Genomic DNA, 72,089 nt, shown 5'->3' with positions numbered 1-72,089 from the left:
CCAACTAAAGACGAACACTTCCTATGATCCCTCCTCAAGACTAGATGACATCAAGAGCTGAAAAAGATTTGTAACTTAAGTGTATATAAACACTCATTTCATCATTTCCACATAAGATATATAAACAAGCACCTATAAAGTGTATATACCTAATAATTAACATTATTTCATGTAAATGACTCGGTCCTTTACATGTAAATTGCACAACATATTATACTTCTATATTGCTCCTTCACTACTCGTAATTTCAATATACCAAAGCCTTCTATCACAACCCATAGTTCGTCTTCTTAGTACACACTAGTAGTCTTACTGTATAACTACCTTTAGTCACTATGCATTTTACAAATTTATTTACATCTAGTTACACTCTTGCCCCGAGATAGAGTCATTGAGCTATTTGGTCATGAGCAAGGCATTCTGGTTTCCCAACTGACATCTTGGTCTTCCTATGACAACGGCTTAAGGGCCACCTTAGACAACACGATTACGTTGACTACATTTTCCCAATCAAATAATCCCAACTTACATACTAAAATTAAAATGACAATATTAATATAAATAATATAGATAAAAAGAAAAACACTAAACAAATTCAATAAATTAGAAAAATAATAATAATAACAATATATATACCTTTTTTTCTCAAAATGTGAATAACAAATGTCTGACACAGATCACTTCCAAAGAAAAAGTTGAGAACGAAAGCATAATATCTAAGCCTTCTCTTTAGCAAAGAGTAGCAAAGACCTTGATCAAGGAGGCGACCGATCCTAGTAGCAATGAGCCCAACTTTCTATCCTGGAGGGGCATCATGACGAACAGTACTAGCATGCACAATGTGCTGGTGATTACCACCACCATGAGGATGCTCAACAGGATTCATAGCAACACCACGGACCTTGGGGCCAACGGTTCCTTTTCACCCTCAGATTTGTGATAAGCGTTTCCTGCCTTCAACAATATATATACCTGACAACGAGCAACGGCGTCGAAATGAGCAGCTAAAATATATATGGGCAAGTTTACCTTTACCTTCATCACCCCCATTGACAATCCAACACACCGCATACTTCACTCAACTATCCGACACGTTCTTGAAACAAATCTTTCATCGGCAGCTGCTGCTCCGAAACAATTGATAGGCATTCGAGAAGCTGTTGCTACTACACATTCCTTTCTATTATAGCATTTTAGAAAACAGCATTCGAGAAGCTGCTCCTCTTTTGAGGAGTTGAGAATAGTGGGGCGTTGGAATTGAGCTTCACCGTGGACAGCTGCGTGCTTTGAGACGAGGTTTTCAGAAAGAGGAATAGAAATGGGGATGTACTAATTTTGATTGAAATGTTTTCATTGGATGAATAACTAGGGCTAAATAAAGGATTTTGAAATGGTTCTTCTTCCATTTCGAATCGATCCCCATGAGAGAAGAATGCTTCTTCACCCAAATCAAGGGATTATGGGGCGGTTCCACAGACAGAAAGGCAGAAGAGGATTTTTTTTTTTTAGGTTCAAGTGAAGCAGAAACACGGGTCCAAAGAAAAGGGAATTTTGGAAGGCGACGAAAAATGTTTGGGATTACGACGGCTGGGTTTCATGTTTTCTATTATGACCAGGTCAAATCTTTAAAGAGTCTTGGACTTCCTGGACTTTGTCCTTGCGACGGTTTTGAAGAGTGTACGACGGGTATACAAGTACTTTATTAAGGACGGTAAAATCAGTCTTATAGGTTCGTCTTTAATCCACAATTCTGGTGTAGTGAAGTTATTTTTTATTAATACCAATTATGACCTTTCTGATATCCATGCAAACACCACTATGCATGTATGATATGCACTGCATGTGTATACCAACATGCACACACCATTATGCATGTGTACGTATAACACACATGCAAACATCATTATGCATGTGTATACATGCACATAACACACATACAAACACTACTATGCATATGTATACCACACATGCACACACCATTATGCATGTGTGCAACAAACATCCAAACGCTACTACCACACATGCACACATCAGTATGCATGTGTCCAACAAACATGCAAAAACCACTATGTATGTGTACAACATGAAATAAATGAAATTTCTCATATTAGTCCTAACATAAAATGTGAGTGTGCTAAGGGTCAAAAACAAAATTGAAAAGTCATGTGAGATTTTGATTTAACTGATAAAAACTTAAATGAGGGTAATATTGTCTTTCAGCAGTGGTCAACCCGGTTTGTTCTTAAGCCATAATTATATGCCGACCCAAACTAGAAGCTAAATTAATCTCCAAATTCTATCTTAGAGCATCTTTAGGTGAGATACTATCCTAGCATCAAACACCAAATTTCTTTGGTGTTTTTTCATCTTCAGGAGAGACATGTTGATGAAAACACAAAAAACACCAAATTGGCCAAAATTTGGTGTTTGGTTTGGTGCTGTATCAAATCTCTCTCGCGGTTTTGGAAAAACCGTGTGGTTTTTTCCAACACCGCATGGGCTTGGGCTAGACAGTGGGCTTCTATGGTGTGGTTTTGCGAAAACCACATGGGTTTGGGCTAGACTATGGGTTTCAACGACGCGGTTTTGCAAAAACTGCGTGCTTTAAATGAAAAAACGGGCAAAAAAAACGGCTATATTTTTCTTTCACTATAAATTGAAGCACTCACACAATAAGTTTTACACTCACTTTTATTCTCCACTCTCTACTCTAAACCACAATGACTAGTGAAGAGCCAAAAAACAAAATCTAAAGGGGTTTCATGGATACAAGAAGAAGATGTTGCTCTCACCAATAGTTGGCTACAAGTTAGTCAAGATAGTGTAGTAGGAAATGAGCAAAAGTCAAAGGAATTTTAGAGTAGGATTCTAAATGCATTTCATGCAAATCTAGGAAAAGTGACCAAACGTAACTTCACGGGCATGAAACACCGTTGGACTCTCATTCAAGCTAATATCAACAAGTTCCATGCTATTCTTTCTAAGATTCAAGCATCTCCTCCAAGTGGCTATAATGGCAATATGATTGTAATTAAGTATTTACTTTTTATTTGTTATTTTGATTCACAAATACATTTTTCAATTCTAATTTAGGTTTTTCTTAATTGGTAGGTTGAGGAAGCAATAAATGCATATGTGATGCATAATGGGGTTTGGAAGTGAATGCAATGCTATAATATGGTGAAAAACTCACTCAAATGGAAGAGGCTACAATTGAGAAATGAATTGCGACCAACCAAAAAGTTGAAGTCAAACAGTGGGGAAGGAGGTTCATCAGTTCCAATATCAATTGCGACAACTCAACCAATGGATTATGATCCACACCAAGTTAATGGGCTTGAGGATAGGCCTATTAGAAAGAAAGAAGAAAAGAGAAGAAGACAAAAAGAGAAAGAAGAAGGTGATTCTAAAGTGGAGGAATCCACTGAGAAACTTGATGATTTTCTTGTGGAACTTTCTAAAACCACCAAAGAAGGCAATGAATTGGAAGCTCAAAGACAATTGAAGAAAGATGAGATGAAATCCAAAAAACTTCAATTGGAGAAAAATGCGATGGATTGGAAGCTCCAAATCTAAAAAGAAAAACTTCAATTGAAGAAAGATGTGCTCCAAGTTCGAGAAAGATGAAAATGATGTTAAAATACTAAGAATGAAATTAGAATGATTATCCAAAGATAAACGCAAAATTTGACAACTTAAAAAGGCAAAAAATTTACAAAAAATGAAGAATCGAGTTACCAATATCACTGGTAGTAGTCAAAGTAGTGCATAGTCTAAATGATTTACTTCCTACTTATGTATTTTAATTTATGACGTACCTTAATTTGAGTTTGTATTTTGATTTTAATTATATTAGAATGTACTATAATTGAATATTTTCTTTTAATTTGAGTTACTTTAATTTAAAGTTGATACTTTTTATCATTCTAAAAAAAATTCGGTAGAGTCTACTTTGTATTTTCAAAATTCTCATATACACAAATTCTTTCATAAAATCACAAATACATAAAAATAAACTTGGAACACAAATACATATAAATTGAAACGATAAATAAACACAAATAAAGTCCCAATAGAAATAGAAATCAACACTGACTACGCCTATTCCACAAATGCTCCACCAAGTCATTCTTCAATCTATCATGAACAACTTTTGAATGAACTCTCTCGACGCCAGATGCCCAACGAGATAGAACAAAGTGGCGTTCATCTTCAGATGCACCTGCTTCTCTACTTGGCATTTCATAATCAGGAATATATTGCGGGATATCCGTTTCACGTTCATCTTCCACAATCATATTGTGTAAAATGATGCAAGCCCTCATAATAGTAGCCATGGTCTCCAAATATTATAACCTACACAGATTTACTAAAATAGCCCAACGCAACTGCAATATACCAAATGCCTGCTTTATATCTTTTCTAGCAGATTCTCACTTCTTTGCAAAATATTTGTCTTGTGCAACAATCGACTTAGAAATCGTTTGAATCAAGGTGATATAATTAGGATATATACCATCAGCCAAGTAATAACCCATATCATAATGATGCTCATTCACAGTGTAGTTACAAGGAATAACTCCATCATTGACTATATCATAAAATTAAGTGAGCGGTCAAGCACATTAAGATCATTGTGAGAACCCGGCATTCCAAAAAAAGTATGCCAAATCCATGTGTCATGAGAAGCAACCGCGCTCCAAAATCACTGTTGGTTTATGCACATGGCTAGTGTGAGACCTTTTCCACGTGGACGGGCAATTCTTCTATTGCCAGTGCATGTAATCAATGCTTCCTAGCATTCCAAGCCATCCGCGTTCCTCAGACTCTTCAAGCAAACGCATATCTACAACATTTGGTTTGCGCAAGTATTTACTTCCAAAAATTATAATAATTCCATCATAGAAATAATGCATGCATTCATGAACAGTTGGCTCAGCAACATGTAACATGTCATCTACTAGATCAGCTGGAGACCCATAAGTAAACATTCGTATAACAACAATATAACACCCCTATTTTTATTCTTCTTTTTAATTAAATATATATAAAGTTAAATAATAATAATAATAAAAAAGAAAAAAAATGATAAACATTAGAAAGAGATAAAGTAAAGAGGATAAACCCCATTCCCTATTTTTAAGGGGTTTTTGAAAAAAAAAGGGGTTTTACATGGGAGTTCACACATAGAGTTTAATGGACACACAGAAAAGAAAATAAAAATGGAGTTTTTCACATAAATGAGAAGGAAGGATTCTTGCTGGAAATCTACTGATAGATAGCTGCCGGAGCGTATCACAAGTGAGTAATCATTCTTTTCTATACCCATTTTTAGTGTATGATTGGATGTTCTTAAAATCTATAAATTTGAGTAGTTAGAGAATTGTCTATTGATTTTTACATATGGATTCTAAGGGATTTTTGTGTACGATATGCAATAGGTATGTTGTTAGTGAACTTAAAGTGAATTGGGAATTTAATATATTGGTGTTGGTCTACTGTGGAATTAGTTACAAATTCTTGTACGTGGGTAAATGAATTGGAGTTTGGCCTATCATTGATCATTAGATTTATATTGATGTTTGTATTTTCTACACCTCTTGCTTGTAAATAGTGGACTGATCTTAAAAGAGTTCTAAACAAATTAATGTTGCGCATACGTTGAGTTCATTGTTTTGGTGTCATTAGTATGGATTTAAATACTTAAGATTTCTTTTTGGTAAATGTTAAATACTGATTCGCTCGGGAGAGTTGTTGTCGATTACCTTTGCCTCAATTTAGAGTTGGGATAGTGTATACCTCTTTTTATGAGGACTTCGTCTAAACATCAAAGGATAAGTTCAACGGGTCCTTAGTCTGTATGCATCAAGTCTCTAATTGAATGTGTATGTGAAAAGTTATGACATCGATAAGTTACACAGTTAGAAATCTGTCTTCAGAAAATCAGGATCTATGTCAGTTTTGGAACCATATATATTTTCACCTAGTTAGAATCAGATTCAGACTCTCGCCGAAACATGAAAGAGTGAGTTTTCTGAGTCTTCTTTCCAACCCAATTGGACTCGACACATTTCGAGGTCTGTAGAGACAGCTATGATGTCAGGAAGTTTGGTTGACAGAAAACAGTGCGTCAGAAATCAGTTTCTTCGCACTGTGTTCAAGTACAGTTTTAAAATTGTTAAGGTGAGAGTTACAATTTTTATAAAACATAAAAGAGTAAGATCTGGAAGTCTGGTTTCTATTCCAATTGGCCTCATCGCATTCGAAGGCCTGTGGAATTAATTATGACGTTTGGAAGTTTGACTGGCAGAAAACAGTACGTTAGAAATCAGTTTCTTCGCACTGTGTTCAAGCCTAGTTTTGGCACATTTAGAATGAGATTGGGTATTTTTTGTAAAACATAAGAAAGTAAGTTATGTGTGTTAGATTTTCAACACAAAAAGCCCCGATGCGTTTGGATACTTGTGGAAAGAGTTGTGTTATTCGGAAGATAGTCCGTCAGAAATCTAGTTTGTTGAATATTATGATTTTTACCATTTTCGACTTAAGTTTTCTTCTAGATGGGTTGAGGTTGGGACTTCGAGTTCTACATAAAAAAGTATATCTACATACCTTAGTTTCTAAATAATTAAGTTACATGTCATTTGGATGAATGTATGAAAAACTATAGCATTGACTATGTGGCTAATAAGAACTACGAAGGCTTGATTCCAATATTGAAAGATTTGAATACGTAGGCAACTTTGAGCAAAAGTGCAACCACTACACTGCACTATATTATATATTATATATTAGTTATTAGTTATTATGATAACTATATGTGAACAATGTTAGTACTTAATTGTGTACGTGATTGTGGTTGTTTAAAATGTATTCACGAGACATTTAATTAATGCGTTATTTCTGATTGAACCTTTTGATATCTATGATTATATAATTGATATTGAGGTGAGTTGATTAGTTATTGTGTTTGGAATCTTTAGTAATGATTCTATTGCTTGAGACGATGTTTATTTTATAATAAAAATATTATAATAAATGAAAACTCTCGAGTGTTAAAATCTAGTGTAAAAGTGTTCGGTGAAAATTTAATGTGTCGCCCACATCTTTAGATCTCTTCATGCCTCTTTGATGAAAACAAATATTTATGACTTGTGATGTCATGTGATAGATGGGTATTCATTGAATGTGCCATGAATGACCCAATAGTTTGGACTGCCTTAGAGAGGAACTAAGGTATTCGCCTTGCGGGTTGGTCATATTCCTTGAATGTACGGGAATGTAGGTTTGGGTATTCCTTGAATATGGCGGGAATGACTCGGGGCATTCATTGAATATGCCATGAATGACTCGTTAGTGTTATGATTGGTATTCCTTGAATGTGGCGGGAATGACCTAAGGTATTCATTGAATGTGCCATGAATGACCTGTTAGTATTATGATGGGTATTCCTTGAATATGGCGGGAATGACCCAAGATATTCATTGAATGTGCCATGAATGACCTGAGATTTTATGGCCAAAGAGGCTGTGATTATGTGTATAGAAAGCCCAGAGATGGCTGTGATATAGTGATACTCAGTGGGAGAGAGACACATGTATATGTGTGATTTGGCAAATGTGTGGAGTGCAAATCGTGAAGTAGGAACTAAAGGTTGGGTTGAGTCTGTTTATAAATGAGTCAACAAGATAATTAATAAGCAAAGTGAAATATTGATTTTACGTATGAGTGAGTTAGTGTCTATGAATATTTATGTATTATGATGTATATGCTTTCTTATAAAAAAATATAGAGGTGGTTTGTGTGAGGTTATGGATGTAAAGTGTGACTGGGAATAATATTATTGAATGCTTGTGATCTTTTCTGTGATTGTGGAATGACTCTAAAATGATATGTTATTATGAAAGCATTAATGACTTGTAATAGTCTGAGATATATAGTTATGCACTTGAAAACTTTATGACTTAATGATGTCATGTGAATGACTACCCTTGATATAGGTGGTATGATAAATAGTTTTTTCCGAATATGCTGGACGAACTATGTTGTATTAATTAGACTTCAATGTCTTAAATGAGGTTTGATTATGAATGAAAATTTAACTGGCTGAGATAAATCATTTTTTAGTGATGTCTAACTCTGTTTTTGCAGGAGGGTAGGATCTGTTAATATTTTATGCAGGGACGTAAATATCCTACTCTGAGACGTCGTGCTGGCTTAAAAGTAATGTGTATCAAACTAATATTTAATTAAGTTATCATATGTGTATGTAATAAGTGGTATTTCTGTTGTGAGTTATCTTGAAAATGTATTTTGAGATTGAAATCTTACTTGGGAAGAAATTACACGCCATTTTGGAAAACGTAACTATATTGTCTTCCAAGTTGAAATGGTTGGTAATGTTATATTTATTAATTTGAAAGATTATATATATATATATATATATATATATATATATATATATATATATATATATATATATATATATATATATATATATATATATATATATATATATATATATATATATATATATATTGTTTTGCAAAATTCAATTTCGACCCATGTTGCTTTGCTTTTACAAACGCGTGGGTGTGTTCTTGGGAACATAAATGGTGGAATGCAGCGGATGAAGACGTTTGATTGGGATTCGCTCTTGGGGTCTTACTGGTATAAGTTTTATGAAGTATAAAGTCTTGATTTGAAACAGATGTAATAGAGTGGTTTAGTAAATTCTTAAAATTGTACATTAAGAGTTGTTCGTTTGGTTTTAATTTGATCTCATATTTTAATATCGTGGTTGATAATGAGTTATTAGGGTTTTGTTTCATCTTGGATTTTTAGAAGATTGAATAGGGTGTGGATAATTCCCTATTTTTAAATTTCTAGAAATTTGGGGTGTGACAATCAATTACTTTGATTTTTGGATGAATCCCAAACTTACTCGCATTATTAACTCTTTGTTAAAAATATGGTACGTTATAGTTAAGATGATTGAAAATACGAGTAAACAATGACTAACCCATACGAAATCGGCATCAAAAGTTGTGGTCAGTGAATATAGAATTTGCGCTGAAATAGTTAGCATTTACAAGAGCCAGTGTTGCCTCGTACTGATGATTCTTGCATTTTTTTCTTTGCTTCAAACCACCATATGGTTTATAAGAAGACTTCACTTCTTGCTGACGCAATAAACTAAGACAATGTCAAACGAAAGGTATAGCAATAGCCACTAATTTTTTATGAGTTTTAATTGCAGTGTTATCATTTTAAGAGCTCGAGCTCGATGAAGAAGAATAAGATGAATTAGAAGAAGACGAATGATCCATTGAAAAATCGTCAAGAATTTCTGGAAAACCGCGTGAGTTTGGGCTTCTAAGATGGGCTTCTGTAGCGCGGTTTTGCGAAAGCTGCGTGGATTATATGACGCGGTTTATCCAAAACTGCGTCATTTAATGTCAACTATTTGAGATTGCTCCTGGAGTTGGTTAGTATTTTTTTTGGTTTGGTTTAAAATTGGACTCGAGATATCTACAACCGGGTACATAGATCATCTCTATAACCGTGTTATCTCGCCATTGATCCGAATCCGAGATGTGTGTGTGCCTTGATATCTGTGTATGTGCTCCGAAATGTGTGTGTGCGGAGGGATACGAGATGTGAGTGTGTGGTACAGCGATTGGTTATATAGGAACCGGTCTCTTTAAAATTTTGATATTTTATTGGTTTGTCTCCTAAAAATAAAAGAGCACTTCTTCAGTGCGCAAATAAAACCCCTTGATGACTGATAGATAGAGACTTGTAAAATTTGATAGATAGAGACTTGTTTTATGCAATATTTAATAGGTGTGGGCCAGGTTCACGGGCGGCAAAAAAATGGATTTAAAATAGAAAACAAAACAATTGGTTACGCTGTCTAATCTCCAATCAAATTTATTAGCTGGCACTCCCTCCACCTAAACCAACCTAACCCAAGGGCTAAAAACGTAACCGTGGTTAAGTTAAAAGAAAACCTGTCCTGTCTATATAGAGAGAAGCAAATTAGGCTAAGTCTTAACAGATCTGATTTCGAAGGGGCGTCTTAATAAACGCCCTTTTTTCAGTAGCTAATCTTCTCCACATTTCTTCTTCATTCGTTACTTTTTTGTTTCTTCGTTCGAAAATGAGGGAGTGTATATCGATTCACATTGGTCAGGCTGGTATTCAGGTCGGAAATGCATGCTGGGAACTTTACTGCCTCGAGCACGGCATCCAGGTACTAATCAATCATTCAGATCTCAAACATGTTTTATCGTTTTCTCATTTTGTTAGATCTTTACGTTGTATTTGGTAGATCAATTTGAAATGTTGTGTTGCATCTTTATCTCAATGGTAGAATATGTTAGATCTAGGCTTATTCTACGCTGAATGTAACAGATCGTATTTTTTTTTTATCTGAAATTTGATTGGTTTATTTTAGTAGATCTAAATGGCTGTTATGAAATTTATGTGTTTTGAGTATGGACCGTTATGTTATGTTAAGAGTTGTGTATTCATTTGTCAGCCTGATGGCCAAATGCCAAGTGACAAAACTGTTGGCGGAGGAGATGATGCATTCAACACCTTTTTCAGTGAAACTGGTGCTGGAAAGCACGTCCCGCGTGCTATTTTTGTTGATCTTGAGCCTACTGTTATTGATGAAGTGAGAACTGGGACATACCGACAACTGTTTCACCCAGAACAGCTCATCAGTGGGAAGGAGGATGCTGCAAACAACTTCGCCCGTGGTCACTACACCATTGGTAAAGAGATTGTTGATCTCTGCTTGGACCGTATTAGGAAGCTAGCAGACAATTGTACTGGTCTCCAGGGTTTCCTTGTTTTCAATGCTGTTGGTGGAGGTACTGGTTCTGGACTTGGATCCCTTCTCTTGGAACGGCTATCTGTTGATTATGGCAAGAAATCAAAGCTTGGGTTTACTGTTTACCCATCGCCTCAAGTTTCTACTTCTGTTGTGGAGCCTTACAATAGTGTTCTCTCCACTCACTCCCTTTTGGAGCACACTGATGTCGCCGTGCTTCTTGATAATGAAGCTATCTATGATATTTGCAGGCGCTCACTTGACATTGAGCGTCCCACATATACCAACCTCAATCGCTTGGTGTCACAGGTAATTGGCATATTTCATCCTGAAAGAATAATTTAGTTAATTTGAAATGTTATCGTTACTGAGTTATTATTATTATTATTTTTTTGAATTCAGGTCATTTCCTCTTTGACTGCCTCTCTGAGGTTTGATGGTGCGCTTAATGTGGATGTCACTGAATTCCAGACCAATTTGGTCCCTTATCCTAGGATCCATTTCATGCTTTCCTCTTATGCACCTGTTATCTCGGCTGAGAAGGCATACCACGAACAGCTTTCAGTGGCTGAGATAACTAACAGTGCCTTTGAGCCCTCGTCTATGATGGCTAAATGTGATCCCCGCCATGGAAAGTACATGGCCTGCTGTCTGATGTATAGAGGTGATGTTGTGCCCAAGGATGTAAATGCTGCTGTGGCCACCATCAAGACTAAGCGTACTATTCAGTTTGTTGACTGGTGTCCTACTGGGTTCAAGTGTGGTATCAACTACCAGCCACCAACAGTCGTGCCTGGGGGTGACCTTGCGAAGGTTCAGAGAGCTGTCTGCATGATCTCTAACTCCACCAGTGTTGCTGAGGTGTTCTCCCGAATTGACACCAAGTTTGATCTTATGTATTCAAAGCGGGCATTTGTCCATTGGTATGTTGGTGAGGGAATGGAAGAGGGAGAGTTCTCTGAAGCCCGTGAGGATCTGGCTGCACTGGAGAAGGATTATGAAGAGGTTGGGGCTGAGTCTGCAGAGGGTGAGGATGGTGATGAGGGTGATGAGTATTGAGTGGACAGTCTAGCTTGCTTTTTGTTCGAGTTTTTTGTGTCCTTGGTATGTGATCTATGGTTTCTTTCGGATTTCATAATAATTAGGAACAAAATCTGTGTCTTTGATGCTGGAATGTGACTGGTAATGGTATGTTCTAATACTATATTGCTTGCTTGGTAATTCTCTTATTGGTACATTTGTTTCTTGCGTTTTCTTATTCTTATCCTGCAACTCTCATATTTGAGTTGCAGCTATTTTTCTTTTAAATAGGTTTGCTTGGTATTCCACTATTCCGTACTAGTTTTCTTTGTGAGCTAGTTGAGTTGTTCAAAAAGGATTTAATGGAGTTCTTTCTTTGTTTAGAATATCTTCTACTGATCTGACAGTCTATTAAGTATGAATATGGTCACTGCTTTGACGAATAGGTACATGCTTGTTTTTGGTCATAAAACTGTCCTTGTAAATTCGAGCTTGAATGATGAATGGTTTTGGAGAAGAATTATAGTAGACTAGCATCATGCACGTGCGATGCACGTCTTAACAATACATCCACATCAATAGAAATCCTTACTACTTGCTCTCAAAAACGCAAGAGGGAAAGTCACTATATTGACAACATGCAATTCAATAGAAGTGCACCTCACATACAAAGATTATACTGCATATCAAAAGTGGTTGCTACAAAGTTGTGGGCCGAAATTGTTGTCCATCGCCTCTTGAAATTGAATTTCACTTAAATGATGTATCTCATTCGAATTTAATCTTCAGTGTATACTAGAGGTGGGAATTTGGCCATAACGATCCTAACCCGCCTAACCCCTATAAAGCCCTCACACCGGGGCTCGACCCTAAGCCCTATAAAGTCCTCACAGAAATTTAGGGCCCAACCAAGGCCTAGTTATAGTTTTACCACTATAAATACACATACCATAATGCTTTCTTTTCATAAATATTTTCAATTAAAATAGTAAGGTTCTTTAACATAGGCGGAACTTGTCGTAATAACAAAACTTTCATTAGGCAATGAGCACTTTTTAATATTTTAAAGGGGCTTAGGGTAGGGTCGGCTAGAGATTTAGACTTGTGACCCATTGCCCACCCCTTGGGTGTATACTTTGTACTCACATCGTTGCCCGTGTAATTACCCTGCAAGACATTTTGAATATAGGATGTGTATAATAATGAGTCATATGTTCCATACTACCATGTTATATTGTTATATATGCAGAACAAAAGAGTACATTACCTTGGGACCTCATTTGCTCATTGGGATTTCGAAGGGGAACAATAACACCATCCTCTAGTTGAAGATGAAAACACGTCTATTCGGTCCTTGACACTCTGTGAACTGGAAATCCCAATTCAGAATTTGAAACATGAGCTTAAGTGCAGAAGAACAAACTGTAACTTCTGCTATATCGGAATCACATTAGACAATTCTGTTTGTAGCACTTAATGCAGCATCTTGTGCCCAGCAGTAGAATTGCTACCAAAAGAAAGAAAGAAAGAAAGAAAGAAAGGGGAGAAAAAAAGCACGTTGAGTAGAAGAGTAATACATAAGCAACCTCCCAAACTAAAAGTGGTTAAAGACATATAAAAGTAATTTAAAAATGCTTGAGGTTGCTTAGAGGATTGCAAAAGACATTTTGAACACCTTTACATATTCAAGTTCAACCCCATCCCGGCACTACTCATGATAGTATCAAAAGGTGATAGAATGTCATATCAAATGCGATGTCAAGAAAATATTGCAAAGCTTTCATATAATGTTATTACACCTTTGTAAAAGGATTTAATACACCTATGTAGAAATTCAAGGACACAAAGATTACATACCAGGACACATGCAGGCTATAGGCTCTGGTCATATGGGCACCTGCAATAGGTTCAAAGATAGTCTCATCAGCATTAGCAACAACGCTAACTATATTTTCTTTCTCCATCATTTCACGTTATTTCTCAATTCCCTAATTCCTCTAGATTTCTCTACACAGTGAGGTTTGTGTGAGTTTGCTATCGCCTATCCCATTACCTCATCAGACATGCATATAATGTTCATGCTCTTTAGTACACATTGTTCCTGATGTTGCAAATGATGCCTGCATATATGATTATGTAGCATATATACATATATAACTAAGGTGCCAACAAAATAATAATATACAAATCCAACTACCAAATGACCAAGAGTTAATTAATTCCGTTGGTGTAATATTGTTGCTTGTAGTAGCGAATATGAAATATCGATCCTTATATATCATATTATAACCATGGATATACAAAGTTTCTTTAAGACATTTCATAAAATAAATTGACGCTAGAATCAGTGAAGTATGATTAGAGTGAGAGCGCTAGAACATACCTTTTTTAACTATCAAAGCCCCACGAAACATCAATATATTATCATCAGAATAATAATACTTTCCAGTTTTCAATATAAAACCCAAAATCATTTTAGTCAAAGATACAAAATATTTTCCATGCATTTCGTCAAACACGTTGAGACAACAATCCAAAACTCCACATTTCCAGTACAAAACCCTCAAATGGTTTTTTAAAAAGTATGCTTTTAGAAAACCCAAATTCGATAAGAAAACAAACTTATTGTTTCCCCGCCAAAATTTAACCCAGTAGCAATGCAACAACCTTGAATTGGTTCTTGGTGCCAAAAGTTCAAACATGATGGAACACTCTTGTTCACTGGAATCTTGTAGCGGGAGATGAAGAAGGAGAACTTGCACTTGCACACATGGAGAGAGGAATAATCGAGAACTGTCGAGATAACCTTTTTTTTATTGTGAAAAGACCAAAATGCCCCCTAAATAGATAGCAAAAATACAAAAATACCCCTGTGATGTACGTGAAAAAATTGTTCATCGACCCCCATTTTTTCTAATATAGTAAGATGTATCAAGATATTCACAGGTGTTTTTTCCCTACAAATATTTTCCCGAAAAACTGTTGCTGTTCAGCCTGTTCTTGCAGGTTCTCATGTCATCTCTTTGACTTTTCCCCTCCCAAAATGACGAGGTGTGGTAGAACTAGAGGTGACTTCGGATAGAATGACAATATCTTTTTCAAATCCGATCCAATTATTTTTATGACAATTTCTTTTCCAGGTTTGGAAAATTGAAAAAATTTCGAAAATGGCAAAATTCAGAAGTAAATTGAAAATTTGAATTATATAATTAGATAACTATTTTTTATCCAATTAATACATTTATTTAGCAATCATTTTGAAATGTATTAATTCAGTAAACAATTTAAATCTTTTAACACGTTCGTTCAACAAGTTTTTTCTTCGTATTAATGTATTAGTTCAGTAAATAAGAAGATTGGAGAAGGAGAAAAAGAGACACGTGCTAGAATAACAATATAATTCTTGAAGTTGTGAGAGAGACAATATTCTACTTATATAGGGTTTTTATTTAGTTTATAAACTATCTATAGTTTTAAATTAATAACTATATGAAATAGACAAATATATGTTAAAAAATTGGAAATCGGATCGGATTTTGAAAACACATCTAATTATTTATTGGAAAAATCAGATATCAGAACACAAATATTATTGTCAAATTCAAAAAAATATCGGATCGGAATTCGAAAAAATCGAGTTTGAAAAAAAAAAAAAAAAAAAAAAAAAAAAAAAAAAGGCACCTTAGCAGAGTAGAATTCCAGGATGCATTACCATCTTTGGAGTTTGAGTTTGTGGCGCAACCCATAGCGTAGAACCCAAATAATTTGTAGCACACTAGGCCTGTTTGTTAAATTTTAACTAATGGAAATGAAAGGAAATAAGTGGCCCACTATGGAAAGGAAAAGAAAGAAATGGAATGAAAACAGTTTTAAAATTGTGTCTGTTTGGTAAATTGTGGAAAAAGTAAATTGTGACTGTTTTTTTTTTCCTTTTCTTTCTCTAAATTTTTTAGGCCTAGACCATGAACTCAAAACCATTTCCATTTCCCTAGTTTTGTTTGGGGCAAACAAATAAGGGTGTGTTTGTTATGATGGAAACACTATGGAAAGAAAAGAAAAATAAGAGTGGTCCACCTTTTCCATAGTTTTTAAGGCGTTTGTTTACCCATAGAAAGGAAATGGGACTTTTCCATATGGAAACAAATGGAAAAGATTTTGTGTCCTTAGCTAACTCCTGAAAATTTTGTGGAAAGGAAAAAAAATGAAATAGATAGATAGGGACTTACTACTAATATACTCCACTCAACAATACAATTATTCTTTTCCATAGCTTTTTGCAAACAAACATGATTATTTCTTTTCCCAGTTTTTATTTTCCTTTCCCCAGTTTACCAAACACATACCATTTAAAATTATTTCCTTTCCATTCCATTCCATTCCATAGTGGACCACCCATTTTATTTTCTTTCCTTTCCATGAGTTAAAATTTAACAAACACACCCTAACATAAAAACTATGGAAAAGGTGGACTACACCTCTTTTCTTTTCCTTTATCTAGTATTTCCTCCAGAACAAACATACCCTAGATTCAAATGTGGAGAAACTATATGTGGAAACTCCACAATCCTAATAATCGAACAAGGATACGCAAGATACATGTCTTAAAATAGACCTAAATGTATCATGCATCAACATCCAATCAAATATAGGCCTTCGGTGTTGTTAAGGATTAGTACATAGCTGCAATGCCTTCCCAAGATCGTAACCTATAATCACCACACTTTTCAGGATTGAGTCATTTGAGTGTGGTTCAAAAACTTCAAAACTTCAAATCAATGTGCAAATAATGGAAGTCAATTTTCATTTGGGCATAAAATGTCTAGGTTCTAGTTCTAGCTAGACCTAGGCCCAATTTCTGATGTAAGCACAGCCTGGTGGAACTTAACATCCAAACCAAACTCAAATGTGATACGGCTACTTATAACTGCACTTGGGAAATGGGAAGTCAAACGTTGTAAATTCCTGAAGGATCCTTCCTCGTCGAATCTTCTAAAGCTCTATAATCATTACCCAAGAACAATGTGAAGACTAATGTGAGTTGCCGGTCCATTTTCTCATCAAAATTTGCACTCGTGCAAGTCAAAGTTAATAGGCATATGTGTTAGATGCTCTGTATCATCAGGACATGATATCGACAAAGATCAGCCAATTCTAAGAGTTTAAAGTGCGCTAACGATCAAAAGTTTGTTTATGTCTTTAATTTTCGTATGTCCGTAGAACAATTTTCTTATATGATTGGCAACACAAAGTAAACTGGGGCATCCTCGCTGCATCTAATAGAGACCCTGAAAGTACTGCTCGTTGGCTGTAAGGATCACAGCATTATTTTTCCAATTTTATGACCATTAGAAAAAAATTAGTCAAGCAGGTACAAGATTATTGACGTTGTACAGTTGAAATTAGAGACATGCATCTTTGATGCTGCTTTTTGTTGCGGACTTCTGAGAACAGTTGTTGATGACTTGATGCTGCCTTTGACAAATGTCTATAACTTTTGAGTTTCAAACATTAGTGAATCAATAATGGCAGAAAGGAGAATAGACCAGTGGCCAGCTTTTACTTAGATCACCAGCCCTGAAACTTGAACTCTTGATGCTTTAATTTTTAATTTTTTTAATTTTTTTTCTGAAGTTCTTTCAGTTGCTTTTAATTCAAAATAGGGTTGAAAAATATGTCCGAGTAGGACTAGTTGAGTTTGTAATAGTAAATAGGGTGTCCAATTAAGAATCTTTGTAATATACAAGATGGTCCCATTCCAAGAAAATACAAGGAAATATTATATTTGAATGAGAAAAGGAGTCAAGCTATTGCACTCATTGACATTCCACCACACAATAAGGGAAAGAGGATTGCTGGATTGGGACCTATTTCCATTTCTTTTTGCTTCCTTCATTTGTCTCGCTATAGGGTCTATAATTGTGTTGATAAGATGGTGTTTGTCTCATGACTTTCATCACCAAACTCTTAATTTGCTGCTTCAGCTGAACAAGACAGCTTCTGTTCTTCATTTAATGTTTCTTGTCATATGTCTATGCAACTTTCATCAAATTCAGTTAACTCAATTTCCTGAGTCATGACGAGTGTACCTAAGAAGAGACCTCTGTGGTTTTATGGAGTTGTGGACGGCTCTTTAGCTTATCAACTGTTATGTTATACGGTTATACCATAGTAGCTTACCAACTATCATCTTCCCCAGATAGAAGTCGTTTGTTAAAAAACACTGGTTTCATTTTGAAAGTTGCTTTTGAATTGCGGAGGAATAAGTTGTTCGATAAAGAAATGAAAATTGTATAAAAAATAATACATTGAACAAAATATAAGAAACTAGACAAGATTTGTAATATTAGAAAGCTGTTTAAGAAAAATTATGAAGTTCGACAATGTTAAGACGCCGATGTAATATATAAGCAATCAACTAATGTCGACCTTGACATTTCATTTGTCGTAAATGTACTAAAATTGACCGAGATACGTTGTATAAATTGGTAATTAAGCCTTTTTTTGGTTAATAAGCACAGGCCATGCATCATCTAATTTGCGTTTGGTGAAGTACTCATGACGAGGAGCTGTTAACCGCTTCGGGGCTTCCACAGAATTTGTATGCAGCGACATCGTGGACAGCGCCGGCCCTGAATTTTTAGTGGCCAAAGCCAACGATTAAAATGTGGCCTATATGTGTCCATTCTCACATGTCAAAAATAAAAATTGACGTATTTTTTGCTTCGCGTTATTATTTGTTTTCTCTTATTTTTAGTCGACTTTTTTTTTTTTTTTTTTTTTGTAACAAATAAAATTTTATGCATCTTGTGAAGTAATGTGGTAATTTGTGAAGTAAAAAGTGGATTTAATACTTTCATTAGCCATAGCTTCAATTAAGCCTATAATTATATTATTTTTAATAGTAAGTTATATTCAAGGTGTGTTAAACTATTTTGTGAACTCTAGTGGTGGTCTCTTATTTTGCCAAAATAATAGGAACAAAATGCACTTGCTAGTGTGGCTTTGGCTCAGGGGCGGCATTGATCTTGAATCGAGTAATTTTCACTCGAGTCTTGAACTCTTGATAGACCAGTTAGAATTGATTGATGTTACGTAAACGAATGCGAAACGTGACAATTGGGCAAAGAAGATTGAATGTGGTGATAGAAATCGACAAAAAACAAATCAATTAAAAACTACTTACCAATGCAAAGCGAATAACCAATAGAAGTGGAGACGAGATTTACGTGGTTTGGCGTTAGCCTAATCCACCAAGCAAAAGAGGATAATTTTACTAATCAAGAGATAAACAAATAGAGTACAATCACTCACAAACGAATCCTGAAGAATTCACAAACTCTCTCTCACAAATTGAACCTCCCAAATCCCACCAACTGGCCTCGTATTTATAGAGGTGGGTATCAAATTAGAATCCTATTTAGAATAGGAAACCAAAACCTTAACTGTGGTGGTTTATCCAAATCTGAAGTCTTATACCAACAATTCTCCACCTCGGTGAAGATTTATTCAAATCTGAGCCGATCAACCAACCTAATAGCAAATCCTCTCTTCAAAGCACAAATGTCCGAAGGACCAAACAAATAACAAAATGTCCCGGGCGACCAAACACGATCGTACCACATAGTGGTCACCACGCACCCTTATTAAAAGATCAAGCCGACCGTAGTTCACCAATGCCCTTAAGAGCTAAATCATCTCAAATGAAGGATATGAATCAAATTCAAACAATGTTGAAACTTGATTCCATAAACCACTTTGGTTAACATATTAGCTGGGTTCTCCTTGGTGTCTATCTTAGTGAGTAAGATATCACCCTCTTCTAAAATATCTCTGACAAAGTGAAAACGCACATCAATGTGCTTTGTACGGGCATGATGAACTTGGTTCTTGGCCAAATATATAGCACTCATGCTATCACAGTGAATCTCGAGCTGACCCTGCACAATACCCAAGTCATCTAACAAACCCTGCAACCAAATAGCCTCTTTCATAGCCTCAGTCACCGCCATATATTCTCCTCATTGTAGAGACAATACAACCTCAGACCGCAAAATAGACCTCCAACTTACCGGAGCACTAGCTAAAGTAAATACATACCAAGTAGTGGACCAGCGCTTATCCAAATCACCTGCATAGTCAGAGTCCACATAACCCACACAAAGCTTACTAGTATCCCTCTCAAACATCAAACCAACATCTACAACACCAAGAATGTATCGTAGAATCCATTTCACAGCTTGCCAGTGTTTATTCCCAGGGTTATGCATATATCTACTAACAACACTAACAGCTTGTGAAATGTCTGGCCTAGTACACACCATCGCATACATCAAACTACCAACAACACTTGCATATGAAACATGAGACATGTACTCACGCTCTTCATTGGAACTCGGAGACATAGTAGCACTAAATTTAAAATGAGGGGCAAGAGGTGTACTCACAGACTAAGTGTTCCCATCAATACCAAACTTCTGTAGTACCTTCTTCAAATATGTCGTTTGAGACAAACAAACTATGCCTTTTGCTCTATCTCTCTGAATCTCCATGCCAAGAATCTTCTTAGCTTCACCCAAGTCCTTCATCTCAAATTCTGAGGACAAAAGATGTTTAAGCTTATCAATCTCAGTCTTGCTTCTTGAGGCTATAAGCATATCATCAACATACAAGAGCAAGTAGATGAAAGAACCATCATGTAGTTTGCGAAAATAGACACAATGATCGTAGTGACTTCTTGTGTACTTGAGCCCTAGCATAAACCGATCAAACCGCTTGTACCACTGCCTGGAAGACTGTTTCAAACCATATAACGATTTTTTCAGTTTACACACCAAATCCTCTTTGCTTGCAACTTTAAACCTACTTGGCTGAGTCATATAGATCTCCTCTTCTAAATCACCATGTAAAAAAGTAGTTTTTACATCGAGCTGGGCTAGCTCCAAATCATACTGAGCTACCAAGGCCAAAAGGATGCGTATGGAGGAGTGTTTCACAACCGGAGAAAATACCTCATTATAGTCAATCCCTTCCCTCTGAGCGTAGCCTTTAGCTACCCATCTTGCCTTGTAACGTAACTCATTACTTAGAGATCCTTCTTTCAATGCAAACACCCATTTCCCGCCAATCGCCTTCTTACCCGTAGGTAACTTTACAAGCACCCAGGTATCATTCTTATGAAGAGATTGCATCTCCTCATCCATAGCTGTCTTCCACCTTTCTGACTTGGAGCACTGGATTGCTCCATAATATGAGGAAGGAACATCTTCATCAAGACTTTCAATAACAGGAAGTGCATAGGTAACGTAATCGTTTAGCCAATACAATGGGAGAACATTTCTCTTAGATTTACCAGTTGCAATAGGCTCATGAACCGGAGCCAAAGGACCAACATTCATCTGCTCCTCTAATGGAGTCATATCCTCTCGCATCATCATTTGTTCCATCACCGTAATCACTATTTCGTGTCTTCAACCGAACATTAATCGACCGACTATCCATGGTTGCCAATCTACTAGATACAGAACCATCTGGACTAGGTGAAGATGCATCAATCTCCACCTGCTGCAATACCTCTTTGGCCATACTCTCCACCTGCTGAGAGTCAGCAGACTTCAACATAGAAGCCTCATCAAATGTCACATCTTTGCTCAAAATGAATTTCTTATCTTTCGGATCCCATAGCTTATAACCTTTAACTCCACTTTTCAGACCCACAAAGATAGCTTTCTTTGCTCTAGGATCCAACTTACCATCTTTGACATGAAAGTAAGCAGGACACCCAAACACATGAAGAGAATCATAATCCCGAAAGGTGTTTACTGCACCAAACCTCCATAGGAGTTTTACCTCCAATTGCGGCCAAGGCAACCTTGTTAACAAGGTAGCATGCATAACTCACCCTCAAAAAAACGCTTTGCCCAATCCAAAGATTGGACAACATACACCGCGACTTTCTCCATTAGAGTACGGTTCATATACTCGACTACCCCATTCTCATTCTTTGCGTACCTTTCACTCGCGGAAGTGCCTCTCTATTCCCTCATTCTGACATACTTGCAAGAACGGATCACTCGTATATTCACCACCATTATCAGTTCGGAGTCTTTTGATCTTTCTGCCAGTCTGAGTTTCAATCAACTTCTTCTATTTCACAAAGATATCTAGGACTTCATCCTTGTTTCTCATGGTATATACCCACAAACACCTAGAGTAATCATCAACAAAGGTCAAATAATAATGTTTGTTCCCTCCAAGAGATGCATTCCTAGAAGGACCCCGGCCCAAATATCCGAATGAACATAATCAAGGGTTCCACGCGTACGGTGGATAGCGGTGCCAAACTTTACCCTTGTCTGCTTGCCCAGAACACAATGCTCACAAAAATCCAACTTACGTGTCTTAGCACCTTTCAACAATCCTTGCTTTATTAACGTTTGCATGGACTTCTCACCTGCATGTGCAAGACGCATATGCCATAATCTGGTGGCCTCCTTAGCAACTGCCTCTGAATACTTAGTAACAACTACTTCTCCACTAACTGTACCACCCTTCAAATAGTACAAGTTATTTTGACGTATGCCTTTCATGATAACCATTGCTCTAGAAACTATCTTTAGAACACCATCACAATGACTACCTTGTAGCCCTTAGCTTCTAAAGTACCAACAGATAAGATTCTTCTTCAAAGCGGAACATATCGAACATCTTTTATTTTTCTTAACTGTTTCATCATACATCTTGAGATCGAATATTACCCGGTTTCCATAATAATGACATGGGTTGATCATTCCCCATTAACACATCACCACTTTCAAGCTCCTTGAAACTTGTAAACCACTCCTTTATGGGACAAACATGATAGGTAGCACCCGTGATCCAAAATCCAATGACCGGAATCAATGAAACAAATACTCATGTAACGGGGAAAAGAGAAATTTGAACTATCAAAATCATTACCTCCTTGAGCAATGTTGACATTAGGGATTTTACGCTTGTGTTTCAACTTTTGCGATCCTTCTTCCAATGTCCAACCTCATGACAAAAGCACACTCATCACGGGCTAGATTTAAGCCCTCTCGACTTGGAATGAGATTTACTTCTTCCACCACCAGAGTTTGGACAGTTATTAGACCTCCCTTTTACCACAAAAGCAGGCTTCGTCGACTCTCTTGACTCCTTTTCATTGTTGTTCATCATATCCCAACTTGTCAACACATACTGCACCTCAGAATAGTTCAAAACTTTCTTCCCGAACATAATGGTGGTTTTTATATGCCCATACTCCTCCTTGGGAAGAGATCTCAACAAATGGAAAGCTTTGTCTTCATCCTTCGTTTCTTCTTCAATGTTCAACAAATCGGTAAGTAACTTGTTAAACTCGTTCATATGCTGGGACAATGAAATACCTTCTTTCTTTTTCATGTCATACAACTTTGATTTCATAAAGACACGACCTTCTATTGTCTTATCTAAGTACTTCTCTTCAAGAATTCTCCAGATTTTCTTGGCCGAAGTCTCATTGAGAACAAGGTACTTCACATCCCTAGCCAAACACGATCTTATGATACCACAAGCTCGCCTATTTTTCTTAACCCAAACACTCTCCTCTATATCCGATGGTTTTTCGTCTAACACATCATCCAAGTCTTGTTGGCATAGTGCATCTATAACTTCACAACGCCACATACTAAAATTGTTAGATCCATCGAATTTCTCCACATCAATCCTTGCATGGTTAATATTCAAAGTCGTAGGAGGTGATTTCTCCTTAGACGTCATAGAAGTAGTACCCGATGGAGGATCTGTCGCTATACTTTCTCAAACTTTCATATACCACAAAACAATCAATAAACCAACAAAAGAAGCCCTAGGTAGAATCTTGGCTCCGATACCAATTTGTTACGAAACGAATGCAGAAGCGTGACAATTGGACAAAGAAGATTGAATGCGGTGATAGAAATCGACAAAAAACAAATCAATTAAAAACACTTACCAATGCAAAACGAATAACCAATAGAAGTGGAGACGAGATTTACGTGGTTTGGCGTTAGCCTAATCCACCAAGCAAAAGAGGAGAATTTTACTAATCAAGAGATAAACAAATAAAGTACAATCATTCACAAACGAATCCCGAAGAATTCACAAACTCTCTCTCACAAATTGAACCTCCCAAATCCCACCAATTGGTCTCGTATTTATAGAGGTGGGTATCAAATTAAAATCCTATTTAGAATAGGAAACCAAAACCTTAACTGTGTGGTTTATCCAAATCTGAGTTGTATACCAACAATTGATACTAGTAACTTTCGATCCAAGCAATGATAAAAAAAGTCAGCTGACTGATATGGTCTCACAAAGTCATGGTAAAAAATGACTGACAAAACAATGTTTGACAGCTGCGATTTGATCATAAAAACTGTTTTTCAGGCCACCTAACCATTTTACCGAAAATAGGTATTTAATTAATTAATCCATGAAAGAGGAAACTAATAAATGCTTTATCTATTTAAGTTTTAAATTTTAAACTGATCCTAGCCATTTTGGAAATTTTGGAAATTTTAAAATTTTAATTATGTAATTTATGTTACAGTGAGTTAATGTTAATTTGGTGCAACTTAATATTTCGGATGAACTAATTAAGTACAAACTAAATTCAAACGAGGAAGACAAAAAAGGTTTCCTGAGTTCCTGTCATGTAAATTTGGCATGAAAGTCTGTATTCAGTCAGCACTCTGTAGGTAATAGGTAAGCAAGTAACAATACGTCCCCTATGAATTTACAACGGTGATTGTAGGAGACTAGGAGTATATCTCCAAAACCATCAGAAATCTAACAGTTATTTATTTTATAACATAAGCGAAGTAAATTATACAGAACTACACAATTAGAGAACAGGTGCGCTTCAAATCTAACAGTTTATACATTCAGCAGTGAGCCAGTGACACTATTTGGTCTATCTAGGCTGTCGTTTTTAATCATTAATAAGTATTAGGAAGCATCATAATTTAATTTCAATAACATGTGTATAGACCAAAGTCAATCTGGGTAGTCTCTATACCTTTTAGAAATTGATGGACTAGACGAAATCGCCAGCAATTCAAAGTGGGGTCAAAGAAGACTTGAAACTACCACCATCAGTGGTGCCGTGGTGCAGTCCCACGCTCCCACAATGCCGCTATTTAAACACTAACCAAGGGCTAAGCTCGATCATCTTTCTTTGTTTACAATTTATAAACGGCCTTATGTATGTGCACCTGTCCTTACTCCTTAGTAATCTTTTACAGCTGCAATGATATTCCACACTTGGAGCTGTAATAAAATTGGACTAAAGATTCAGCAGTAAATGCGGAATCGCCTTGTCCTTATTACCTTATATATCCCTCCTCTCCTTTTTAAACTTTTCTCTCTCTAGTTTTTTACTATAAATACATTGGTGCTCTATATAGAACCTCCATAAGACCATAACTGTGTGCCCATAGGCCATAAGCTCAGAACACACAGCACTCATAGTCAGAGCAGTAGAAATGGCTTCGGAGCAGAATAAGAGCAGTTTTTATATGGAGCATGAACCAGTAACAATGGAAAATGGTCATGGTCTTAAGAACTTTGACGATGATGGTCGTGAAAAAAGAACTGGTACTTGATTCTTCCTTCTTTAAATTTTTCTCTATGGTATTGTTTTGCTTTGTTTTGAAAGATTTGTTTTGTGATGTTCAGGAACTTTGATGACGGCAAGTGCTCACATAATAACTGCTGTAATTGGGTCTGGGGTGCTGTCTCTAGCATGGGCTATCGCTCAGTTGGGTTGGGTTGCAGGTCCAGCTATTCTCATGGCCTTCTCTATGATCACTTGGTTCACTTCTACTTTACTTGCTGACTGCTATAGATCTCCTGACCCTGTAACGGGGAAGAGAAACTATACTTACATGGATGTTGTCAAGGCCAACTTGGGTAACAAACTAAAGACATCTTTTTATCGTTTTTCGAAGTTTTGGGAAATGAATATTATCCTTTTGGAGTTCAGCACCACAAAAGAAAGTGGAAAGGAAATCTCTTGAAACTCCCAAAATCTTTGTGTCTGTAATCGTTAATGTATGTGTTTCTGTCTTGCAGGTGGCATGAAAAACAAACTATGTGGAGTAGCACAATATGGAAATCTTGTTGGGGTCACAATTGGATACACCATCACTGCATCCATTAGCATGGCGTAAGTATCAAAGGCCTTGATCTTGTGATCTTGTTAGAGATTCTGTCTTGGTCCTGGTTGCCCATTGATTTTAGTTGTTTTGCTTTTGGCCGGACTCAAAATTCAACAAGCTAAGGCAAACATGTGACAAATTTAAAAACACAGAATCTTAACCATTTGTACTTTTTTTTTGTAAATAACCATTTGTACTTTTTTTTTTTTTTTGGTAAATAATCATTTGTAATGTGAAAAGTGAATGGAGGATAGCATGCATGACACATGAAAAAGTAACAAGTTAAAGCCACACATAATTTGTGCCATTTGTACGCGATCTATAAGAGAGTCAGGATGGTGTGTATATGCAGGATAGCTCCTACAAATGCACGTACACCGCCCGATTTTCCCTCGGTTGTATACAAATGATCGAGATTGTACATCCTATAACTGCCCAGTTTGGTATGTCGAAGTAACATTATTATCCTTTTTCCTAACAGTAATTTGTTATTCAATTTGGTTTAATCAGGGCAATTAAAAGATCCAATTGTTACCACAAAAATGGTCACCAAGGTTGCAGCACATCAAACAATCCCTTCATGATAATCTTTGCAAGTATTCAGATCATCTTATCTCAAATTCCCAATTTTCATAAGCTCTCATGGCTCTCGATTGTTGCTGCTGTAATGTCTTTTACTTACTCCGGCATAGGCCTTGGACTTTCTATAGCAAAACTAGCTGGTAATTACAGCTAATTAAGAGTTACTGCGAAATTCTCTTATGATAAATTGGTTCTGTGTTATCTTAATTTAGTGGTCCTTGGTTCATGTTTTGTAGAAAATGGACACCATGTGAGGACATCTCTAACTGGTACGACAGTTCCAGAGGATGTGACTGGATCAGACAAGGTATGGAAGACCTTCCAAGCCATTGGAGACATTGCCTTTGCCTATGCTTTCTCCACTGTTCTCGTAGAGATACAGGCAAGTCATCTTATCCATTTTATGTTTGCAATCTATAAATTTTTAAGTGAGTGCGTGCATAACTTCATTTAATTTTGCCAGTGCCAGACTTACTAGTTATTATTAAGGGTTGTATCAAATATAAGTGACAACTAGCTTAATAACGAATATTAGGTGACTACAAAGCATATTTGGTATATGTGTCATCTACTTCGTCCCTACACGCACAATGCAAGCTCGTTGCTTCGCATAACCTACATGTAAAGAGTAATGACACAATACATTTTTGTTTGCATCCGTGCATTGAATTTTCGACATGTGCTTAGGCGGTGGAGGTTTCATAAACACTGGGGTGTTCAATTTTCACCATTAATGAGAAAATAATATCTAGAACTTCAATTCTTGGCTTCAAGACACACAGATCAAGATAGTAGCATGATTAAATGCATGTATGTCACTGAGGTAAGTCAGCTAACGTGTGCTATTCTTAGTGACTCGCCCTAGTCCTAACTCCTAACAAACCTCAATGGATGAGTATCACAAGTATACAGAAAAAAACAATAGATATCAAATCCTAAGAGAGACAAATGGTTTTCTGATCCTTCACCAGATAGAATGCTTGTAGAGTTGTAGACCAATAATTCGAAAGAATGCTAGGCTGCCCTACTGATGTGATAAGGTTGTCTTTATTAGATATCTAAATTTGTCAATTTATTTTTTGGATTCCCAAAACAAACACCTGCCTCCCAAAGCCTTTGTACAATTAGACTATTTTAACGACCTATTTTATTAGCATTTTAAGATGGATAGGTACATTTAGTAGTGGGAAGGCAAAGTTCGAAATGTGAAAGTTTCAATTTTTTTTTGTGAACTCAAAATTCATGTACTGGTCCTACTTCCTAGCCTCCTAGGATCACTATCTGGTCCGAGTATACCAACTTAGAAAAATCCACATTTTGGAAAGTGAATCAATTTTATAAAGAAAAGTGGTCAGTATGTGCATACATAAGGAATCAAGTTTTTTTTTTTTTCACTTTAGGGCACTCCGTGATCAAACATTCTTGATTCTCAAGGCCACGATTAAAAGGGAGAAGCCCATCAAACGTGTTGGCTTTACTAGCACATGGAGCATTGACAGAGTATATATATTTACGGTGGTCCATAATTGATGTCTCTCAAAGTCACTGTGTTTTGGCTGTGGGCTGAATATAGCTTTTTGACGGTCTTTGATCAATTACTATTACTATGAGGACCATATTTGAAATGTAGACTGATTAGCCTTATTCATTTGTTTGCAATCAAAAAGCAAATGCCTTTGTTTGTACATCTTGTGGTCATTTGATAGTTGATACTCTGATGGAAACAGTTTCAACGCTAGTCTTTTTCCGTCAATAAAACAGGTCTTCTTACTGTGGGCCCATAATGGGCTAATCTGAGTCAATCCAAGCCCAGAGTGAAACAAAACTTCCGGACCCACTCGTATCTGTTATGGTCTTGATTATGGCCCATTGCCACCAGCTTTTGAGGTCTTAGTCAACCTTCAAACTATTCGCAAAGCTAGATTGCCAGTTTGCCACATTCAATATTCGAAATGACTACTGTTGAAGTAGAATCCGGATTAGTATAGCATTCTACTTATCGAAATGTTTAATATTGAAGTAGAATCAGTATTTATATGTACTAGATCTCAAGCCCATCAATTTGTTTCCACTGTAGAAGTGAAGATAATGTTTTGAGTTTAATCTCGAGTCCGGTTCCTCTATAACCGGGTACAGAGATTGATCTCTGTACCACACACACACATCTCGGAGCACACACACACATTTCGGATTTGAATCAACGGCGAGATAACACGGTTACAGAGATGATATCTGTACCCGGTTGTAGAGATCTCGAGTTCTTTAATCTCAAGGCCAGTCCGTGTAATAATTTTTTATTGTTTGGTTGTCCAGTTGGATGAGTAAAAATCAAGCCTAAAAAAGAAACGGTAAAATTATTAGATTGACTAGCGTCCTAGACATGCTACATTTCATGTGTTGCAGTAACTAATAAGTTGTATTTCCTACCACTATGCTGAATTTCAGGACACACTGAAATCAAGCCCTCCAGAAAACAAAGTGATGAAGAAAGCATCTACAATTGGAGTTATGACCACAACCTTTTTCTATATGCTCTGTGGTACACTTGGTTATGCAGCATTTGGTAATAAAGCACCCGGAAACTTCCTCACTGGATTCGGTTTCTATGAACCATTCTGGCTCATCGATTTCGCCAACGCATGCATTGCTGTCCATCTCATTGGAGCATATCAGGTAAGGGTACAAAACATTCAGGATAAAACAATGTCGCTGTTGATCTAATGGTTAGTTCAGTTTAAACCAATGAGGTATTAGTAAATAACAATCTTTCTAAAAACACTGATACCAGGTGTTTGCCCAACCCATATTTGGGTTCGTTGAGAGATGGAGCTCCGACCGTTGGCCTGAGAGTGGATTCGTGACAACTGAACACCGCGTGAGTTTCCCATTTGTTGGTACATACCCCGTAAACTTCTTCCGTATGGTTTGGAGAACAATATACGTTATAGTGACTGCTGTGATCGCCATGTTACTGCCGTTCTTCAACGACTTTGTGGGCCTGATTGGTGCTGCCTCATTCTGGCCGCTAACAGTCTATTTCCCCATAGAAATGTACATTTCACAAGCCAAGCTGCGCAAGTATTCTGCTACATGGATTTGGCTCAAAGTATTAACTTGGGCCTGCTTGATAGTTTCACTTGTTGCTGCCGCTGGATCAATTCAGGGCTTGGCCCAGGCCCTCCGAACATATAAGCCTTTCCAAATTCAAGAAGAACATTGAGTCAGTATGTATTTTTGTCATATCGTAAAGCTGGCTAAAACTGATGGATTTGGAAAAGACTGTAGCAGTGCATAAATGATATATCCAAGGCTTATTTAGTTTGGTTATTTTTCTTAATTATTGAAGAGTCATAGTTCATCAAATGGGTCATTGCATAGTGATTAGTGAGGTCTGTAATGAGTTTTATCCTTCGCAGACAGGTTCAATGGGATTTCAAGACTTATTCATTAGCCTACTTTGATTTGTATGTAGGTGTGCAAACAGATAGGTTCGGATTCGGATATGTTCTGAATCTGAATCCGATTTCGGATAATATCTGATCAGAAAATTAATATTAATTAAAATTTTATTTGCTTTGAAGAATTCATTTTACCACTATAAAAACTATTATAAATATATATATTTGTCATTTATTATTATTATTTTATTATTATAATTTTATATTATTAGTTTATGATTTTATATAATATTTTATACAATAATAAATAAATTAATTAATTATATATAATAACTATTAATTTTTTAAATCGGATTGGATATTTTCGGATGCGGATATAACAATATCCGAATCCGTATCCGAAACGAGTTCGGACATAAAAAAAAAAGGGACAAAACTAAAAAGGACAAAATTCCGAAATAATGAACCAAAAAACCCACCCGCATTTCAAAAACACTCTCAAGGACAATAGTTGACTTTTGTCCAAAAAAGACAATAGTACCCCAGGTATGCACAGTGTCGGGTGCATACCACCTTAAGATGCTACCTTAGTATGCACAAACATCAATGCATACCAAACATCACAAAGAAAATGTTATGCACAAGTGTCATTGCATGCTACCTCTTGGAATGCGAGGTATGCACAATCGTCAGTGCATACCAAACATCATAAAGAAAATGGTATGCACAAGTGTCAGTGCATACTACTTCTTGGTATGCGAGATATGCACATACATCAGTGCATACCAAACATCGCACAAGAATTTGATTGTGGAAATGTATGTTGGCCGAATGGATGAAATTGTTAGTTGCAACTTTCAAGTGCCATTGATGTATGTTTTTGTTGGATAATGAATTTAAGTTGAAAACAAGTACTTTTTTAATGAATGTTACAATCTTTGGTTTACATTATATATTTTTCTTTTAATGAATTTAATTCATGCAATTGAATATAATATAAGTATTAATTGTGCATTAACCAAGTTTACATGTTGTGGTTTTGTACAAAACAAACAAACAAAAATCTCTTGTGCATACCATGTCAGTGTAGGATACATTATTTCTGAATTAACTGGTAATGTTTCAACTACACTATTTGTCTCTCCTTATGGATTTGCTTCAATGCAGCTTGAGATGGTTGTGTGTATGTATTGTGGTAGCTGACAATTAGTTTTTGTTGATGAACTACCACCACCAAAACGCAAAAACTGTTGCACCAAAGTCCGTGCATACCCCTTCAAGTGTGCACTGAAAACTACGCATACCCTCTCACATACAAAAATAATGTGGACTCTTGAAATTCGGGATAGATCGTAAACAAAAAATGGAACCAACAAACTAAAATAAACTTTTATTGAATTTGCAATATCCAATAGAGAATCATATATGTTTACTTGAATGTATGTGCAACTTCCTCTATGTTTAACATTGGAAAAAAAATAATTGTAACATCAGAATGCCTCACTCCTTTCCCCCCTCATTCCACCATGCCCCTCATTCTTTTGATGAAATTCTCATTTAATAAAAAAAACAACTCTAAAGCCTTATCCATAACATTGTTTTTATTCGCCATAAATAGAAAATCTTTAACCAAAAAAATTAAAAAATAAATTTGTTTTAGATAACTACCACGAATAAAGATTGAATAAGATAACTACTTTTAGATAAGATAACTATCAAAAAGAGTAGATTTTGGGTTTGAATAGAATTTAGCACATGTATGTTTAAATTTGACACTACTACTGTTTTTCATCCTAATGTGGGCGTTATAAACTTATACATTTTAAAATGCTTGAAACTTATATATTTTAAAAATGCAACACCACGTTATAAACTTATATATTTTAAAATGCAGATGCACCACGTTATAAACCTATATTTTAAAATGCATACACACCACAAAATTGGCATTTGAAAATTAAATGAAACGGGTTGGTTTAGAGTTTATTGTTTATAAATTTAGAATATAGGGATTAGGGTTTAGTGTCTTAATGTTTAGGGTTTAGGCTTAGGGTCTAGTTTATAGGGGTTAGGGTTTAGTGTCATAAGGTTTAGGTTTAGGTTTAGGGTTTAGGCTTAATTTAGTAAAGATTTTGGGTTTAATGTCTAAAATATTGGAGTTTTTTAGACTTAACGACTAGTGTCAAATCCTCCACAAAATATTGGAGACATAATATTTTTAGTTTTTCATTTTGCCCTTTCATTAAATGCCCTAAATTTTAAGCATATGGGCCACTCATATAGGCACAAATCTTGGTGTATCATTGTCCAAGGGCTCATTCCTGCACACTCATTCATTTTTCATTATATGCATTTTTTAAATGTGAAGTCGTAGTTATAAGTGAATTTTTTGTGTGAAATTTAATTTTTATTTTGTATCCCACTATATTACTTTCGGTAGATAGTCGGTTATGTTTGTTTCCAAGTGAGGATATTTTCGCCTATTCTTGGTAAAGTTGGATAACAGGTGGTTAGTTCCATATTCTTAAATTCTAAACAAATTTAAGAGGAGTCTTAGGACTACTAAATATTTATAACTAAGTCCTCTAGACTAATTTTCTGATTCTTTTTCCCAGTGCAAGTCTTGCGATTGTGGTGGTCCGTCGAATGACATTTTCGGCACTTATGACGCTTGTTGCGCATTGCACCCGTATTCTCAATTCTCTTAAAACATGGTCTACCAGGACCCCTCTTGACATTTGGTGGTAGCACACTAAAATCCATAGCACTGCAAAATCAACCAACCACATCATTAAAAAAATGTGGTATGCACAGTTGTTAGTGCATACTCAAAAAGTTAGATCCATAATGAATCGAACAAAAAAAACATCGAATCAAATCAAAATAAACATATATTAATAAAATAGTTAACAAAAACAAACAGTAAAAAATAATTCAACAAACAAATAAAATGAATCAAAACAAACATCGAATCGAATCAATTTCGATTTGAATAATAAAGTTGAGACAAACCTTCAAATCGAATCAAATGAAATATAGAATCTCTAGATTCAGCTTTAATCTTCAATCGAAAACGATTGATCTTGTGTTTTCTTTTTGCTTCGCTCGATGGTTTTTTCAATTTTTTTGTTTCTAGTTCAAATGAATGATGACTTATATACTACGAAACATAGAAGGGTATAATTGGATATTAAAAAAAAAAAAAAAAGTCAACATGGACTTGTCCTTTTGAATGATTAAAAACTAAAAACCAGTTTTATTAGTGATTATGACGTCTAACTTGTCCTAACCAATGATTTGTAAATCCGGCTGGTTTTATCAGTGATATAAACTGGAATTAGGGCCTTTTGGCTTATTTCTTGAAAAAAAAATTATCCAAATCCGATATCCAAAATTTTCACATAATATCCGATTTTTCAAATGTCCTAAATTCGAATATTTGGATATCCACTTGCAGCCCTATTTGTATGTAACTTGAATTTCGGTGAAATTCTTTGAACCACGCATACTGTTTTGCAAGCTCAGAGGCCCGATGTTCTAGCAAGTAGCAACACAGATCGAAAGATCTCTCAAGTGTGGACGTCCTTTTTCATGTCAACAAAAGTATGGACGCCAGTAGGGTATGAGGAGGATTAATGAGCATGACTTGTTTGGTCAGGCGTCAGGCCCATGGCATCTAGAATAGGTTGTTTCGGCAGCATTGCAGAAAACCTCTACTCATTTTCGTAATGTATTTTTTAATAAATTCAACAATACCACTTTTCATGGAATATATTGGAGAAAGTCTTTGGGTCTTCCCAGTTCCAAATTTCCAATATGGTCGAACTATTCAGTATAATCTGTAATTAAATTGATAATTGCCCAGTGGCCCCAGTCAGGGTGGTCATCCAAGCAAAAGTGGAGAACACATCCCTTTCTAGGCTCCTGCCCCTTTCCTTCTGCAGTTCTGCAATTCCATTTTAATATACCAAAGGGTGTACACTCTTCATTTATTTTATACTTTATTCCTGCGCTCTAATCTAATATTAGACTCAGATTTTACTATCAGAAATTGTCAGCCACACTCCATCATCAGTAATTCAGTATTATATTTTATCAATGCACAGCCCAAGACCCAACCATTGCTATGTAAAACTTATAAAATTGAAACATATATATGACATGTTATTTTTTTGTTCTCAAGCGTAACAATTTTATTGATGCGTTACATACCCTCATTGAGAAACTTTTCTCAAGACAACTGTGTTTCCAACTTTGCAACCAAAGAGGGACTTGAGAGTTGAGACATTAGCAAAACTGGTTACCAAATTTTTTTTTTTCTTTTGGGTTGAAATTCAGAAATTCTTATTATTGGAAAAATGGGAATTTTATAATTTTGCCACTAAATGGGATGTGGACCCCAAGGTGTTTCTGGTGTAAGATTTGTTTAAGTTGATTGATACGGACAGGACTGAAGCAAGAAAAACAAAAAAAACGTGAAGTGTGAACTCCATCACATTCTGCTTCTGAGCCTGTGCTGCTAAAGACATTCTAGTTCTTTTCACTCCCTGTTCTCTCTAGTGTCTAGTTAAACCTTTCTGGGGAACACTTTTCATATTATTTGCTTCCTCTACTTACAAGCATTCCCCTACTATGGAAAAGAAGAGAGAGGAAACTAACAAGGTCACTCAAAGCAGCCAAGAAGCTGAGGCCAATGAGAAGGTTTGTTTCTTTCATTTTCTAGTTATAGGTATGCTCAGTGTTTTAAAAGGCGCTTTTACACTGGAAGCGTTCAGTTCAGTACGCCTCCATTCCAAAATAATTTGTCCACATTACTATAACATTTAGAATATATTTTTTTCATTAGAAATAAGACATCAAATTTGAGTATTATTAAGTGACCAATATAACCAATCTTTTGAAAATTTCCAAGTGTTTCAATTGTTTATTGATTTTTAATTGTTTTACGTTTGGTTATACAACTTCGATCTTTATATGTACATAATAGCTAGCAATTTTTCAGAATTAAAAAAAATGTCTTGCTACTTGGGTATTGGAAGTAGTCAACTTTTTCATATTTGTGGGTTATGCAAAAATATTAAATATAGGAAATGTTATTCTACCTAAATTCTTGAAACCCTTAATGTCCCTCTCTTGTTTTTATTGTTATTTTTTTTCGCAAATATAGTTTGTTTCCTTTTTTCATAATGTTGATGGTGATAAACAGGGCAAGGAAGATCATGGTCAGAGGGGTGTAAACCATGCTAAGAAAAATTTCAAAACTAGTGTCCCTTCACATGATAATGTATCTTGTGCAAGTCAGCAATACATACCAGTTCTCCAATGGCCATACACCACCCAATCTATTCTCCATCAGTCCCCAATACCTTTCAGGCCTTCTCTTCCCATTCAACAACCCCAAGGCAGTTTTTCAACTCAATGGAAAAAATCCTCATTCAACTCACAGCAATCACCGCAGGAGCCACAAAATAAGCATCCCATTTACCATCCTCTAAGTGGCTCAGTGTCATCAGAATCAAACCATCCCATCGGGAGCTTTTGGCTGCCTCCTGGAGCTGCTAATGCACTGCCCTTCACTCATATTGGAACCGCAGATGCTACTAACCGACAAACTTCGACTGGTGCTGGAGGTTTAACTTCATCAAGGAATGAACACCAGATTCCTAGCTTTTGTTATCAAAGCGGATACCCCCAACCAATGGGATATCCAGGTAAATGTGACATTATTACTTCTTTGTGTGCTTATAGATTCTGTAGTATGGTGAATATGGTGTTTCTGTAATAGGTACTTGGAACCCTTCTTGGTGGGGGCAAGAACAACAGCCACATCCTCCATGCCTTTTTACGTATCCTGGAGCATATGGCTACTTCCCCTTGCCACCACCACCTGTTTCCAACAGCTCAGTAGCTTTTGGAGAAAACCATCAAAGAGGATTTATTCGGCCTCAAGAAAAGCTTTCTCGTAAACACCAGCAAATGTGGGAAGCTCAAGTATGCTTCTTCTCATTGTCTCCTTTCCTGTATTTCACTTAGCTAATGTGTGACTGCCTGAGTGGAAAATCCTTACTTCTTTTTGTTCCTAATAATGCAGTCCTTAGAAAACATTCAACTATGGGCTGTTAATGGTCAGTTGAGAGCAGAGCTTGTTGTTTGTGGGAGTCGGTTAATGAAACTTGAAGCTGAAGTTTCTTCTCTGAAGTCGACATTGGAGTTATCCACTGTTGCTAGTAGTGGTGAGGCTGCTGCTGTTGCTGGTAGTGGTTCTGGTGTTGATTTAGTGGGGCAGACAAAGAAGAGAGGGAGACCAAAGAAAGGTGATCAAGCTTCTGTGCTGCCTTCTACTGATGAATCTCAATCCCAAGCTTTTAAGAGAAAATTTGCACCTAGCAAAGCACCAATTGTGAACGACGCACTGATTGCCTTGAAAAAAAGTCTAGACCTGGAAAAAAAGAACACTTGTCCGTCAGAAATTGGCAAGTCTAACTTTCGAGAACAAACTGGTGTAAAGATTTCGAGTGGATTAAGTAATGATGGCACTGTCTCTGAGCTCAACAGCACTAATCTCAAGACGCCCCTGGAATTGCAAGCCAAATCAACCTTGCACAGTCTAATTCATCAGGGCATGCCCCGAATCCAAACGAATGAGTTTATCCTTAACCCCTCTTTGGAGATGCAGAGCAAAGAAAACAACTTTAACTATCAGAAAATGGAGCATTATAAGGAAGTTAAAGTGGAGAATACTTCTGCCTCTTATAACGGAGCAATAACCAATGGAAGCCACGGCTGGCAATCAAAAATACTTTCAAATGATTATGAAAGAAATTTTGTGGATGTTGGATCCCAAGCATTCTATAATAATGTACATGTTATCAGACAAGGGGAGAATTTTATCCCTGGATGGAGTTTTATGAATGAGAACATAACACAACCACTTGAGGATGTGGCAGTAGCATCAGATAATGATGATAGCAAGGAAGAACTGGAGGATGCTAGCTCAGGGGCTGGCGAAATGAATCAGGACAAAGTCGTCAAGTGTTCCTATGAGGTGAATCCTTCTGGTGATACTAAGTCTTGGCTCAACTAAATTGCTTGTTCCCACAATATACTACTTCAGATTCACCCTCAACTGACCTGATACAGACTGTCTGCTCACTTGGCGACTTGTTTCTTAGCACAGAGAAGTTGGCTGGGATTTTGTAAATGTCAGACACATGTCAACTCTACATGGAAAAGAACAGGAACTAAATTGCCTACATCTGCTGGATCAAATAATACCGTATTCAGTATTGTGTACAATGGTTTTCATTTTTACCAACGCCTTTAGTTGACAAGTTGTCAGTTATAATATCAATTGATTTTTGCACACGGATATGCTTCCAAGTCCCTAGTCCCTACTTTCTGTTACAACTTTCAGTTTTGGCGAGGTTCACAGCGGCTAAATTTCCCCTTCTCATAATGATGAAATATATAATCCTCTTCTTGAGTGGTCTGGTATGAGATGAACTTATTAGCACGGAATTGATTTGGTCATCGAATATAAGCATTTAAGAAAATGTATAAACTATATAGGTGATGAACTCCCATCCCACTCTCTAGGATCCGAATGTTATATACCAGCGGAGAAAGGGGAGCCTAAAGTTCCCCTTCATGAGCAAGATCATCCAAAGTAGAAGAGGGGAGCAAATAGCAAAATACAGCAGAAATACTTCGTCAGGGAGCGTATTGAAGTTTGAGTAGGTTATTGTTATCGGAAAAGAAATGGTGGAGTTGGTCCAGCTCCTCTCCCTCTGCTTCTGGGCAATGACTTCTACGACACTCCTCGTCACCACTGCCTTTTGGGCTTCTTCAACTGGAAATAAAGATACAAGGGATCACAATCTCGCGGTTTGAAAAAATAAGATGGTATCTGTGTATTCTATTCCATAGAGATGAAATGCCACAAGTATGCAAACTGAGCTACACATCAGTTGTTCAGTCTTCAAACCGGTCTTTCAAGATCAATAGGTAGTATGGTTTCAATGGATTCTGATTGTGTGGAACAAACAGTGGGGGGCTAATTGACAAATGGGGGGGGGTTCAAATGGGGGGGGGGGGGGTTCTAAATTATTAATAAAGGAGGAGCTGGTTATAATTTCAGTGAGAGAGGTACTTCTCAATTAGATAAATAGAGAGATTAAAATTTGTCTGTTCGATGGTGAGAGTTAGTTCCGGAAAACCGGCTATCATATAGTGTAGAGATGACTAATAACATTTTCTAAGAAGCATAATACAAAATATCATGATATGAGTATTTATCGATATTCAATTTCTGGATATGTATCGTGGATATATCCTCCTCTTTAAGGATATTTGACATTGTTTCACATACAAATATCGTTGATATATCCAAAATATCGACAAATATCATAGATATTGTGGATATTTTTTGATATATCATAATACATTATTTATATTTATTTGAAATATAATGGTAAATATTAAATAAAATTGTTATATATACAAAATATGGTCAAATATCTCCAAATATCACAAAATATCCCAAATATCATAAATATCGTTTAAATATCATCGATATTTGCAGTCGTATATATTTCTGAACATATCGTGATATTTATATATATTTTTTTGAAATTTAGATAGATATCCCCAAATATCACAATATATCGAGATATTTTGTACTATGCTAAGAAATGCATGAAACATACCATGACAGCTACTTGACTAATATAGTGATATTTCAAAAAACAGTAGTGCTAATCTGGCCCTATTCAAATTCAAATAAAAGAAATGAATACAATATATGGGATAATTATAGTGTCGACTGACCAATACCATTGAGGCCTTCTTTAAGTACAAAAAGAAAGGTCAATTCCAAGAAAATTCAACACATACGCCATATTAACAGATACCGTTACACCTTTCAAACATTCAAGGTATTGGTTTACTACTGTTCTTGCCTACTCACAAATATACCATGTTAATCCTTAAAACCAAGAGTCAGGGCATCACCAATGCAGGCCCTTAAAACCCAGATCCACGTCACTTTTTTGGAGGGCCACGTCGGATTAACAGGAGCATAAAGAGGAGCTAAATCTCAATAATAGTTGGGTGTTCCAACAGAGAAACTAATAGAGTTATCCACTCTAAATCAATCAAATGAGAGAGAAAGAAATTTGGAGGAAGTAAAAGTCAGCACTTAAGTGGAGTCATAATGCGGATTTTCACTCAAAGGTTTGGGCTTTCGGCTCCTTTAAAAACATCTATAGAAATGAAGATAGTTATCCAGGATGACAAAACTAGAGGCCCATTTAATCCTTTTCCTTCCCATTAAAAAATTTGAAAAAAAAGTGCAATTGGTGATGCCCTCACTTCCATGCAACACACAATACATACATGTCAGTATAATATATGTACAACAAAAAGAAAAGTATTATGATGTCCTACAAGAAAAGTATGATGATGTCCTACAGAAGAAAAAGTTGTAGGATAGAAGCTAGAGAAAATAAAACACAAATACAAAATACTAGAGACCTCCAATGTATTATCACAGTATTCTGCCACAACAGACTTACACTTAAACCCTATGCCAAATAAGATCATAACCTTCCATTTAGCAATGTTTACTAACAAGATAAATTACAGTAATACCGCCACTAGTTCAAAGTTTAAGCATTCTCTAAAGTGACAAGCTCACAAGATACTATCCTCCAACTGTCCAATGAATTATACAGCCATCAAGAGATATAGAAACCTGTTAATCGCGTGCACAAATTAACGCTTTGAAAACCGAAACTCAATCCTAATTGAGAGTTCCGTCTCTTTGCAAAATCCGTTGCATCAAGTGGTTCTCAAGACTCTTTAGTTGGCTTAAAAATGTCTTTCTCTCGACCATTTGTATCTTTGTACTTTCTCTCTCCATATCGCTTGCACCGTCGGTCTGACAGAATCTCGGTGAATGTAGAATCTTCTAGTGGTGTCACCATGCCATTCGCATAAGCCAAGAGACCAAGATATGCAATCATGGCACCATTGTCAACACAATACATGTCGCCGCTGGAAAATAGCCTCCCTCCCTTTCAAAGCACATTATTCTCATCATCTTTTGCAACCGCTCATTGCATCCAACACTACCAACAATAAGAACATCTTTCTTGTCGCTCAAGGTCGCATGGCACGCCTCACCTAATTTCCACAAGCATTGCAAAGAGAGTTTCCTCGCAAAGAGTAACCGCGATTTGCCGGGTGCATTCATTATTTTTCAGTTTTTCCACAACAGTGGCCTCAATATAGTTCAATATCCCACTGAATGAAACATCCATTCCTTTGACAACATATGGGATATCTAAGAACTGATCACCTTTCTTTGCAAGCTGCTCAATGTTGTAACCTATTTTCGGCCGGGATCGTTGGAGAGTGTCAGAACCCTAGCAAACCGATCCAAACAGTTCGCAACTGCAATATCAATTGTTTCACCAAAGATGCGATATCATCCCTCGCTATAAGCAATCACTTGCTTATTCCCACCACTAACATACAAAACAACATGATCATCAACACCAGTGACAATTCTCCCCATCTCAATGTGAGCAACATAGTGGTTAGCGCAAACAATAGGCTTTTTCCACAACTGGGAAAGAATGCGGACAACGATAGCAGAAACCTATACGGGAGCACCCATGCCAGGTCCCTTGGTGTAACAAAGGCAATCAATTGCATCAGGGGTGATCTGTGCAGATTTGAGGGCATCTTTGACAAGTGGGAGAACATGTTGCAAGTGATGATGAGCAGTCTCTCGTGGGAGAAAACCATGACTGGAGGTGTGATGTAGGTATGGCGTGGATTTGATAAGATGGTTCCGTCAAGAGTTACTACTCCTACAAAGAATCTTATTTGTGAACCTTCAAAGCCTAGATCAATCATTTGCTTCATCTCTCAAAAAAGAATAAGCAAAGATAATTTAGATAGATATATTTTCCACTAGCTGCTTGTAACAAAGACTCGATTCCAAAGAAACCCGAAAGTCACACACAAACAACAAAATAGGAGGGCTTCGGACCAAATGTGGATGCAACCAGTTTTACGACGTTTTTCCATTGAATATTATTTTTGTTGGATGAAAATATTATGCTAAATGAACTGTCCTAGAATAAGTTACCAGAAACATTTAGCCGAAGGAATTACAAATGTACAAAAGTAAGATATCAACCATAGTGAATGCTACTTTTATATACAAAAAATATAATCTAAATGTTCCTAAAACACTTTGCTGGCGATAAGGGGCGGACCTAGAAGATGGCTAGGACCACCCCAAAATTTATTTATTTATTATTTTTTTTGCTCAGAAAAAACATGTATACGTGCTACTCTACTATGAGTTTATGACTATCCAATGGCTACACAGCAGACTATATAGAATTCTCTTTCTCACTTTCTAGCTATCAACAAGACAACAACACTACCATGTCCACTCCCAAGTCATATATCATCACAATTAGTGTAAATAAGCTAATGAAATCGAATATTATGACAAAGATCTTATATATACAAGCCATAACTTCTTTCATAAAACTTGATTTATTAATTTTCTCTAGCACCATATTAAAAATATGAACCCAAATAACCAATCTAACTATATACCAAAATTGAAACAAAATAGGCTAGCAATTCTAAAGTTGTTTTCATTACTAACCTTTTTCAATGTAAAAGAGTACGTAAAGAGAGAGTGGTGACTCACCAAGGGTTGGGTCTTTTTGTCCACCGCACGAGTGGAGAATAAGAAACGAGTACGTTTTAGACTCTAGAAACTCGAAAGTACACATAAATTTCAAGACTCGACATTTCGGTTTCCCCAGTACCGAGATCATTTAAGCCCCTTCGAAATCATCGAAATTAGCATAGAAATTTCAAGCCATCATGTGACTCTAGAAACACGAGCACGTTTCCCTCACTTAGCAGTTGTTTGTTTTTTGGCTGAATTGTAAGTTTTTAGTGTTCAGTGTTACGTATTGTGTGTTACATGGAAGTGACTGTTGGTTTTAAGGATTAACATGGTATATTTGTGAGTAGGCAGAACAGTATTAGATTGTAAACCAATACCTTGAATGTTTGAAAGTTGTAACGGTATCTGTTCATCAACTATACCATATGACATCCACTCCTTTTCCATCTTCTCACGTCACTATTTCTCTATTCAATTTTGCCGAATAAAAAAGTCCTAGTTTGAAATAAAGTTCAAACAGAGTCCCTAGTTTTAGTCCGTTCAAGGCTAGAAAACTATTAAAGTATGCTAAAAGTAAGAAAACTTGAATGTTCAAAATCCACAAGATAAAGAAATAGCGCAATATACTTCATAGCAGTCTAGCATCTACAGATATTATCGCGCACATATGTAAGTTATTGTGTGAGTGATAATAAGAGAAATCGTGCACCAAAAGTTCAAAGTCAAACAAACAAAAGTTCAAAGTCCAAACAACTAAGCATATAGTTACAATGAATCCATGCAACACTAAGCATATAGTTAAACTGTTTCAACATGCTTTCACTACTCTTGTTTGAACTAGCAATATTAGCATCGAAATAACAAAATGAAATCAATAACCAAATGAAATAAACTAGCAATCGAAATAACAGAAATAAAATGAGTTCAAACTGCAATAACTCAATCGAACAATGAAATAAAATATGTATGTTACCTACACAGCAGAAAATCAATCAACACAAACAACTCGAAATCTCCTCGAATTTGATGAAGAAAACAGATCGAAATGAGTTTTCTCTCCTGTTTTTTTGAGAGAAAATATAAATGGGTTTTCTCGATTTTATGTGAGGAGTAATGTAGAGAAAAAGACGTTTTCTCTATTTGGTGATAAGGGCGCGACCCGCGCTCGATATATACCTAGACAAGGCGCGTGGCGTGCTCATGCCTTTGGCGACCTCCAGGCGCTTAAGCGCGACCCGCGTGCTCGATTTTGCCTGGCCGAGAGCGTGACCCGTGCCCCACCGTATTTCAGCTTGAAAAGACTGTTTCGGAAGTTTTTTCTGAAACAGTATAAATATAGGTTTTTTCTGTAGAAACCTAACTTAACCAAAACCAAAAAAGAGAGAGATTATAAGTGAGCAATTCTTTGTGAATTGAGTGTTCATTCTTTGTGAGTGAATTGAGAGACTTGTAATCTGTTACTCCGGACATCTAGTAAAGCTTGGAACTCGCAGTGTGGATGTAGGCAAATTGCCAAACCACAATATATCTCGTCTTGTGGTTTGTTCTTCTTTTACATTAATTGTTTTACTTTAGATACTTGTTTATTTGATATTGAGAAGTGTTGGGATTACTTTGGAGGGTGTTGAAGTCTTGTCTAGTAAGAAAGATCGATCTTTATGTAGGATTGATCTATTTGTTGTGGGTAAAGTTGTTTCCACATTGTCCCATTAACAACAATTGGTATTAGAGCGTAGGTTTACGACCTAGGATTTTAAGTTTTGTAAAGAACCATAGTGCTCGAAATTTGTGTAGACAAGGTGTTCGATAAAATTCTGAAGTGAAATTGTTTTTTGGGTTATTGTGTGTAACTTGAAAGATGGCTCCCAAGATGTCAAATGCTAAGTTTGAAATAGAGAAGTTTAATGGGAAGAATAATTTTGAGATTTGGAGGATCCAAGTTAGGAACATCCTCATCCAACAAGGTTTGCATAAGGCTTTAAAGGGGATTAACTCAAAGCCTGCGAGTATGAGTAATGATGATTGGGAAGAGTTCGATCTTCAGGCTTGTTTATCAATCCGGTTGTGTCTTGCTAATGAGGTCATATATAGTGTGATGGGAGAAAATACCGTTGCCGGTATTTGGCTCAAGTTAGAGTCTATGTATATGACCAAGAGCATGACGAACAAGATGTACCTTAAGAAACGTCTTTATCGGTACATGATGGTCGATGGTTCAACGATGTAAGAGCACGTTAGTGAGTTCTGTCGATGTCTAGCGGATTATTTGAATGTTGGCATGAAGATGGATGATGAGGATCAAGCGGCATGTTTAATATTCTCCTTGTCAAAAAACTATGAGCATCTAATGACTACATTTATGAACAGAGAAGACATTGATTTTGACGAAATTCAGAGTGCACTTCTTTCTTATGAGTTGATGAAGAAGACATGTATAGAGAATAACATTGATGCAGGTCAAGGGCTAGTGGCAAGAGGAAGGTCACATGAAAAGGCTTCTACAAGCAATGAGAAGTCTAGGTCCAAGTCAAAGAAGCCTTTGACACATGTGAAGTGCTACAATTGCGATGAAAATGGACATTACGCAAGTAATTATCCTCACCCAAAAAAAGAGAACAAGAGAGATGGTAAGAAAAAAGGTAAGGCAAAGATTGAGGCAAGTTATGCTTCAGGCTCTGAAGGGGACAAGTTGAGTCTCTATGTGTCCACACAAGACTATATAGCCGAAAGGTGGATTCTTGATTCCGGATGTTCCTACCATATGTGCCCGAATAGAAAGTGGTTTACTTCTTATGAGAGTATTAATGGCAGTTCCGTTTTGATGGGTAATAATATTGCTTGTAAGGCGGTAGGAATTGGAACTATACGGGTCAAGATGCATGATGGTATAGTGAGGACTTTAACTGATGTGAGGCAAGTTCCTGAGCTAAAGAAAAACCTTATTTCTCTTGGTATCTTGGATTCCAAAGGCCACAAGTTTGTGGGCGAAGGTGGAGTCCTAAAGATTGTCAGTGACTCTTTAACTGTTATGAAGGGTCAAAGACATGGAACCTTGTATACTTTGATGGGTAGTACTGTGATAGGCGATGTAGTAGTGGTTGCATGTAGTGATGATTCTGAATGCACTAAGATGTGGCATATGTGACTAGGGCATATGAGTGAAAATGGTTTGTCTGAGTTGTGCAAGTAAGAGTTTTTGAAGGACTTGAAGAAGCCAAGTATTGCATCTATGGGAAGCAGCGCAGAGTCAAGTTCAAGTCAAGCAAGCACACGACAACAGACATCCTTGACTATGTGCATACAGATGTTTGGGGACCCTCCAGAGTGGCTTCAAAGGGAGGTAACCACTATTATGTCTCATTCATTGATTATTATACCCGCTATGTGTGGGTGTATATGATGAAAACGAAAGATGAAGTGTTTGAGACATTTAAGAAGTGGGAGGCAAAGGTTGAGAATTGCACAGATATGAAGGTAAAGACACTATGGTCTGACAATGGTATTGAGTATACCTATGGGCCTTTCCAAGAGTTTTGTGCGCAACAGAGAATTGTCAGACACTAGACAGTCAGGGGCACGCCTCATCAGAATGGAATGGCAGAGAGGATGAATAGAACCTTGCTTGAAAGAGCGAGATGTTTTTTGTCTAATGCCAGTCTAGGCAAAGAGTATTGGGCAGATGCAGTGTCCATAGCGTGTTACCTATATAATAGGTCACCAGTTCCAGCTATAGATTGCAAGACACCTTATGAGGCATGGTTAGGTAACCCAGCTGATTATAGTATTTTGCGAGTGTTTGGATCAATTGCTTACTACCATGTGAGGGAGAACAAGCTAGATTCTAGAGCTAAGAAAACCATATTCTTAGGCTTCGCAAATGGGATAAAATGATACAGATTGTGGTGTCTAGAAGACCACAAGTTCCTGGTCAGCAGAGATGTTACCTTTGATAAGACTTCCGTATTATCTTTTAGTAAGTCGGAAAGAGCTGGGTAGAATGGTGAGTCTATAAAAGTTCAAGCCACTGAGCTTGAGTTGTCTGATGTAGCAGATGACTGGTTGGTTCATGATGAGGTACCAAATCATGGAACCACACATCAACAGGAAGAAGAGCATGAACATCCGCAACTTGTAATGGTTGACCCTAGGCCAAAGAGACAAGTTAAAGAACTGCACAAGTATGGGCACGAGAAGCCGGTGAAACACTATGGTCAGGTGGATTTAGTGGCATATGCACTGAATATCAAAGATGATGAGCCTGATAATTTCAAGAAAGCTGTTAAAGATGCTCATTACAGAGATTGATTGGTTGCTATGCAAGAAGAGATGGAGTCTCTTGATAAAAATCACACATGGGACCTAGTTTTATTGCCAAAGGGCAAAAGGACTATCGGCAATAAATAGGTGTTCAGAAAGAAAGAGGTCATTTTTGAGTCCGACAGTATTGGGTACAAGGCAAGAGTGGTAGCAAAGGGTTTCTCACAAAAGGAAAGAGTCGACTACAATGAGGTATTTTCCTCGGTGGTCAAACATACTTTCATTCGTGTGTTATTGAGTTTAGTTGCTCACTTCGACTTGGAGTTAGAGCAACTTGATGTTAAAACTGCTTTCTTGCATGGAGACTTGGAGGAAGAGATCTATATGAGACAACCTAAAGGGTTTGTTGTTACTGAGAAAGAAGATCATGCATGTAAATTGAATCGGTCACTGTATGGGCATGGAGATTGACAGAGATAGAAAGAAGCGACGAATAGTTGTATCTCAGAAGAAATACCATCAAAAAGTAATTTCTCGATTTGGTATGGAGAATGCAAAGTCGGTTTTTACACCTTTAGCTGGGCATTTTAGGCTTTCAGCTAAGTTCTCTCCTAGTTTGGTGGAGGAACAAAAGCATATGACTAATGTTCCTTATGCAAGTGCCATGGGAAATTTTATGTATGCTATGGTATGCACACGCCCAGACATTTCACAGGCAGTTAGTGTTGTAAGCAGGTATATAGCAAATCCTGGGAAGCAGCATTGGGAGGCAATGAAATGGGTACTAAGGTACTTGAAGGGTACCTTGGATGTAGGATTAGTTTATGGTGGAGACACTTGTTATGTCAGTGGGTATGTGAATTCAGATTGTGCAGGTGATCTAGATAGACGACGATAGACTACTGGTTATGTGTTTATGATGCATGGTGCACCGGTTAGTTGGAGGTCTATGCTACAGGCTACAGTTGCTCTATCTACTACTGAGGCAGAGTATATGGCAGTGGTAGAGGCAGTGAAAGAGGCATTGTGGCTTCGAGGTCTTCTAGATGATATGGGTATTGAGCAGAATAGTGTTGTTTTGTATTGTGATAGTCAGAGTGCTATTCATTTGGTGAAGAACCAAGTTCATCATGCTCGGACCAAACATATTGATGTCCGTTATCATTTTATACAGGATGTCGTTGAGGATGGTGATGTAGCACTTGAGAAAGTGGACACTCATAACAATCTTGCTGATATGTTGACAAAGGTTGTTATCGGAGTTAAGTTCCAACACTGTTTGGACTTGCTCCAAATCCTACATGCTTAAAAGAGCCCTTTGTCGGCATGGCCCTTCAGGGCAGTTGACTGCGAGTCTTCCTTGCTGGATGTGTTATTGCTGGATGTGTTTGGCTCGGTTTTTTGTGTTAAAACCTCACCGAGGTGGAGAATGTAGAGAAAAAGACGTTTTCTCTATTTGGTGATAAGAGCGCGACCCATGCTCGATTTATACCTAGACAAGGCGTGTGGCGCGCTCATGCCTTTGGCGACCTCTAGGCGCTTAATCATGACCTGCGCTCGATTTTGCCTGGCCGGGAGGACCAGCTCCCAATCAGTATTTCGGCTTGAAAAATTGTTTGAAGTTTTTCCAAAAACAAGATAAATATAGGTTTTTTCTGTAGAAACCTAACCAAAACCAAGAAAAAGAGAGATTATAAGTGAGCAATTTTTTGTGAGTTGAGTGTTCATTCTTTGTGAGTGAATTGAGAGACTTGTAATATGTTACTCCAGACATCTAGTAAAGTTTGGAACTCGCAGTGTGGACGTAGGCAAATTGCCGAACCATGATATATCTCGTCTTGTGGTTTGTTCTTCTTTTACATTAATTATTTTACTTTAGATACTTGTTTATTTGATATTGAGAAGTGTTGGGATTACTTTGGAGGGTGTTGAAGTCTTGTCTAGTAAGAAGGATCGATCTTTGTGTAGGATTGATCTATTTGTTGTGGATAACGATATTTTCGCATTGTCCTATTCACAACAAGTAAATAGTGAAAAAGGGGAAAAAGAAACTCAATTTTATAGGTTTTTCCTCGATTTTTTGGTCTCAAAGAGTTTGGAAACCCGGGGAGTGATTTGTGCTTGTGATTTCACTTGCGGCACGCTTTTTTTTATTTGGTAAGAGTTGAAATAGCGGGCAGGTTACGTGCGCTACTGTTTCAATTGCGAGCAGGTTATTATTAAATATAATATTCTAACTTCACACATTCTCTCAAAGAGGTCTAGATAAAATTTCATACACATAGTTAGGACTTAGGAGACAAAGAAAGACGACCAATTAACTGAAGACCTAAATGGGAACACATCAGTGCTTGAACGGAACCATGATAGATACAGGTAAGTATTCTAACCCAGTTCCATTGATTGGTTTATACACAGCAGCGTCCACATTAGTATGTTTCGTTCTTGTGATTTATGACATCTGGTCTGCTTTTTTCAATAAGAAATCATGTTTACCATGCCGTCTGTTTTCGCTTAATGCAATTACTTTAACACTTGTTGCGATTGCAACAAAACTACCAGTAGATCTCACCACTGCAATGCCTAGTGTCCAGGATCAATTATCTAAGCTCACTGGTACTATCTTTATATGCGTATCAATGGGAGTTTTGGTGCCTTCAGTTGGAACCAATAGGGAATCTGAATGCCTGGCAAACTTGGGGGCATTGACCATCTTTGTGGTTACTATTGTTGTCAATATTTGTGTACAAATGGCCACTGGTATCATATTCTCTTTCATTGTGGAACATGCCATTATCTTGTTCTTCATGGTGGCGCTGCTCCTTATTTTGTGGTGGGAATCTTCTATTATAAATGTGCACAAGGGGTCTACCAATGATAGTAACAGAGATCTCATTAGAAAAGGTGAAGGGAGTATGCTACAAAGACTGAAAATCTGTTTCTTGTACGCCTATCAATCCAGCCCTCAGTTTATAGCTTGTAAAATCCCATTTCATGATCGATGTCGTGAGCATGATTTGCATGATTTGCATGATTTGCACGATCTGTTCAATGGTTCTAATAGAAGTTTTGCTTAGGACGTTTGCCTTTAAAAATTTGGATTTTTGTGGCGGAGTTTCTGATTATGGATGGTCAATGTGGATAGTGGTAGTGAGCCAAATCATCACTATTTTCCTTATTACTGTAGCCATTGGCTGTAGATGGCCGTGTTCAGTATTGGGTGGAGAACTTTGCAGCGACAAATGGACGTTTGTTTCTATTTAGCCAAGGGAGCCAAGGAGTACTTGGCATATCAACATTACTAACTTATATATGGCGTTTTCTTCCTTTCTACCTGAGACGATTACCCAAACCATTCACTTTAATCCTTGTTTCGACCCCCACCTACGTGGCAAACGTCCATTAGTAGGGGTCTCTATTTTATTTATGTAATCAACAGGGCTAAAGCCCAATTCGCAATATCATGGATCAATGTGCTGGGCGAATTAACTTCGTATTAACTCCAACCTTAAATACCATTGGCTTACCACTAATATACGTTGATTTATGTCCGGATTCATTTCTTATCAAAAGGATAATTATAAGTTTTACAAATTGATTCTATCACAATTACTCAAAAGATAAATTATAAGTTGACAAGGACTTCTATTCTATCATAAATACCAAACTATTTATTACTCAAGCAACAAGATTACTTGAGCTACAAGGACTCTCTACTCTACCTCTATAAATACCAAACTATTTTTCATAAGAACTACGTGGAAACTTGATCCCTGAGAATAGATCTTGCGTGACGTGGCCATTATTTGGTTCAGTTTCATCTCCCCCAACATCAAATTCCTCTGTTTCTTAGTGCGTTCTTTACCATTGCTTTCGTTGTGTTGAAGCAGGTTATTGCCGAAACAATCCTTAAATATGTAACTACCATGTTGGCCATCATAATTTTTACGCTGGTTGTAGCATTATACATGCCAGTAGTCGGATTTAGCATATTGCTGGCACATTTCCGTTTTGGTTATCAGAATAAAAATGAAGATGGAATGTCCAAAAACGAAGATGGAACTGTAGACGTTTTAAATGGTCTTCTAAGAACGCAGGGGGTGAAACTCACAAAGTTGGTGTTGAGGAACGCTATCAAAGACATGGAGAGATGGACAGAGATGTCTAGAATGGATTGTCCACATCTGTTGAAACTGTTATCCACAATTCCGTTAGGAGATTCACTAACTGTCCTTAAAAGTCATTATAGTGAGAAGGGTGCTAGTGAAGTTTCTTGCCTCTCCATGTTAGTACTCGCAGAAATGACCAGAATCGTAATGCCAACTTCCCTCCCTGTTTCTATGGATTACGCCTTAAGTGAAGTCTAAACCATTCAGGGCTCTATTACTTTCCAATGTGCAAAAGCTAAATAAAAAAGATAACTACGAGTTACATAGTTACCATGCAATTTGGCACTCACAGCAAGAGATGCAAAATGTTCATAGCTTACCAGACTCAATACCACCTTGACTGATGAAAGTTACATCCACTACAAAAAATATAGGATTTCTGTATTTATTCATGGATAAAATTTTGATTGGAGAGTGTCTTTAAAACGTGTGCACGCTAATGGTTTAGAAGTTTGTACAAAACATTTAGTATATTCATCTACATACAAAATGGTTGAAAATTGTAACCTCAGCTTCGGCATGTCTCTTCCACTGGTTTCTTAATAATCAATAATTAAACACACTAGTGAAGTGCATTATCTCCACTAAACTATGACCTTCACCTTGATCGATTGGAACACAGAATGTGCTCCAGTGGTTGGAATGACATCTGAGACCACCAAAACCACATCTCCTTCTTTCACCATCCCCCTGGACTTGACAAGGTCGAAGGTTTTCAGAATGTTGTCTTCCATGTCTTCTGATAACTCAACAAGGAAAGGGTTAACCCCCCACTGCAAAGTCAGAGTCTTCCTGGTGCAGCTTCTGTCAGTGAATGCAAAAATGGGAGGGTTTGGACGGTTGCGTGACAGAAGTGAGGCCATGTTACCATATCTTGTGTATACAAAGATGGCATCCACGCCAAGATTGTTCGCTGCATATAAATTACATAATGCAAGTATCAGAAGGAATCCAGCAGTCAAGTGACAAACATTGGACTACAACAAAGAGTATTATTTAACATAAAAACATTTTTTCAGAAACCATGTCAGTTGTCTCAGTTCATCAATTACTGAATAAAATTGTTTATTTTCCAAGTTAACCTCAGCAGCTATACCACTTAAAAATTCAACTAAGAAGTTTTATTTTCATTTCCTCAGAACAGTGACACTTTCCAAACAAGTTCCAAAGGAAAGAATATAATTACATAGAAAACAAGCGTGTGTGTGTGTGTTACTAAATCCATTTATCTGTATTTCCAGTTGTCCAAATGTCAAGTTGCTTAGTAAGATTGTCTCCAAACATAAAAACTATTATGGATATGTTATCTTGGTTCATCCATTCAACTAAGTCAAACTATTCATTATTGTACATATAAACTAACTTTCACAGTTTTTTCAAATGGCAAACCTCCAACTATTATTAAGCAGGAAAAAAAAACTCCTACTGTTCCTTTAAAAGCACTTGAACTGAAACTAATTATGAGTTCTAGTTACAACTAAAATATAATCCATTTGGGAGAGTCTCATACTTATATCAACTTCCTTGAGAAATCTCTAAGACAAACTGCACTATAAACATTTTCACGAGGTTCCACAACTACACACATCTAGCTAACTTACCAAATCTTACAACCAATAACATAAACATGATGCTTCTGGAAACATTAGTAAGTTCATAAAATAAAAACTAAAACTTTAACAAGTTACATCAGTTTAAAGAAAAAGAAAAACAAAAAACAAATAAAATAAAGAAAACAAGACATACCCATTTCCACAGAACAGTTGCAGATCTGCTCAGCAATCCTATCAGGCAAAGACACTCCAAGCTGAGGTTGGGAGAGAAGTATTTGCCGGTTTTCCTCACGGCTCCATAGTTCCAAACGAGTACTAACCATTCGCAAGACAGAAAGAGCCTTGTCTCCAAACGAGCCAATAGCAGACTCACCAGATAACATCAAAGCATCAGCATACTGCCGCACTGCCTCAGAAACATCTGCCACCTACTTATTACAACCTAGTAAGTAGACATAAACTCTACCTTGAAAGCTAGGTACAACTATAGTGTGTTCTTGAGAAAAGAGCAACAAAGCTGACAGTACCAGTAATCTACAACAATATAATTGCATTTAGTAGACTAGTTTCTAAGAGTGATACATATAACAAAGAACTGTTCCGAAAAAACCAAGCGAGAGACTGAAACCCCCGAGATTTCAGGTAATGAGGAAGGCAATAAAGACACGTCCCCTGGCTCAGGGTATTGTGATCTGATGATCTCAAATTCCACCAAGTAGTACAGCTGAATTTTATACATGAACTACCTAACTAACAACTCAATTCATTGAATTCTCTGTAACTCACTTACAGTTGATCCTATAAGATAAACAACCAATCTCCTATACTTCCTTGAAAAGAAAACCAATTCCTAAACTAAATTAAATTCATAATTAAGAAAAAACAATAACTATATCTAAATAAACCCTAAATGCTACCGAACTATAAAACAAATTTGAGTAGCAAACAGGATTCCAATCAGTGGTCCCAGAAGCTGCGATTTTATGGAAACAATAATGACTATAGTGACAGTATGAATTGGTATATAAAGTATGTTAGATGAGCTTCCAACTTTTTCAGCAAAGTTTATAAGCTTAATCAGTTTTTAAAAGCTTGATAAGTATATAACCTTAATCAGTTTTTAAAAGTTCATGAATGATGTTTGAATTTGATCTTATGACAAAAAAAATTCAGAAGTGCCACAAGACAATATCAGTTGTTTTATAGCTTCACACCCGAAGGCAACACAGTTGCATGTAAATTGTTCTCTAAAATGGTCCTGCATTTTTGAACCTGACTTTTTGGGGACTTAGTATATAGGGGAAATTGTAATACCTCAGCACGTGTAGGTGTCGGATATTCAACCATCGACTCAAGAAGCTGAGAAGCCACAATCACAGGCTTGTTTAATTGCCTACATACACGAGTAATTACTTCTTGGACAGTTGGAATCTGTTCAAGCGGAATTTGCACTCCAAGATCACCACGGGCCACCATGATACCATCAGAAGCCTCCACAATTTCTTCCAAATTCTTGAGAGACTCCACGCTCTCCACCTTTGCCAACACTTTAATGTAACTGCGAATGACAAATCGTCTTAGAGAAAATTACAATATTCAAATGGTTCAAAACTAAAGTATTCAACCAACTTAAAGTAGACTTACGTTTTCTAGAAAACCAAACATGAAGTACTCACTCAAACTCAAAAACACGCTTGGTTTTAGCCATACAAAATGATTGATAATAATACTTGTAACAGAGTGTTGGTTAGTGGAAGAATAGCTGTACTACCATATTCCAAAAAACGAAGCCTCATATACAATTGTAGAAAATAAGGGCAGTCAAATATGATTTTATATTATAAGAAGAGGTTTCAATATACTGAACTATACTAGTAATGCTAGAGTTCTAAGGGACATTTCCTGGGGGAGTTTACAGGCTGAAGATGTGTGAGATACTGTTAGATAGTATTTTTTTTTTAATGTCTCTATGAGGTAAACCGAACTATTTGTCTATTTTCCCATATAAAGATGGCGTGTGAGGGAAGGCCAAACCTAATAAAGGCTGTATACTATTTTCTCTCGTTTTCTCCAGACTTTTTTCATTTCTGGTTCAATAGCAATAATATTGCTTTAATAGTAATATCATAAATAAAATAAACAAAGAAAGATAAGAACCAACAATGCACACACACAACATTTGTTCTGTAGTCATTTTCACAACATGAGCCAAGTTTTTTATATCTTCAGATTGTACAAATCTGATAAACAAACTTACAGAAAACTCAAGTCCATGAAGAAATTTTTTCTTACTCTGCTGATTTTGTGGAAAGATAGTTCTTCAAAAGTTTGATATCATTAGCATCATTTACAAATGAAACGGCAATGAAGTCAACACCTTCAGAAATCCCAAAGTCAATATCAGCCCAGTCCTGTAATTATACGATAAAAGCTGAATAGTGAGATTAGAAAGAGTAACTTGGAGAAAAAAAAAACTTTTGAATTTCAACGTAAATCAGCATAAAAACAACGATAAGCTGAGAATGCTTGCCAAGAGATGACAACGATAAAAGTTACATAAGCTATATACTCAATGAGCAAACATTTTCATCTGAGATTTCTCCTTTTAACTAGAGACAGGTAGAGATGTCGAATATCGAAAAGGTGAGTGCTCAATTGGCTTCTCAAACCTATCCACTTGCATGCTCCCTCTTCTTTCTTTGAGAAACCATGTAGCATGACAATCATCTTCATATGTCATAATAAACTTCTGAGAGTCTTCACAATATTATGTAAAGAAAATTAGAGAAGAATCTGAACTCTTGGTATATTTTTTTTAATTTTTAGGACATTTTTCACTAGTTTTTGGTTTTATGAACCACATGTGTTTTCTATCATATAGGAATCTTTCTGCACAAATAAGAAGTCACTAATTATGATTTACATTCCATTGATGAAGTTTTCTAAGTTACGGTTCATAGGATTTCCATCAAACTCAATATACAAGATTTACTGATTTAACTATGCACACGACTAAAACAGACCTTTGTTGACAAGGTAGGTAGCTCAAAATTCTTCTCCACAAGCTTCCCATTTCTCCAAAAACTCAACTTGGCACGAGGAAGGAGTAGCCCAGGATCTGTACATTTACAACGCAAATCATTCCCAACCTTCTCAATAACTTCAAAGCTCGCCATTCCACCGTCAATAACCAGTTCATCACCCACATTAATACCTGAACGACATTCAATTAGGAAACTATAATGTATATCACCCTATGCTGCACCGAAAACATGAATCAACCTACACTAATGACTAAATACATACCTTCAGAAAAGCCTTGGTAGTATGCTTGAACTGTAAACGGACGCGAACCCTCAAACTTTTCAGTTGTAAACAACCAAACTGAACCGTCCTGTTTTTATTACGAAGTAAATAAGATATAAATTAATAAGAAAGCATTTAAATTCTAAAAATTACAATAGTCCTAAAATTCCTTCTTCTTCCAATCAAATGTAAAACATGAATTCAATGTATATAAAACCGAAAACAAAAATGCAAAGACAGCGCTTTATTGAAATTACCTCAGCCTTAACAGAGGAACCAGTACCATGATCAACCAAATACATCTGACTACCTTCAGTATCAATCATCAAACAAATACAAAATCCCTTTTCTTCATTCAACTTTTTAATATTCCTAATCACATCTCTATGCCATTCCCTAGTATTATGACACATATTCAACCTAGCAACATTCATTCCACCTAAAGCCAGTCTCTCTAAATCTTCCAACGAACTACAAGCTGGACCAATTGTACACACAAGTTTCGTCTTTCTCAATCCTAAAAACCCCTTCTCTTTTAATTCTCTCTCTGTCACCACATCAAATCCTAAACTAGTCACCTTCTTTTTCTCTTCTAAACCAACTTGTAATGCTGACTGAACTACATGACTACAAACCTTAACACTTACAGGAACTAGTTTAGGAACACATACAGAAACTCCCAAAAATCTATTTTTCGAAACAAGACTAGCCTTGTTATTCAAGATTTGACGACAAGTGAAGAGAGAATCACGTACAATGGCCATTGTTTTCGAAAGAGAGAGAAAAATTAAGAAATAATGAGGAAAGGAAAAATAAAACCGATGGGTTTGTAGTCTCCGCCACTTTAAAAATGAGACGTTGTTTACGAGGAGAGGTTAGACTTTAGAGAAGAAGGAAGTAAAAAGAAACCTAACTTGTTCAACTACTATTGCTAGCTCTTTAAACTATTTCGAAAACGCAAAAAAACAAATACAAACGAACGTATGTTGGCGGGGAAACAGTAGTAGCTGAGGTGTGGTGACTGGTGAGAAAGGGGTTAGGTGATGTTGTGGTTCGTACGTAAGGCAGGTTTTTTTGTGGCTACAGAGTACAGACAATGCAGCAGATTTTCAACTGCGTGGACGTTTGGGGAGCATGTGATAAACGTATTGATTGAGTGTCTTTGCAGTTGTAGCGTGTGTGGGGTTGATGGTTTGATGAGTGGAAATCTCAATTCACATGATTTTTGCTGGAGGAGGGGACTCATGGGTTCATGGCCTGTTTATTTAGCTATCTGGGCTATATTGTAAGGGCTTCTAAAGGGCATTCTTGGAGCATGTCTGGAACGTTATCTGATGCCTCTCTAAATTGTGCCCCATGTCATTTGTGTCTTGAAACCAAATTAATAGGCTAGTATTACCTTGTTTCTAACAATGCTATCCAATGTTTGGAGAGAAGACAACTTTAGTGCGGATGCAGCAGCTAGGAAGGGATTCACTTTATTGCTCGACACTTCAGTATGGAGCACTAGTAGACCAGACCTTGTTACTAAGATAGAAAGTCCATTTAGGACCTACTATCAATTTAGATGAAAAAGAATATAATTTGTATTGTCTTTGACAATTCCTTTCATTAATAAATTTTCTTACTGGACGAGCTTTCCATCACGGAATTCAATCCCGTAGCAACTCCCCACTTCAACTGGTGGTATTGATTGAGAAGCATCGTTCTTATGTGTGAGAGTATGGACGGGGAAAGCTATGCTGAAATGAGGCATGAAGGAAGACTGTGAACCATGAGTCATGACATTACGAAACACGAAACTCAAATCAAAGAGACCAGTTGCAGTTATTGAAATGTTTCTACCTTATCTAAATTGTTAAATTATAATTGTGATAACTTAAAACAAACTTTTTTTCATTTACTAGAATAGTGCCATTTTTATAATTTTTCTTTGCCTTCATTCTTTTGACTGGGACGTGTGAGTCAATGAGTGTCCATGCCACCATGGGCGTGTGTGTTCTCCACATCTTTTCAAGAGCTTTATGATTTCATACACCATAGTTATTTAAATTGAAAGTCTATCAGCACTACACCACCAAGAGTTGGATTGATCTTTGGTTTAAAACTCCAAAAGATTGGCCTATAGAGATTGAAATGTGGACTAAGTTATGTTTATTGCTTTATGCCAATATTTGGTTGGAGAGGTGCAACATCCTGCATCATAAGAATACACTATCTCTTATTAGAATTTGTAAGCTCATCTCCTTGTTCTTTGACAGTCAGAACAACCAACATCAGGAAATGACTTGTCAGAATTTAACTCTTCCTATCCAATGGAAACCGCCCCCACCTGAGTTCCTTAAATTAAATGTGGATGTAAGTTTTAATAATAAACAAAATTCAACAAGCTATGGTTATATATTGAGAGATCACCAAGGGAAAATTGTGGCTGCAGGTACAACCACCAGCTGGTCAACAAGTGCAGAGGAATCAGAATGTTGCGGACTATTCAGAGCCATCATATAGTGCTCAAACTATCACTCCGACAATCTACTAGTGAAAATGGATGCAAAGGTTGCAATAGATTACTTGGAAAACAAGCCCTGCAATATAACATGGCCAACACAACTAATGCTCTCGGATGCAGCTAGTCTTTTTGTACTTTTTAACTCTGTTAAAATAACCTATGTTCAAAAAAGTGGTAATATTGTAGCACATAAGCTAGCAGCTTATGCTTCATGTAACCCACAGTCCGATAACTAGACAAATGACTCTCCAATTTGGCTTATAAAGGCACTGGAGGTGGATTATCAGTATGTAGTATGTACTACCAACTGATATAACTCCAATATGGATACAACAAATCTTGGAGCAAGGGAATGCTAATGTAACCTCTTGTTCATATTAATAATATTGTAAATGATTACCAAAAAAAAAAAAAAAAAACTTTCATAAAAAAAAATAAAAAAAAAAAAAAATTATGGACTGCAACGTAATGACAGTTGGTTCTAACGAGTTTGTTTTTAGGAGGATAGAATTTCTCATTCAGAAAGGACTTGCGGCACAGCTTATTGCATGCTTGTCCTAATTATTTGTAAAACTCATTATTATTATTAATAAAATTTTCACTTAAAAAAAAAATAGAAAAAGAAGAAAGAAAGGCCTCTCAAAAAGTCAAAAGTTACCTTTATTTGGCAAAAATAAAACTTTTCATGTATGACATTGCTTCAACTCCCTCAAGCACTGAGTTTGAAAATATGGGGGGTTGACCATAGTTGACGTCCAATCGCACCTAATAACACTTCTAACTTCTAAGGCCCCCAGTCCAAGAACTTCAGATCCCTTTAAAATATAGTTGTTAAAGCCAATAAAGCGATACAGTTCTAAAGTCAATAAAACTCAGCAACCCGGAAGGTATAGGATCAAGAGGAGCTTTTTTTTTTTTTGGTCGGTAATGAATAAGAAAGCTTTTCGATCTTGTACGTATCATTATTTTTTCTAGTTGTTTATATATTTTTATCGTAATTTTGGCTCTGCCATCTATTTTTTTCCATATTCCATATTCTCAAAATAGATATGATCGAAGAATTGATCGAATTTAATAAATTCATGTACAAACTAATGATACTACAGTAAAACACAGTATACACTTTTTTTTTTATATAGTGTTAGTATATTGAGCTGTCTGCTTGGAGTCCGGTCATCAGGTTCGATTGGATTGCATTCCTCTTTATCCACTTCTTCATTTGTCTATATTCCATTTTTGGATCAGTACACGACATCATGCAGCATTAGATCCACATGTTTGTAACGTTTTTCCTTTTCATGAGTTTGATCTAATAACACGTGGCAAAAGAAATTAAATTGTTAAGCAAAGACTGATCATTCTTATAGTTTGAACTTTGAATTGTGAAGATAAGGCTCGATTAGACTCGAAAAAAAAAGAGCATGTCTTCAAGGAGACTCTTTTGCCAAAAAACACACCCCTATGATGTTGAACTAATACGTCGTATTTATTTTGAACTAAGTTAGGTATATTTTAAGCATACTATCATTAGGTGCTGCTAGATAAGATCTGGAGTTTGATCTAGTTGTTGTTTTAAAGTTATAACACTTGCAGTTGTTAAATCTTCTGCGTTATCTTTCAGAATCACTCTGGAACAATTGGATATGTGTGTCTCCAAAATAACCCAAAATAATACTAGTTTGCCTTGTGGTTGCCAAATATTTCAATTATTCCCCTTTTAGGTGCTATGTCCAGTCAATTTAATTTAATGGGATTATCTCTGAATCTTGAATTATGGGTGATAAAAAGCTAGCCCGGCCCTCAAACCATGAAATTTTTCATGATTGGCATTTTTATTTTGTATTGAGGGCCGGGTCAGCCCATTTCTATTTTGTATTGAGGGCCGGATCAGCCCACTCCTATTTTGTATTGAGGGACGGGTTGAGTAGGGCCAAACATGAAAACTCAAGTCCTTAATCCGCCTCTCGACCCTCATTTTTTAGAGCCAAATGAGGGGCGGGTCAGGCCTGGTCTAATTATACTTTACTAATTTATTTATTTATTATTATTATTTTTTGTGATTTTTTATTTATTTTTATCATATTTTGATTATGTACATCAATTTTAACTAAGTATACAAAACTAATTCTTATATCTTTAGAAAAACAAAAAAAGAAATAGAGATGGCGGAAAGATGATACTCTTAAAACATTTACATTTTTCATACTTAACTATGTTGTTAAGTTAGATTTGCTTTTATGTATTACTTATATACCTATTATTCAATCAATTACAAAAAACGCATATGTTATATTATGTTTTAATTTATCTCCTATTGAAAACTAATTTAGTGATTTGTTTTATACAACTTAGATAATTAGAGTATAATACATAAATATAATGTAAAACAACAAGAAAACGTACGAGGGCCAAGTGAGGGCTGGTGAGGGATTAATGAGGGTCGGACTTATGTTTCAGAACCTAGGCCTTAGCCCACCCCTTATAAGTATGAGGGCCGGGTCGTCCCTCAAATCTATGAAGGCTAACTTTTGAGGGTTTGAGCATGCAATTTTGAAGGCCGGGTCGGGGCGGGTTGAGGAATGAGGGCCTAGGGGCAAAATTATCACCCATATGTGATAAGAGCCCAAAACTATAGTTTCAATCTCTTAATAGTATTATATTTATGCCAATTATGTTTATAATAAATAATAATTGATAATGTTTACGTGTTTTTGTGTGTTTAAGGTATTATAATCAATTATGTGAAAAAATACATCACTTTTGCAAGAGAAATGAGTCAAATTGCTTGCTAGAGAAATTATATGATTAAAGCCCAAGTTTCAAGGAGAAAAAAACATTTTTAAAGCCTAGTCAAAGCTGAAAAGTCAAAGTCAACGCGGGTAGAAAAAGAGTAGAAGAGTAAACAAAACTTTCACATTCCGTATCTTTGGACTTAGACTTCGGAATTGGACCTATTATATGTCAAAACGACCGGCTCAGAAAGAGCTTTCTAATGGTGTAAGCCTTGACCCAATCAGAATAGTAAATGTAGACAAAAAGGGTGTTACAATAAATTCTCGTAGAGAAACCCTTTTTGGACTTAAGTAATTAGGTTTTGGGCTTGATTTAATGGCCCAAAACACAGCTCCAAAGCCCATGCACGAAATTGTAAACATAACCCTTTTCTATATAAAGAGAATGAAGACAAAACTCTATTATCTCTCTCTCCCATTAGTTAGAATAATTTAGCTCTCTCTCCCCATTTTTTTTAGTTTAGTATAGTTTAAGTAGTTAGGGTTTATAATTGTAGCCTCTATAAAACCTTCATTAAAATACTTTCAAGTTATTATTATTATTTAATTCAATTGCTTATCTTTATATTATGTCTTCTTTTCATATTTTTATTCATGATAGTCCCATGAATCAAAATTAAACTCCCATTAGAGAGAGTTTGAATGAAGCTTTGAGAGGACTTGATTTGTTAGTATAGATTGTTGTTTAGGGTTTCAAGTTTAGGTTTTTCTTGACTTAGAGATAAGAAGCGTTCAACCTAAACTAGATAATAGTGAATTTGCCATGAGAATGGGAACAAACTTTCTCTCATGCTAATTAGTTTATAACTAGAGATAGTATAAAGTAATTAGGGATCATTAAAGGTCTAGTATTTATATTTTAACTTTGTGTGAGAATATCTAGACTAGGGTTTTCTATACAAATCTATGCTAGCATGTTAAGAAATTAAAAAGTGGATTTCAATCTCTCCCTATTATTCTCCATATTTTATTCAAGTCATATTTAATTGCTTTAATTAAATTAGTATAAGTTAAATTCATATATTTAGTTTTGTAGTACAATTTCACATCCATAATATTGCTCTCACCACTGTTTTCTTGTGTTTGATTAGTTGAATTCGTTTAAGTCCTAGAGAGTTAAGAGTGGAACGATTCCGTACTCTATATATTGCATGCATATATATGAGAGTAGGAAATAAATAATTTATAACGTAAGAATAAGTTAGAGAGATCTAGTATTGATTTTACGTATATCAAATAGGGCCGCTGTCATCTTAAACTCATTCAAAACAAGAATTCAATTGCTTGAATCAAAGGGGCAATCCCTCATTCTCTACCCACCCACCATTTTAATTTTTTTATTCTTGTTTCTCATATTTCATTACTGTTCAAACTTGATATTCACTGTTTTAAACTAAGAGCGCGCCCGCCCTCCCTTAAGACTGCGGACTCACAATAAAGAATACTGCGGTAAATGTATTTTTAAATTTCTGAAAATTATGAATTTTTTTAGGCATAATCTTTAAGGTGTTATTGATTTACTGGAACTTTTTCAGAATTTTTCTAGTTGTTTTACCCTGTGAACTAATACCATCTTTACAGTGCTGTATTTCAGCTTTCACATCGTAAGTTTCTAGAAAAACAGACAAGTAGGGTCACTTAGGCAGTTTCAAAAATTCTAAAATATTTACAGGAGTATCTATCATAAGTAAGGAGTTTGCAGTAAAACTTTGAAGAATTTATGATTTGTTTTGACTGCCTAACTAGTGGATTGTTTTTAGTGTGTTTCTGCAGTTTTGCAACACTTACTTTCTGAAACAATAGCCAATAAGGAGGGTTTGTAGACTTCAATTACTCTAAATTATTTACAAAAACACGGATTATCTGTTAGGAGTCTCCAAAAACATTTTGGCGATCTTTGGCTCTGTTTTGATTGGTTAACCATTCGGTTGTTTGTATTGTGTTCGAAAACTGTTTCACAAACCTTTGCAGGGGAGTAGAAGGATTTTCATAACTCCGATTGTTTTGAAATTTTACAAGCTACTAACTGGACGTCTTAGCAAACTACTATAAAAATTTCAAATTTTTTGAAGAACGCACGCGCCCTATTATACCTATATTAGAGCGCGCCCGTGCCCTGACTTCCGGCCAGTAACCTTGTTTTGCGTTTTTTTTCCAGTTTCAAGGCCCAGCCCATCAGAAAATCGCGAAAGCCTATTTCTTACAAAATTTAATAGAGTCGCGCACGCGGCTTTGTTACCTTATAATTGAACGCGCTCGCGTCCCTCTGAAGAAAGCCCGATTTACATAGGTTAGTTACAATTCATATTTTCATTGGAAATAATTACTAGCATGGTTCAGTGTTCCAAGCTTCTATAGGACACTGATATTCGTATTAAAGACGTTATTCATAAGCGTAGCAAGGAGGCATTCAGGTTCTCTTTTTTTCACTTCACTCCTCATCTCTTATGTCAGAGGAGTTTAATTCTAGTATAATCAGGCTTGTTTGACTGCTGTTATTGTTCTTTCATATTAGACTTAATTAGCCTTGCATGAGATTAAAGTCTAGTAAGAAAAAACCATCTAACGTTATCTATCATAAACGTCAACACACACGCCTATCTAGAATATCACACACCACACTTGCAACAATGGCTAAAGAACCAGAGACTCATCTCTCTGATTTTTACAAAGCCCTGATCGATGGACCTAAGTCGTGCATTGTTCCTGCAGACCTAGTGGGGAATTTTCGAATTCGATCTCCCGAATATATTAAACTTGTTACCAGTTTTTCATGGTTTAGACCACGAAAAACCTTATCAACACCAGTGTTCTAAAAAACGCTAGGCAATAGTCGGGCAGTGGAAGAGCGCCTAACACCTAGGCCTTCTAGGCAATGCCTAAACGGGCTAGACGCTAGGCAATTTTTTTTTTCTAATATATATAGTAATACACATATATACTACAAGAAATGAAGAAAATCATTTACCATAACTCAAAAAATAAACACAAACAAAAATACTTATTACAAAAATGCGTAATAGTTGAGAAATATTGACTTTATATAAAAACATACTCTTTGTTATAATGGCATATAATTTACATTAGACTTAAGTCTTTTAAACTCATTCAAATCTTAAGCTTACACGGGCCTTTATTTTTTGACATTTAATCATTCAAAAAAAAAAAAAAAAAAAAAAACTTGCCTGGACCGCCTATAGGCCGCCTAAACCCGCCTAGTCCGCGTAGACCCGACTAGTCGATCTATCAATTTTTTAAACTACTAGGGCCTAGGCGAGTCGGTTGGGCACTGCCTAGCGCCTAGAGACCGCCTAAACCGATTTTTATAACAGTGATCAACATATGTGTAGGATAGAACAAGTTCTCACTATATTCCATCATCCTAGCGTAAATCCGGATCAAGTTAAACTTAGGGTGTTTTCATTCACCCTAGCCGACAAGGCGTCGTCTTGGTTAACTGCCCAAATGCCAAACTCCGTGGACTCATGAGCTAAACTTATTCAATTGTTCATGGAACAGTTTTACCCACCACTGAAGACAGATGAAATGCCTCAAAAGATTTATTTCTTCCGCCAGAATCCTCATGAATCCTTTTCAGAGGCATGGAATCGTTTCACTGATCATCTCATTGAATGCCTGCATCATAATCTTGTGAAAGACACACTTGTTCGTGTCTTATTCAATAGGCTTTCACATCATCATAAGGAGGTTCTAGATATCATGAATGGGGGCAGTTTTTTTAGTAAAGGAGCCTTGGAGGCTTATAAATTCTTAGAAGATCAATCTAAGAGAAACAACAATTGGGGAGGTAACAATGTCTCCCGCTCCACTTTTTCTTCTTTTGAGGTTAAACCTGATCCCGAGCTTAGAACTCTTATCGATGCCCTCACTAAAAAGGTAGATGCAATCTCTGTTCAACAACAACCCACTTCAGTCGTGAACATAAACTCTACTCATTGTAATGTCTGTTTTAGTCTTGAACATTACGACTTCTATTGTCCTCTTGTCTATGAACAACCACCACCACAGCAAGAAAATGTATGCGCTTTTAATAACAACCCTAACACACAATGGAGGCAAAACACTAATTATAATCCACAACAACAAGCTATATCTCTAGGTTTTAATAATCAAAATGTTAGGCCCACTACAAACTTCAACTAGTTAGGTGCATGACCAGAACAGAGGTTTAGTGCCCATGACCCAGAACTATCAACATCCAGACATGAACGCTCAACAAGCCTTAATTCCATTCAAACCATCTACAGACAAAGTAGTAGTGACCTTGTTGGAAAAAAGAAATCAAATTATGCAACAAAACTCTAACTTGATGAAAGATCAGCATGATCAAAACTCTAACATGCTACAACAAACGATGCAAATGATGCAGTCTTTGTGCCAAAAGGTTATTGACATGTCTCCTAACCAAAATAATAACCAAACAGGCGTGCTTCCAGGTCAAGCAGTGCCTAATCCTACATCAACAAACACCGCCTTCGGAGTGAACAATATTCACTGTAATAGTGATATAAACCAAGGGGACCTACATGCAGTCACTACCCTTCGTTCAGGTAGAGTAGTTGATAACAAAGTGACTATGCTTGCAGATCGCCCGCAAAGGGAAGCTGAAAATGAAACCATACCGAATATTGTCATAGAAACTGAATACCCTACAACTGTAGAAGTTCCAGTCCAACCATAACCAAAAGGTACAACCTTACTAAATACCACCATAGAAATTGATGATCCTACACCTGTAGAAGTTCCAATATGGACACCTAGATGGAAAACGGCTAAAGATAAAATAAAGACTAATAATACTATTGACCCTTATGCTAAATATAGAGATAAACCACCGTATCCCCAGAGACTAGTTGTGTCTAAAAAAGATGAGAATTTTGATGATATTAGGGAAGTGTTTAAAAATCTGACTATAAACCTACCTTTTCTAGATGCTATAAAAAGTCTATCTGAACACGCTAAGTTTCTAAAAGAGTTGTGCACCAAGAAGAGGAAAACCAATATACCCCAAGAAGCCTTTTTAACTGAACAATATCCCTATTTATTTGAACATAATCGGGTTGTTAAGTCTGATGACCACAATTAGATCCTCTTTATCTAATACACCTTAGGCGATACCTTCATAACAACTGCTTTATTAGACTTGGGGGCGAGTGTTAACTTACTCCCATTTTATTTATTTAAACAGCTAGGTCTCCATGAACTTAAATCAACAAAAATGACTTTGCAGTTAGTCAATCGTTCTATTAAGTACCCCAAGGGCGTAGTTGAAAACATTCTCGTTAAAGTTCATGACTTTTAATATCCAGCCGACTTCGTTATTCTCGACACATAAGCTGCTCATGATTCCATTTCCATCATCTTCAGGCGTCCTTTCTTGGCAACCGCCAATGCCCAAATCAATTGTCGGGATGGCTCAATGACTCTTTTCTTTAGAAATCTTTTTCTAGATGTTAACATGTTTAGACTAAAGCAGGGACAACTAGGTTTGCCTATAGAAGGATAAGTGAAGTCCATTGAGAGTTTTGTATCTCACATTAGTGCGCCCGCTTTCGTCCTCACACTAGTAGATACCCTTCTTATAGAAGAAGACAAAGATCATAATTTCGAGTCCTTGGATGAGATTGATGACTTTCTTAAAGATGCAGATGAATACCATAATTATGTTGATGTGACCAAGCTAAATGAGGAATTCTATGAGTTTCTAAGAGCATGTGATGATCCACCCTCTCAAGCACTACTTAGAGCACCACCTGACCACCATCCACCTGAGCTAATCCCTCATGTTATCCAATCATTCTTCCCACCCTTTCCTTCTAACACTTATCCACATTTCAAGTATTTTCCACAACCATTCATTTTCTCACGATCATTTCCTTGGACACCCTTTCGTTCAAAGAAGAAGAATAAGGTGCATGCTCGATTATATTCTACGTCTATCAAGCTTTTCTCTCATTCCACTAAGTTGCGTCGTAAGAAGTCTTGGTGCTTGATTCTGTTTGGGGGTGCATTCCATATTAACTATTTATGGAAAGACCCACAACCTTTTTGGTTGTTGATATATAGTAAAAACATTATACATATATATTAGATAAAGTCTCAAGTATCTGACTTTATAAGACCCAAGTTTTTGTACAATACTACCTTTTTGGAGTATAGGCCACAGAAATTTTAGAACTTAAAAAGAGTTTTCAAATTTTGTTTGGGGTGGCGTATTTTGGTATTTCATTTCAAATCTTTTTGCTACCCTTTGCCTATCATGTTTACTCTAGTAGAGTCCATGTTAGTTAGTACGTAATAGTTTAATTGTGTCTCATGTTATCATATCTTTTTTATAATATTTTTGTTACATGTACTGCCAATTTTTGCCACGTTTCTATGGTAAATTCTTTCCTTATCTCTTTATACTTTGAGGACAAAGCGTTCAATTGTTTGGGGGTGGGATAAAAACATTTGTAATAATTTATGCACTTTTAGGATGTAAATTACTCACTTTTCTTTATAAAATATTAAAAATCATAAAAATTAGTTAGCTACATAATTTAATTGTGCTATTGAATTATTTCATGAACCCCCTTCTTCCAAATTGTTTGGGGGTGGTATATTTAATTTTAGCATATTGTACGTTAAGTTATTAAAATTGCATGTATAAATATCGAAATATAAAATCTATAGGCCTTGTTGATTTTATTGGGATGCATAATGTAATTATGTACCTTAATTTCGTGAAATTCTCTATTTCACTGAATTTCGGAAGCTAATCCGATAGGAGCCACAATAGGCGCATGCTTGATTTGTGAACGTATGATATTATTTTATTTACGTTAGAGTCTACTTATGTACCAAGCGCTATTTAATATTTCATGTTATCCCCATAACGGGAGGAACTCATATAGGAGTTGCATATATTTTTATTTATTTATATTAGTATAAATTAACCTTCTTTTTCAGGTACTCCCATTTACAAGCACATTTCTATGGTACTCTCTATTATTTATTTTCATTCCATACTTTGGGGACAAAGCATGATTTTGTTTGGTGGTGGTATAGAAACACGATGTAAATGTTTAAGCACATATTAGGCTGTATATTACGTATTATTTGTCTTATAAAAATTAGAAAAAATATATATAAAAAATATATAATTTATGTTATGCACTTAGTGATAATGGTATTGTTCCCTTCTCCATGATGATATTAGTCTAGAAATCTCACGTAGTATTTGAATTAGGATTAAAATTTTGAAACTTAGATTAATATATAGGTAATAGTCATTGCATCTTTTCATGAACATCTTGTATGAGCATCTATGATTGTACTTGGTAATATTTTTTTGAGACTTAAGTTAGAGTACTTAATACATATCCTGTGAGCATCTAGCCAAAAAGCCTATATAAATTAATATCTGAGTGATGACACAAGGGAGAAGTCAATTCCGAGTAGAGAAATCACACATCCACTTGCTTGATCACCATACCATATCTTAAGCGAAAATTTAGGTCCTCTTTGGATCGATATAGCTATAAATTCATACCTATATGAAATTTATTATCCGCTAGTCGCCCCACTAAGTCTTTCATTAGCCTTTTCACAAACCACAAATCCTTTGCCCAATAAAACAAAATAAAAAATAAAACCGTCCTACATATCTGCATAAGTCTGAGAAATAGGATGAGTGAAGAAAAGAAAAAAGAAAAATTTGTGTAAACAAAAATTAGTTAGTTGCTTCAAAAGAAAAAGAAAAGAAAGTTTCCATCCAAAGAAAAGAAAAAAAATAAAAAGTTAAAACTCCAAAAATATATTCAAAATGAGTCAAAAGCTAAAACAAAAGGGTTAAAGATGGAAACAAAGTGTATAAGCAAAGTAAGAACAAGGTTTTCTCTAGTTACATAATATGAAGACCTTATTTTCTCAGATTTGTATTTTTGAATATCCATTTCCTTCCTTATTTAACCAACACCTACTCCCCGTATCACCTAATAAAAACCTCTAGCTCAATTAGGAATATGTTGGTTTGATAGTAAGTGGTAGATGTGTTTGATCGACCTTGGCTTCCTTGGATTGTTATTGAGATTGTGAGAAAACGTGTGCCCACTGCACACTGGAGTTAGCAAACTTGAGTGGAAAAATCAGAGTGTTATGTGTCTTAACACATTCCTTGTGAGAACCTACTTAGGCACGCTACCCAAAAGTTTCAGAAAAAGACCTGTCATTGCATTTCATAGCATAGTTCATTGTATAGTTGTTTATCTTAAGATGATTTAATTATTATGCATGTATTAATTTAAGAGTTAGATTGATGATCCTTGTTTAAATGCTAGTTAGATGTATAGATATCTAAGATAAATTAGGGATAATTACTTTTATTTCTTAGTCGTTGTAGTATAAATGAAGTTTGTGAGTACCTTTTCTGAAAAACTCTCACAAGGCTATAACTCGTCCACTAGGGAATTCTTAGTGGTTTAAGGCTTTATTGCATATGGTCAATGCAGTTGCACGAAACGAGAGTAGTTAAGAATATATTTTTGGTCACTTATTTTAATTTCACATATTTACTTGAGGACAAGCAAAATGTTGTTTGGGGGTAGTTTGATAAAAGTCCAAAACTGTAGTTTCAACCCCTTAATAGTATTATATTTAGGCTAATTATGTTTATAATAAATAAGAGTTAGTAATATTTACGTGTTTTTGTGTATTTCAGGTATTGGAATCAATTATGTGAAAAAATATATCATTTTTGTAAAAGAAACGAGTCAGATTGCTTGCTAGAGAAATTATATAATTAAAGCCCAAGTTTCAAGGAGAAAAAACTTTTTTAGAGCCTAGTCAAAGCTGAAAAGTCAAAGTCAACGCGGGTAGAAAAAGAGCAAAAAAAGAAACAGAACTTTCCTAGGCCGTATCTTTGGACTCAGACCTCGGAATTAGGCCTATTATATGTCAAAATGACCATCTCGGAAAGAGCTTTCTAATGGTCTAAGCATTGACCCAATCAGAGTAGTAAAAATATATGAAAATAGTATTATAATAAATTCCTGCAGATAAACCCTTTTTCGACTTAAGTAATTAGGTTTTGGGCTTGATTTAGTGGCCCAAAACACAGCTCCAAAGCCCATGCACGAAATTGTAAACCTAACCCTCTACTATATAAAGAGGATAAAGGCAAAACTCTATTATCTCTCCCTCCCATTAGTTAAAATAATTTAGCTCTCTCTCTCCCCTTTCTTTAGTTTGGTATAGTTTAAGTAATTAATTAGGGTTTATAATTGTAGCCTCCATAAAACCTCCATTAAAATATCTTCAAGTTATTATTATTATTCAATTTAATTGCTTCTCTTTCTATTATGTCTTCTTCCCATTCTTTTATTCATGATAGTCAAATGAATCAAAATTAAACTCCCATTAGAGGGAGTTTAAATGAAGCTTTGAGAGGACTTGATTTGTTAGTATAGATTGTTGTTTAGGGTTTCAAGTTTAGGTTTTTCTTGACTTAGAGATACGAAGAGTTTAACCTAAACTAGAGAATAGTGAGTTTGTCATGAGAATAGGAACAAACTTTCTCTCATGTTAATTAGTTTATGACTAGAGATAGTATAAAGTAATTAGGGATCATTAAAGATCTAGTCTTTATATTTTAACCTTGTGTGAGAATATCTAGACTAGGGTTTTCTATACAAATCTATGCTAGCATATTAAAAAAAATAAAAAGTGGATTTCAATCTCTTTCTATTCTTCTCCATATTTTATTCAAGTCATATTTAATTGCTTTAATTAAATTAGTATAAGTTAAATTCATATATTTAGTTTTGTAGTATAATTTCACATCCATAATATTGCTCTCAACACTGTTTCCATGTGTTTGATTAGTTGAATTCGTTTAAGTCTAGAGAGTTAAGAGTGGAGCGATTCCATTATATATATATATATATATATATATATATATATATATATATATATATATATATATATATATATATATATATATATATATATATATGAGTAGGAAATAAATAATTTATAACGTAAGAATAAGTTAGAGAGATCTAGTATTGATTTTACGTATATCACCTACCTCTATCTTGAGTAGCCATGATAAACACTAAATTTATTCTGACTCCATATGACGTGGCACCTCAAAAAAAAGAAATGGGAAATTTGTCCAAACCCCCCACTTTTGTCACTAATGTTGCATAAGCCCCCCATATTTGTAAACATCACGATTTACCTCCCGCTCTGTCTAACTTTTTATCCAAGTTCTGTTGGTATTTCACATAATACCAAAAGTACCCCTCAATGATGTACATTGACTAAATTACCCTTGAAGATTTCTTTTGTCGTTTTCTCACTTTATTACATAAACTATCCTTTAAAAATAGCGGGAAAACTATTTGGGTTTTTATTATAGTAAACCCCTTTAATTTTATTGAACCCTAGTACTTAACTCTCCGTTGACGATTCAACACTCTCCGTTGACGGCATTCTCAATTCTTTTCTCCAACTTCGATTCAACGACAAGTGAAGTTTGATCTACTGATTCCACTATATTTTCTCTCTCTTTGCAGCACGATTCGACGGCAAGTGAAGTAAGTTTGTTGTAAACCAATTTTCCCTTGCATGTTTCTATTTATATGTTTTGATACTTTGATTTGTATAGTTTGCTATAAATATGGGGGGTTTACACAAATTAACCCTTTGTATATATTATTGCAGAAATGGTAGAGTATGGTTTCAGGACTTTAAGATTTCATTGTGGAGGAGAGCTTAGAGTAGATTCAAAGAAGGGTGTGAAAGTGTTCAATTACGTGGGTGGGGATGTAGTCGATTCTTCATTATTGGATGTTGATCTTGCAAACTTGATAGACATGATTGCATGGATCAAAGACCATGTTCCAGGTCCTCCTGATCCTGTAATTGAAATAGAGTGGGTTGATGGTGAAAATGTAAGGAAAATAACTTCTAATCGGGATTTGTTAAATATGTGGGTGCATGCAAAGCCTGTTAGGCGTAGTTATATTCATTTGTATTTGAAGCTGACTGAAATGATAACTATGAGTAGTGATAGTGATGGGGAGAGTTTCCACAATGATAGTAGCCCCTCAAGTGGTAATGAGAGTGAAAGGGGTTTTTGGGGTGATAATGAAGAAGACTTGTATAATATGGAAAAAGAGGAAAGGGAAGGGAATGAAAGTGGGGGAAGCATGTCTATGCATGAGGGTAGAACATATAAAATGGGAGAAGTGTTTGACTTAGATGAGTGGCCTGAGGTGGGAGTATATGACAAACTTGAGAAGTTGACCAATAACAGTTCCTAAAGGCCCAAACTTTTAACATATAAAATAGGACTTTTAGATAGTGGGGAACAAGAACCACATGAGAGAGACCACAATAAAACAAGTCTTGACAAACCTGAGGAAAAGACACAAAATATTTCTTCAGAGAGACAGGGGAAGGGGAAGTATATCCAGACATAAGGAATCCAGACAGAAGGAAGGACACAAAATGATGGTTTACCTCCTGATCTGAACAATGATGATTTACCTGCTGCTTGTGAGTTTCTGACCCTTATTAATTTTATTTTAAGACTAATTTTAATCTTAATTTATTTGTTGGTTGTACATCATTTTTAACCCTAACTTATGTTTGTTTGCAGCTGCTAAGTTTCATAGAAAGAAAAAGATAAATGTTGAACAGATTGATGCAGATAATATATTTCCAAGTTCATCTGATG

General features: G+C 36.1%; 4 protein-coding genes, 1 long non-coding RNA gene, 1 other non-coding gene and 1 pseudogene across 6 annotated transcripts; 4 read left to right on the top strand and 3 right to left on the bottom strand.

The window, feature by feature from the left end:
• Positions 1–9,963: 9,963 nt before the first annotated feature.
• LOC147519391 (tubulin alpha-3 chain) lies at positions 9,964–12,061 on the top strand. Its single transcript, XM_086590987.1, has 3 exons — positions 9,964–10,255; positions 10,544–11,149; positions 11,243–12,061. The coding sequence occupies exons 1-3, from the start codon at positions 10,163–10,165 to the stop codon at positions 11,897–11,899; spliced, it is 1,356 nt and encodes a 451-aa protein (XP_086447113.1). The 5' UTR covers positions 9,964–10,162; the 3' UTR covers positions 11,900–12,061.
• A 13,189-nt stretch (positions 12,062–25,250) lies between these two features.
• AAP6 (amino acid permease 6) lies at positions 25,251–30,090 on the top strand. The gene is made up of 7 exons (XM_086590986.1): positions 25,251–25,495; positions 25,577–25,810; positions 25,973–26,066; positions 26,569–26,780; positions 26,877–27,022; positions 29,086–29,313; positions 29,429–30,090. The coding sequence occupies exons 1-7, from the start codon at positions 25,384–25,386 to the stop codon at positions 29,858–29,860; spliced, it is 1,458 nt and encodes a 485-aa protein (XP_086447112.1). The 5' UTR covers positions 25,251–25,383; the 3' UTR covers positions 29,861–30,090.
• A 4,182-nt stretch (positions 30,091–34,272) lies between these two features.
• On the top strand, positions 34,273–38,024 carry LOC147519389 (uncharacterized). Its single transcript, XM_086594859.1, has 4 exons — positions 34,273–34,739; positions 35,245–35,749; positions 35,824–36,029; positions 36,130–38,024. Exons 1-4 carry the CDS (start codon positions 34,671–34,673, stop codon positions 37,120–37,122), a joined length of 1,773 nt encoding a protein of 590 aa, XP_086450985.1. The 5' UTR covers positions 34,273–34,670; the 3' UTR covers positions 37,123–38,024.
• Positions 38,025–39,886: 1,862 nt separating this feature from the next.
• On the bottom strand, positions 39,887–40,967 carry LOC147519388 (uncharacterized; annotated as a pseudogene).
• Positions 40,968–50,552: 9,585 nt separating this feature from the next.
• LOC147519387 (pyruvate kinase isozyme A, chloroplastic-like) lies at positions 50,553–56,276 on the bottom strand. Its single transcript, XM_086590985.1, has 7 exons — positions 55,300–56,276; positions 55,043–55,130; positions 54,760–54,950; positions 54,029–54,147; positions 53,051–53,294; positions 51,930–52,164; positions 50,553–51,096 (listed from the first exon to the last, which is right to left on the bottom strand). Exons 1-7 carry the CDS (start codon positions 55,804–55,806, stop codon positions 50,768–50,770), a joined length of 1,713 nt encoding a protein of 570 aa, XP_086447111.1. The 5' UTR covers positions 55,807–56,276; the 3' UTR covers positions 50,553–50,767.
• A 1,027-nt stretch (positions 56,277–57,303) lies between these two features.
• LOC147519386 (uncharacterized) lies at positions 57,304–57,840 on the top strand. Its single transcript, XR_015212183.1, has 2 exons — positions 57,304–57,400; positions 57,480–57,840. It is a non-coding gene; the product is annotated as an uncharacterized LOC147519386 (long non-coding RNA).
• A 6,047-nt stretch (positions 57,841–63,887) lies between these two features.
• On the bottom strand, positions 63,888–63,993 carry LOC147519385 (small nucleolar RNA R71). Its single transcript, XR_015214608.1, has one exon. It is a non-coding gene; the product is annotated as a small nucleolar RNA R71 (small nucleolar RNA).
• Positions 63,994–72,089: the final 8,096 nt, after the last annotated feature.

Source organism: Coptis chinensis, chromosome 2, assembly GCF_015680905.1.
Source record: "Coptis chinensis isolate HL-2020 chromosome 2, ASM1568090v1, whole genome shotgun sequence".
Lineage (NCBI taxonomy): Eukaryota > Viridiplantae > Streptophyta > Magnoliopsida > Ranunculales > Ranunculaceae > Coptis > Coptis chinensis.
Note: the sequence above shows the minus strand (reverse complement) of the source record. Positions and strands in the feature narration are given on the sequence as shown.

Excerpts from the sequence above, each read along its gene's own strand:
- LOC147519389 (XM_086594859.1), top strand. The coding sequence starts at position 34,671 with ATGGAAAAGAAGAGAGAGGAAACTAACAAGGTCACTCAAAGCAGCCAA. Across the intron at positions 34,740-35,244 it reads AAGCTGAGGCCAATGAGAAG|GGCAAGGAAGATCATGGTCA; the intron begins GTTTGTTTCTTT and ends GGTGATAAACAG. Across the intron at positions 36,030-36,129 it reads AGCAAATGTGGGAAGCTCAA|TCCTTAGAAAACATTCAACT; the intron begins GTATGCTTCTTC and ends CTAATAATGCAG.
- LOC147519387 (XM_086590985.1), bottom strand. The coding sequence starts at position 55,806 with ATGGCCATTGTACGTGATTCTCTCTTCACTTGTCGTCAAATCTTGAAT. Across the intron at positions 54,148-54,759 it reads TACCTACCTTGTCAACAAAG|GACTGGGCTGATATTGACTT; the intron begins GTCTGTTTTAGT and ends GTATAATTACAG. Across the intron at positions 52,165-53,050 it reads CGACACCTACACGTGCTGAG|GTGGCAGATGTTTCTGAGGC; the intron begins GTATTACAATTT and ends TGTAATAAGTAG.
- AAP6 (XM_086590986.1), top strand. The coding sequence starts at position 25,384 with ATGGCTTCGGAGCAGAATAAGAGCAGTTTTTATATGGAGCATGAACCA. Across the intron at positions 26,067-26,568 it reads ACTGCATCCATTAGCATGGC|GGCAATTAAAAGATCCAATT; the intron begins GTAAGTATCAAA and ends TGGTTTAATCAG. Across the intron at positions 27,023-29,085 it reads CTGTTCTCGTAGAGATACAG|GACACACTGAAATCAAGCCC; the intron begins GCAAGTCATCTT and ends GCTGAATTTCAG.
- LOC147519391 (XM_086590987.1), top strand. The coding sequence starts at position 10,163 with ATGAGGGAGTGTATATCGATTCACATTGGTCAGGCTGGTATTCAGGTC. Across the intron at positions 10,256-10,543 it reads GCCTCGAGCACGGCATCCAG|CCTGATGGCCAAATGCCAAG; the intron begins GTACTAATCAAT and ends TTCATTTGTCAG. Across the intron at positions 11,150-11,242 it reads TCAATCGCTTGGTGTCACAG|GTCATTTCCTCTTTGACTGC; the intron begins GTAATTGGCATA and ends TTTTGAATTCAG.